This window comes from Ostrea edulis, chromosome 5, assembly GCF_947568905.1.
Source record: "Ostrea edulis chromosome 5, xbOstEdul1.1, whole genome shotgun sequence".
Taxonomy (NCBI): Eukaryota; Metazoa; Mollusca; class Bivalvia; order Ostreida; family Ostreidae; genus Ostrea; species Ostrea edulis.
In genome coordinates, this window is record NC_079168.1 from 5278607 (window position 1) to 5350695 (window position 72089).

At 35.0% G+C, this 72089-nt stretch overlaps 1 protein-coding gene across 1 annotated transcript; it reads left to right on the forward strand.

Annotated features, from left to right (window-relative positions):
- Positions 1–25448: 25448 nt before the first annotated feature.
- Positions 25449–33041, forward strand: LOC125651370 (polycystic kidney disease 2-like 1 protein). The gene is made up of 7 exons (XM_056167096.1): positions 25449–26101; positions 26388–26520; positions 27482–27714; positions 29734–29908; positions 30129–31391; positions 31579–31661; positions 31953–33041. Exons 1-7 carry the CDS (start codon positions 25667–25669, stop codon positions 32163–32165), a joined length of 2535 nt encoding a protein of 844 aa, XP_056023071.1. The 5' UTR covers positions 25449–25666; the 3' UTR covers positions 32166–33041.
- The last annotated feature ends 39048 nt before the right edge of the window (positions 33042–72089 follow it).

The following is a 72089-nucleotide window of genomic DNA, read 5'->3' on the forward strand; positions in this document are numbered from 1 at the left end:
GTCCGAGCCCTTTGCCTACATAGAGGGCGGTATGTCTAGAGCTGTCCCAGTAAACCAACGTATTCATCTGAGCGCTAAAGTGCTTTATTTTGAAATATCTTCAAAGTTGAATTACATTTGGAAGAGTAACAGGTACGTTCAGTCACTGGTCAACGGAGAATGAATGCATGTTATTCCCAAATTCTACGCAAATTTAACATATGACAGGGTTTACTTGTATTGGTGGATTTTTGTTTACAGTTTAGGATTTGAAATGCAAGGTCATAACATTTCCTACATGATAGCAACTCCTGGAATCTATGATGTGACTCTCACTGTTTCCAAAAATGGTAGAAAATCGAGCTTTACACAGTCGCTCATTGCTGATGTCGGGATGAAAACCGAAAGTACCTCTTTCATAAGGTATGGACCTCCAGATTGATAACTTGATTTTGGATTTGTTTTTTTCAAATTTGTAAAAATTCATGTATCGCTTATAATTGATAAACTGCGGGTGCAGTTTCTATGATTATTCTCAAGGAATGTAATTCTGCCAAGTAAGTTCAATAACTCTTTTATCAGATAGTTAAAACTTGTGTTAATCTCATATATATTTTATTATTATCATATCATACCATACTCAATTATGAATGATCGTACAATTCAATACATGGTAAGTATTAAAGCAAGATTTAGGAAATATTTGGTCACAAAGCACTTAACTTGCGGTCGAAGTGATATACATGCACAAACAGTTATAGAAAGTAATTTATATAAATATTGAATATATTAATATGATAGATATTGTTTAAATATGTCCATATAAAACTTCTATACATGCACAATATTAATTGCATATTTACATTTCAAATATTTGTGCTTATCATATCTTTAAAAATTGTAATGATAGTCATTTCCTCATGAATGTTTTGAAGATGTGAATAATGCACGTATAAATCTTCATAAATATAGTGTTTCTAGTTTACCGACTAGGAATTTCAACAACAGGAATATAGAATGTAATATTACGAAATAAACTGATGTTAAAAATGCATCATTTCACACTAGCATACTTTTCATGAAGCGCTGATGCGAAATGAGATTTATTTCTTTTAAAATAAACATGTGCGTTAACATAGCTATCAATATTTGTGAGAAATGTGGTTCATTCACTACACAATAGTTATAAATTGACACCGAACACAATATTTCCAAATGTTCATGAAATGCCAGCGATGTTAACATTTCGCGTTTACGACATTAGCAAAACATCACACAAATAACAGGCACAGAGCTGAAATTGAGTTGATGTACTTAAAGTTCAGTATAAATGATGAAGCTGTAGATATTAGGTACATGTAATGTATTATTATCTTTTAAATTTGAACAATTCAAAGAACTTATTAAAAACAGATAAACAAGAAGTAGACAAAGACAGTTTGTCCTGCATCAGAAAAATCGTCAATCAACACCCCCCCCCCCCAAAAAAAAACCCCCCCCAAAAAACACAAACAAACAAAAAAAAAAAAAAGAAAAAAGAAAAGAAAACCAACAATCAAACAGACATGATTTTGGTTTCAGAACACAGGTGCTTGTGAACCAAGTATGTCCGACCCCCATCCCTCGTTGACAATGTATTTGGGTATTCAGCGTATAGTTTTTGCCACAAAATATAAGAATTCCTATTGTTATACCTCATGTGAGCTGAAATATCTTTCAACTCACATGGGCTTTTCTGATCACATGCTTACTAGCGTCCATCTGTCTTTCCATAAACTTTTCACATGTTCATCTTCTCCAGAACCACTGTGCCAGATTCAATCAAACTTGCCACAAATCATCCTGGGGTAAAGCGGATTCAAATGATTAAATAAAGAGTCGTGCTTCTTTGAAAGGGAAGATATTCAAGAAAACACAAAAATAAGAGGGGTCATCTAAATGAACCATTGAGTTCGTAAAATGGAAATTTACACGAAGACTTCCCGATATAATGTAAATTAACTTTTGTTCAAATCATGACCACTGGGGTAGGGTAAGTCCACAACTGGGGATCACATTCTACATGCAGATAAAAAGTAAAAATATTTACAATTTTTCTCAAGAACAAGACGACGATTAGTAATATTAGCATGCAAGAATCCCCGGATAGTGCCGATTATATTGATCCTTGGGAGGAGGGTTGTTGCCCACAATATGATATTAATGGTGTACATACGAATACATGTATATAGGCCAAAGCTTTTAAAAATTTCTCAAGAACACTAGTACCATGATTAGTCATAAATTGTTAATATGCAGGCACCCCCGGATAGTGCAGATTCACCTTTCTTCAAATGGTGACCCCGGAAGTAGAGTTGTGGTACGATTGTGGATCAAAGTTTGGACAACTTCACAGAGCGCGGCTGAAACCTTCATCAACCATACAGCGACGTTTACGCGATTTTAACAATTTTACTTTATTTCAAGGTGCGTTGTGAATTGTCTGCATTTGGAGAGGGGTATTTCGCCTCGAATGAAAATGGCACTGGTATATGATTGTGAAGACTGCTCCAACACAAATGGAACCCGCATAAACCACTGGTCTCTCTTTAACGGATCGGAAGAGATCATCCTACAAAACAGCACGCTCACACGTAACAAAATGTTTCTCTTTATATTTATATGTATTCTATTATTACTGGCTGTGGTGCTTCACGTTACAAAATTCTACGTACAGTAAAACACTTATAACCAATTCAGGCCTCAAGACCATAAACTGATTGTAGACTTAAGCCAAAATTTAAAACAGTGCTGGTGTATACAAAAAATCAAATACAAACTGAAGAAGTTTAGACATGAATAAATTCTCAGTTTAGGGTCTTGAGGCAAGGCTTATTGTTAAGTGATATATATTCCTTTATGAGAGGGGACAATGATAATTGTATTGGATATATATTTTATATTGCTTATACGAGTTATGAGATGGATAACTTTTCGTTTTCTTCACCTTTCATATATCAAAGTTTGTTTAGAACAGACTGTATTTCGTTGACCCTGGAGATTCGTTGAAACTGCGTTTTACTGTTTATTGAAAATTTCTTATCTCCGTTAAACATTAAAAATATTCAATATCGTTTGTATCAATACTTCGAACATCAATCCTTTTATTGTCTAATTCCGTCGATCATACATTTTCTTTGCCTGCTCAACACTCCTCGCCAATCCACTACACAAGCATTTCTCGATATCTAAAGTTTGGATGGGAATATGTACACCGATTTCATGCTTTAAAAGAGGGACGGAAGCTGATTCTGAAAGAATGCAAATTCTTACTTGCCAATATAATCGGTGAAACTATATGTTTCCAAACATAGTATCAAATTGATAGTATATCACAAATAATAGTAACAGGCAAATGGTTTTTTTGATAAAGGTCACTCAAGGCTATTTTGAAGTCAAGGCCATTCAGAAGAAATACTCTATATATTTGTTAATTCCCCTTACTAGGGTCACACACTTCACTTTAGTTTTCATAGGCTCTCTTGTCCGTTCCGCGTTCTACCAACACCCCTAATTTGTAGTCTATATACTAATTTTGAATGCCATGCTTTTAAGTAGCATTTACATTGTCTTCTACAATGGTCTGTTTACATGTCTTATCACGTCGTACGTATAAACATTCTTAATTACAATATTTTGCCGCGGTATATTACCTTACCACAAAAAGACTCAGTTTGCTTTTCATTAAAAAAAAAATGGAAAATCGCCAAGCGCCAACTTGTTCGCTCAATATCTCTATCTTTCAAAAGAAATACATAGTACCTAAATAGTCTAGTTCAAAACTAGGTAATTTTTTCCGGACGAGGATCCGTGTACAACTGTAGTAAAAGTTACGCAGGACGAAAAAAGGGATATAATGCATATATTTACACACACTTCCTTATCAAGGTCATGGCTATGACATCAACTTTTATTTAAATTGTTTATTTGTTTTGAGTCTGCCAATGAAATCCTTAATAGGGCATGCTTAAATACTACCCAACTTTTGTATAAGATTAAAACAACTTCTCTTAAAACTCTTTTTTAATTACCTTTCCAATATCCACAAAGTGGGGGACACATTAGTTTTGAGAGAAAACACATTAGAAGCGGACACAGAGTATAGACTTGTATTTACGCCACCCTCCTGGGACATATCGTCTCCAGAAGGACTTGTCATGGAGTTTCGAACAAGTACAGCGCCTTCTGGCGGAGTTTGTAATGCTACTTACCTTTCAGGTATGACGCATTGTCTTTTGACATTAATAATTTCTGCTAAAGTTAAAACATGGAAAAAAGAATTATAGAAGATTGCACTTTCTATGATTCTCTCTATTGCAGTTTTCTCATAAAGTTTCTCTGCATTGTAGTCGTTATTATAAATGACCTTTAAGCAGTATTTTCTATACACTGGTTTTGACTGCGGTTAACTCCGTTTACCTGATCAGGATATGGGGCTCACGGCGGGTGTAACCGGTCAACAGGGGATGCTTACTCCTCCTAGGCACCTGATCCCACCTCTGGTGTGTCCAGGGGTCCGTGTTTGCCCAACTATCTATTTTGTATTGCTTGTAGGAGTTATGAGATTGACCACTGTTCGTTATCTTCACCTTGCATTAAGTAGGCGATGAAATAAATTAGACAATACCTTGCTTGAATGTAATGTCTCATGTGTCGAAAGTGTTCCTTATTTAGCATTGTTATCATGTTTCAGACAATGTTGCAATAACTGCAACGTGTTCCGGTTGGCAGAACGGATGGGGTGAAAAGGTTCCTTTAAGTTATCAGTACGAGACAAGCACTAAGCGAAGATCATCATTCAACACAAATGGCAGCATCGTCAATTATCTCTACAGAGGATGTAAGTCTAAATTATTTCTCTAGGGGTTGTTAATCTGAATTATCTCTACAGGGATGTAAGTCTGAATCATCTTTACAGGGGATGTAGGTCTGAATAATCTCTGCAGAGATGTTAGTTTGAATCCTCTCTACAAAGGGTATAAGTCTGAATTATCTCTACATGGAATTGAAGTCCGAATTATCTCTACAGGAGATGTAAGTCTGAAGTACCTCAACAGGGATATAAATCTGGAATATCTCTACAGGGATGTAAGTCTGAATTATGTCTACAAGGATGTTAGTCTGAATTATGTCTACAGGGGATATGGGTCTTATTTATCTGTAATTTGGAAGGATATTTGTGTTTCTGAATCATTTCTACATAAGAGATAAATGTGAGGATTATCTTGAGTGGCGATGCCACTTTGTATGTCTGAATTATCTCTACAGGAGTGTACATCCGAAACATCACTTCAGATGGTGTAATTGAAAGTAGCGCATACCGCATGATACAGAATAATTTATTTCCGTGTGTTAAATTTCTGCGTGTTTAAACTGGCTTATCTGTGAGGTCTCGACTTGCCTTTGACGCTTTATCATTCTTTCGTTTTAGACAGATAATAAATTCGTAAATCAAATGTAAATCTACGTAATTATAGCTGATGGCATTCATCTCGAAACAAAATGTCATAGAGTGATACATTTGATTATAATTTGATACAAGCCATCTTTAAAAAGCCATCTCTTCTTTTTCAAAATCGAGATAATTTATATTTCATCAGATTGTACCCGGTGGCTTATATTTTTCCTCGTAGACTTTTTAAAATAATTGTTTTATGTAGTTTTTCAACACGATCTTTCTTAGAATTTTGTTTTGTATTATTCTACTTATTCAAACCAACCACATGTGTTCTGGAGGGTCCAATATTGTTCTTCCTTTTACTTTCAAACATTTATAACAAATAAATTTTACAAGCATTTTACTTCTGATAAATCAAGCACATATTTAACTTTAACAAATTAATGAATTTAAACATACATAAATCAAATGATATCTATTGTATATTGTGTTTTAAAGATGTTCAAATAAACTTTTTCCCGTTTAAAAAACTACTTTTTCAAACATTCTATTTGTGCTCTATATATGAATCATACAAACATTCGTAAATAGTTTACTTGATAAGTTGATACAGATGGAGGTAATCAACTTCCCTATAAACTTTCATTTCCTCGAATCAGACCGTTCGCGGTAGGTCATAGAGCATTCGCTTCGTAGCCGGGATATTGTGAGTTCGAAGCACACTCGTGTCAATTACGTGCGTCAAATCTATGACGTAAACATAGGCAGTTATTGCTCAGGCCTTCATAAAACGCTCAGCATTTAGAAGTGAGAACCACAGGTCTTTTGCATATTACCTTGAAAACGGAGGTCGCGGCAGGCATGGAGACGTTAAAGTACCCTGACTGTTACGACACTGAGCTCTAAGCTTATGTATCTATTTTAGATTGCTTATAGGATTTATGAGATTGATCACTGTTCGTTATCTTCACCTTTCATATGTCTATGTTTGTGGCCATTCATCTATAGATGGTGAACTTTTCAATATCAGTACTACTATAAAAAGAAGCTCTTGACGGAACGAACAACAACATCCCCCAAAATCTATCTTGTCCATAATTCTTGAATTAAAAAAACTATGATGTGTTTATGAAAAACTGATGCCCCGTATTACAGTGATTATGGTACCCAATGAAATGTCCTGTCTTTTTAAAGAATACACACATGCACTATGAAAATCCTGTCACTAACCATTCAAACGTCGTGGCCTGTGTTATTTTTTTTTTCAAAGTAGGTCAAACCCACAGGCCATGAAGTGAAAGAATTTGCTACCAAAGGAAAGGTCATATCAGAATTAAATGCTTTCGTCATAAAGTATATCGTAACATGCATTTATGGAATAGAAAACAAGACCTGTATGAAAATCTGTGATAATGTGTTAAGGTGGGATTCATCTAAACCTAGTAAAAACAAAACAGTTTGTTTTTAATTTTTCAGTTGAGAGGTCCGTATTTGAATTACATATTCAGGTGGGAGACCCTTCGCATTCAGATTGTGTGTTGTTTCGTATCAAAATCTACGACCACTTTGGTGACTATGGGTTGTTTGAGAAAAATTTCACAGTAAGTATACATGTCTCCATTTATACTGTAATTGTCGACACTAAATTTTCTAGTTAACAGTCAGACAATTACTATCTGCAAGTTAAATGTTGAAAAATCCCATGAATCAGTGCATGCCATCGTCTAATCATTGGCAAAGTTTGACAAATCTAAAGCATGTATATAAATATATATTTCGATACAGAAATAATCACAATTTATTAAAACAAACCTTCTACTTGAGAAGAAAAAAATGCCTTCCTCTGGCCTTCAATTCTACATTTAGATATATCGACGATGTCCTATCTATTAACAATAATAATTTTCTTTCATATGTCGATTTAATATATCCCAGTGAACTCAAAAGAAAAGATACCACAGAGTCGTTCATTTCTGCTTCATTCTTAGGGGTCATCCATAATTGTCAACCATTTTCCAAAGTGTGCAAAAAGCACGCTCGGGGTGGGGGTGGGGTAAAAAAAATCGACAATTTTATCGTACGCTCTTTTTTCTCTTGGTAGTTTTAGACAAGTCAGACTTATAAACTAAATAAAGCATCAGTGTTCTGGACAATGTTTCATTACTATTTATTCCAGTACCTTACACAACAGGGAAAAAAGTTGCTATGTAACACCGTAACAGTCCTGGTCCCTTATAAATTTTCAATTATGAACAAAATACTAGAACCAATACCTGAGAGCATTTAAAGCAAACTCACAGTTTGTTTGAAAACTGAATTTGAAACCTCAGTTTGAAAAAAATACAAATATGAAACTATTAAAAAAATTATCAGTCACCCGAGTCAACATAACCAGGTAGTTTATACTTGTTAAAAATAAATTACAGCATGTACAGGGAATGGATAAATATACATGTAGCAATATTTGCTTGTTTCCGTATCGTTATGTTGTATTTTTATATAATTTATGGTTGTAATATATATGTTGGTTATGAATAAAATATTGAGTATTAAAGGTAAACTAATAAAATTACAAAAATGAATGCATTTTGATGCAGTAAATGATTTTACCTAATGAATTTGCATATCAAACAAATGTATGAAAAGCAAATTGAAATAAAAATATAAATTCAAGTTTCTACTATCTAGAATCCTTCTATACATGTTTTTTTTTTATTTTCATTCCCTGTTTAACAAGAAAAAAGCATTTTTAATACTCCACTGTTAATGCTGATAGTTTGTCTTAATAAGTTTATAAATGCACATTTAAAATACAAAAGTGTAATGCCTATATAAAAAAAGACGACAAGATAAGACAGAGACATCTTTATTTTTTTCTATAAAAACAAAAATCTATTATATACACAAGATTTACACATTTATAAAACATTATATCATTCATATATAACAAGAAATACGGGTACCAATATTAAATACCTCATTGATTGAACTAAATTGCTCATAAACATGATTGTCGATCTTGTTGTTGGAAATTTGAAAATGGTTGATGTACACTTTTTGAGGGGGGTGGGGTGGGGGTGCATTTTGCACACTTTGGGAAATGGTTTACAATTATGGATGACCCCTTACATATTTTATCGAAAGTAGATATTAACGCCAAACTAACAACTCGACTTTATAACAAACAGGGTGATTTCAGTTTCTCCATCGTCAACTTCCCATCTTTATGTAGCAATATTCCATTATCACCTGCATATGGAACTTATATTTCTCAACTGATTCAGCAGAAAGCTCAAGTGAGCTTTTCCGATCGCCTGTTGTCCATCGTCTGTCCGTCTGTAAACGTTTTACATTTTCGACTTCTTCTCCAGAACCACTGGTCCAATGATAACCAATCTTGGCCAAGAGCATCCTTGGGTAAAGGTCTTTCAAGTTTGTTAAAACAAAGGTCCATGCCCCCTTCAAAGGGGCGATAATCAAAACAATGCAAAAATAGGGTGGGTTCATTAAAAAATCTTCTTCTCAAGAACCACTGGGCCAGAAAAGCTGGAATTTACATAAAAGCTTGCTAACATGGTGCAAATTCAAGTTTGGTAAAATCATCTTCCCCAGGGGTAGGATGGGTCCATAACAAGGGATCAAAGGTTTACATACAAATATCTAGGGAAAATCTTTGAAAATCTTCTCAAACACTACTGGGCCAGGAAAGTGGAAATTTACATGAAAGCTTCCTGACATCGTACAGATTTAGCTTTGTTAAAATCATGGCTCCCGGGGGTAAGATGAGGCAACAATAGGGGACACAATTTTACGTGCAAATATATAGGGGAAATCTTTTAAAATATTCTTCTTAAAAACTACTGGGCCAGGAAAGTGGAAATTTAAATGAAAACTTTCTGATATAGTGTAGATTCAAATTTGATAAAATCATTTCCCCCGGAAGTAAGGTAAGGCAACAATGGGGGATCAAAGTTTTACATATAAATATATAGGGAAAATCTTTAAAAATCTTCTTCTCAACAAATACTGAGCTAGAAAATCTGAGATTTACATAAAAGCTTCCTGAAATAGTGCAGATTCAAGTTTGTTAGATTCATGACCCCTGGGGTTAGAATGGGGCCACAAATAGGGGATCAAAGTTTTACATAACTAATAAATAGGGAAAAATTCCTTAAAATTGTTCTCCTTAAGAACCATCAGGCTAAAAAAGTTTCCTGATATAGTGGAGATTCAAGTTTGTAAAAGTCATGGTCCCCGGGGGCAAGATGGGGTCATAGTAGGGAATCAAAACTTTACATACAAATAGATAGGGAAAATCATTAAAAATCTTCTTATGAAAAATCACTGGCCAGAAAAGTTTACATTTACATGAAAACTTCATAACATAGTGCAGATTCGATTTTGTAAAAGTCATGGTTCTCGGGAGCAGGTTGGGACCACAATAGGGATCAAAGTTTTACATGCGAATATATAGAAAAAATCTTTAAATATGAGCATAGGTGGCTCAGGTGAGCGATGTGGCCCATGGGCCTCTTGTTAAATTGAGGCAACCTTCTGACAAACCAGTTTATGGTGGAGGGGTTTCAACAGTCTCCTTTACAATCAGTATTTCACAAATTCTATGGTCGTTATTACGATCTAGTTTGCCAATACAACATATCATTGGGTCAAATGCTGCCTGACGTGTTTCATACCGATTGTTACGCCTATCTTGGCACACTGATTTTGACTACAGATAACTCCGTTTACTTGATCAAGATATAGGGCTCACAACGGGTGTGACCGGTCGACAGGCGATGCTTACTTCTCCTTGGCACCTAATCCCAGCTCTGATAAGTCCAAGGGTCCGTGTTTGCCCAACTATCTATTTTGTATTGCTTGTAGGAGTTATGAGATTGATCACTGTTCGTTATCTTCACCTTTCATTGTCAATCTAAATGATTTTCTTCAATGTCTTAATTACATCATTGCTTTCTGAACAGGTGGAAACACCATCCTCCTATTTTCCCGGACATAAGAGAAACACCAGCAAAATCAACAACCTACTAGAGGATTTTCGTAAGAAAGTCAGGAATATCAGAAGCGGAGGGGACATCATCAGAACTTTTCGATACATTGGATCAGTTGCATCTATGATTGTTGATTACTCAAATGTAAGGCGATGTGCTTAGCATAGTAATTATCAATCTTTTATTGCATCTATATTTCTCTTCTTTGTTACTATGTCCAGTTAGTTTGAAAATTTTAATATGCTAAACTAACTTTAAGTTTCTGTGTTTGGGTCCTATTTCAGACAACATATGCAACGAGTGATGAGGATATTATCCTCGGGAGGACCGCGAAAATCAAACTCGACACTGAAACAGAAGTAGAAAAGCTGTACAAAAGTGTAAGTTCCCGAAAGTACACATGATATCATGATTTCATCAAAAACCAAAAGTATTTATTCCATGGAAATCCGGGTTAGAATCGTTCGTCAGTACCCCTTGCTTGTTGTAAAAGGCGACTAAATGGGACAGTCCTTCTGATGAGACCGAAAAAGCCCGAGTCCCCGTGTCACAGCAGGTGTGACACGATAAAGGCCCCTCCTTGCTCAAATGCCATAAGCGCAGAGCAAAGGCCTAAATGGTGCAGCCCTTAAACTGCAATGGTGACGTCTCCATATGAGTGAAATATTCTCGAGAGGGACATTAAACAATATACAACCAACCAAGCAAAAGTATCTAAACCAATAGCTATGAGAAATATGTTTTACCGTTAATTCCTGTGACGAAATTGTACAAGGAAAGTCAGTTTTATAACTAACCAACGCTGAAAGCTTTAATGGACTTTTCCAGTTGAAGTTTGTTCATCTTTAATCTGTAACATATTTTCCATTTCTCCAAAATTACTAGGCCAATTTTAACCAAACATGCTATGCATCATCCCTAAGTAAAGAACCATCCGATTTTGATAAACAACTCGTTTAGACATTGACCCTTATAAACAGAGATACATTCCATGATCCAGTACATATTTTATCAAGCCCCTTTACTTACTCCTCACGAAAATATTTACTGCTGTGATGGAGAAAATTCAAACGTATTATGCCATAACAAATGCGAGAAGTCAAATGTGGATTCTTAAAAATTGAAAAGATTTAGTAAATTTTAAATCACATAACGTTTTAAAAATAGATATTATAACACGAATTGTGTTCGTTAATAATCTGACCTTCTTATTTTCTTACGAGGTACAATTTATTTAAAAGTTTCTACATGAGAAAAAAAAATCTCTTGCTGACGACGTTTTCTTTATCATATCTCGATTCGATATATCTCTGTGAACTTGAAGTAAAAGACACCGCAGAGTCTCCCACATCTGCTTCTCACTTGCATATTCTATAGAACATATTTGTTAACGGCAAACTAACAACTCAACTTTATGATAAACGGGTTGATTTCAGTTTCTTGATCCATCATGAACTTCGCAGAAATATTTTATTATCAACGTACCAAAGGAATAAATCATAAATGAAACATATACAGGTGATAATGTAATAATGGTACACAAATATGGAAATTTGACGATGGAGAAGCTAAAGCTATCTTGTTTGTCATAACCTTCTGTTGTTAGTTTGTTGTTGATAACTATTTTCAATAATACATTCAAACATGTGACAGTAATAAGGTGATATTGGCTAAGCTCACATAAAGCATGCTTTGAGGCCTAATTATGGAAAATCGTTAGTTAATTATCATGTTTATTTGTAGGTCGTGTCAGAAATGCTTGGAATTATGTTAGAAGAATCGGTTAATTGCATGAATCGGAGTGAGGCTTACAGATTTTATAGTTTGGCAGATTTGCAAACAGTATTAAGTTCAATCGATTCTTTAGTCAGAATTCCAAGTTACCTGGATTTTCACACATTAGTAAGTAATTCTATAAAATCTATCATACGGTCACTTTTCCAATGCTGTTATTATGTCTCGCCTTCTCAGAAGGGGGGGGGGGGTATTGCGTTAGTGTGAATTTTCTTCGTTTGTGATATTTGATATGTGAGTATACCATGATATACGTGTGTCATTTTGATGACCTTTTATGTAAAGGTGAATTAAGATAATTTTGGGGGCATTTTTAGTCCGAACTATAACTTTTTTGTCGTTTGACCTAGGAAGTTGATATTGGTATGTTGATAAAACAGGACAATACAGTATGTTGCGTGTCATTTTTACCTTCAAACTTAACCTTTCAAATACAGTTAAATACAGTAATATAATTTTGGGGGCAATTATTGTCCGGACCATAACTGTTTCGTATTTTGACTTAGACCTTCGATTTTTGGTATGTTGGTAAGTTTCATTTACTATTAGATGTAAAACTAATACGGTACAATTTTGATGCACCAGATGCGCATTTCGACAAATAATGTCTCTTCAGTGATGCTCAACCGAAATTAACAACACTCTTTCTTAGTTGAAACACATAGATAATTGCTAACTGTTATGTGCAGTAACTCTTAATTTTACACTTTAAACATGATCCCTAAAAGTGTTAAAAAGTATGGAAAGGGAGATATCAGTTTTAGGTTGCTAAAAAATTGTTCCTAGTTTTATTCACTCCTAATTAAAAGTCCTATTTAGCTGTTTTAAGCGATCCTCGGCCATCATATTCCTTAAACAACCGCCGTTTGTTTTCGTATATATATAAGTTATTTTGAATTGTCATATGACTTGTTGTTTTCGAATAGCCTGTTACCTGTAAAAGGTGAATATAACGAACGGTGATCAATCTCATAACTCATGTAAGCGATACAGAATAAAGAGTTGGTCAAACACGGATCCCTGAACATACCAGAGGTGGTATAAGATGCCTAAAAGAAGTGAGAATCCCCTGCTGACCGGTCACACCCACCATGACCCTAAATGTCTTGATCAGGTAAACAGAGTAATCTGTAGTCACAATCGATGTGCCAAGAATGGCCTTACAATCGGCATAAAACACTACAAACAGATTTGACCCAATGATAGGCTGTATTGCAAACTAGATCATTATAACGACCATACAATTTCCGAAATGTAGATTTTAAACAAGACTGTTGAAACCCCGTAACATCAGTTTGTTTGATCCAGAAGCCTGTCTCGATTTGAAAACTGATCATACGCAGAACAAGCCTTTGCGTATCGAATCAGTTGAGAGATACAGACACCATATCCAGGTGATAATAGAATATTTCTTAGTAAATATGGGAAGAGTGAATGGTGATCAATCTCATAACTCCTATAAGCAATACAAAATAGTTGGGCACACCAGAGGTGGGATCAGGTGCCTAGTAAGAGTAAGCATCCCCTGTCGACCGGTCACATCCGCCGTGAGCCCTATATCTTGATCAGGTAAACGAACTTATCCGGAGTCAAAATCAGTGTGCCACGAACGGTCTAACAATCGGTATGATACACGTCAGACAGCATTTAACCCAATGATAGTTTGTATTGGCAAACTAGATCGTAATAACGACCATAGAATTTGTGAAATGCTTATTTTAAAAGGAGACTGTTGAAATCCCTCCACCATCAACTGGTTTGTCAGTAGACTGCCTCAATTTAACAAGAGGCCCATGGACCATATCGCATAGATGACGAGCTCTCGAAAATTCAATCTGTCTAATTAATGATGTGATCTTTAACTTCAAGATTAAGATAAATCGACGACGTTTTATCTATTTACAACGTTCACATTCATAAATATGTCGATTCAATATATGCCAGTGAGGTCAAAGTAAAAGACAACACAAAGTCTTTCAATTCTGCTTCATACTTGGATATTTTATTTACATGTAACATATATGATAACAGCAAACTAACGGCTCAACATTCATTTCAGCTTCGCCATCGTCGACATTGCATTGAAGTATTTCATAAATCGCTGAAATTAATATAAACTTTTATTAACTAAGCATCACTCTCTAACGTTAGATAAAATTCAATATTGAGCACAAAGAAAATCAAAATTTATGGATTCCAATTAATGTCCATACCGGAGGTTGAAAATTATGACCTTCGGAACCAAATCTGTCAAAATTTGATATCGTTTCTCATCATTTGGCGAAAATGAAGTCGAAATTTCGAGATTATGTAGAATTATCTCGAGATATTGAGATCTTTTCTCATCAGATCTAGAAATTTCTATAGTTCGAGTTTCAATTTCGTAATCGCGATTAAAAAACCCCAAGTTTTCCTTGATACTTATCAGCTGTTGTACACATCATCTGTCTTTCATAATTTCAGATTGTTTTAAAAATCAATCCATATAGAAAATTTTTTCCATAGTCATGTATTTGATTTTGCAAAATCGATTTTATTTGAAATCATGATTTTGCTTAATTGCTGTATGACATGTTTCATGCCAACTGAGGCCGTTCTTTACATGCTGATTTTGAATGCAGATTACTCCGTTTACCCTATCGATGTATATGGCTCACGGCGGCTGTGACCGGTTAACGGGGATGCTTGTTCCTCTTAGGCACCTCATAGCACCCCTGGTATGTCCAGAGGTCCGTGTCTGCCCTACTCTTCATTTTGTATTTTTTATAGGAGTGATGAGATAGATCACGGTTCTTCACTTTTTCTTTTGATAATAATATTTTTGTTTTATTTCAGGAACGTGCACTGGATCTATTCTTGGAGGTATCTTACTGCTATACAGACAGAATAAAGAGGATAGAATCGCCATTTCCAAATCACTATATTGACAAGATAAATGACATACTGATTCGTAAGAACAAAACTTTTATTAAAAGTGCATATGCAATGTATGGTATATGCAAATTTCGTTTCTCTTTTTAGCTCACCTAAGCCAAATGCTGAAGTGAGTGTTTCTGGTCAGGTTTTGTTTGAGGTACATCTGCCTCTCCTATCTGTTGTTAACTCCCATTTTCGTCTGCTTAAAATACAGAAAATCAAACTTCTTGTGAAGTTATAGGTATCAGTTAAAATATGCACGGAATAGAAATGTTTCTTTTGTATGAACATTATTCACCGGGTACAATCGAAAATATTGTCAACTATTTGATATCAAAAGCGTATAAATTTTCCAACCATTATCAACTATCTCTAAATATTTTGTCAAGGGCATTAACTCCTAAGTGGTATTTTACTTTCATATACATCCATGTCTATTATAAAATGATTTCTCTGATATTCACGTTTGATTTATATATATTTATAAAGTAACAAGTTTTAAATTATTCAAATTAGAAATTGTCATTTTAACCAACTTTTAATTTTGGCTATTACAACGTATGCTGTTTAACCAAGATGTGCAATTTTATAAAGCTGGCATATACATTTGTCTAACATATTTAAGAGGTTGCTTCATATGCACTTTCGTTGGTTATGGATTATATCAGACTATTATATTGAGTGAAAATTAATACTTTTTTCAACTTTAAATCCTTAATATTGCAAAGTCAGTTAAAACCAAATTAAAAAAACTTTTTTAAAGGTGTTAGTCTAAGATTTTTTTCAATTGTGTCTATGTGACATATTCAAGACTGGATTTTAAGATACAGATATTATAGGACCGGGTGTTGAAAAGCCAATTCGTGTTCAAACGTTTTCTTGTATATTGAGTTTGTTCAGACAATTAGCTCTTTGGACCAGGATGGGGATGCAATAAGGGTTTTAAGTTTCACATTGAAACATTCATATAAAGACTTCTTGAGGATCACAGGGCTATGGTTTTTTGATAAAACAAACATACTTAGATTTGCGTAGATGCAAGTGTTTTCAAATATAGTTTATGCAGTCTGTCAAAAATAAATATTGATGTTTGTACTCAGATAACGAAGAGTGATCCTTGGGTTTCAGATTTTGTTCGGATAGCAAATAACCTATTGGATGTAATGGTCCCTAGTACAGTGCAAGATTTAGATGTACCGCTAACGAATCGTACTGTTCTGATTGAAATTATTGACAAGATTGGTACAGAGGAACAGAAATCATCTGTTGGTAAGAATATGACTGCTGACAATTTAAATGGACTGTGGGAAGAAAGAGTGAAGTTGTTGATGATACTACGACAATATGAAAGAAGCATTCAAGTCAAACAAAGAAATATTGTAAGTTCCACAGATAATGAAAGAAAACTCAAAACAATGATCTGTAAACATTATTAAAGATCTTTCTCTACCCTTTCCTGTTTTGAAATTAGTATTTCAAGTAATTTAAAGGAAGCATATTCATTTGTTTTTTTCTGGTCCAATTTGCAGACAAGGAAATACCGTCAACGAATGCAAGACATGATCATGTCAGTCCAAGATTTGACACTCCCAATGCTAGTTACAGGGGAAAGACTTGAGTATGATGAGCCGTTGTTGAAATTAGTGATTGAGAAAACGACGATCCAGAAATTTACTGATGCACATTTACAGAATGGGACAGACGACGTGAAGAATTCATACTTTTATGGGCTTCGAAAGAAAAATGGAACTTTCGACAATCCGAATGCTTTACTTAATGCTATGGTGAGGGATAACTAATCGAATTTATATACTTTGATATGTATCACACCGCACATTAATGTAAGATGTTATTGAACTTTTCTTTGTATTAGATACTTTTGACATTGTTAAATTGTTTTTAAAGCGAGAGAATAATTCAAAACAGTGATTTTGATGTAAAAGTAAAACCTAAAAGTACAGTTTTATTTTTCAGATAATCATTTATAGAAGGAACCCTTACATATTTGGAGCGAATGCAAATTCATTAACATCCGAGATATATGTCTATCACTTTAGCAATGAATACCAGGAAGAGAACAATGATCTTGAGATCGAGTTTAGTTCACGTAACAACGTTCCCATGAATTCGGAGCAACAGGTGTCTATTTTAGGGAATCAGGTTGTCAATTTTGAACTTTTCGTTGAGCACGATGATGATTGTGTTATTATATTCTTGGATCCAATGGACACTAATCCGGAAACTTTAAAACCGCCTTTATTCGAGGTGTATGTGTCACGTGATCAATACCCTTCGCCACAGACGTATACCCCAGACAGAGACTTTAAAAAAATCACACATATTCGAGATTGGGAGGAAAGTCTTGGGTTTAAAATATTTGTACCACCACGGATTTGTTTAGAGGGCAGCTGTTACCTAGGAGTTAAACAATTAACAGGTAAATAATGGAACATTAACCAGTAAATAATACCAACCTACAGATAAGCTAATTACTAATGAACAATTAATAGGTAGCTATTAAACAATCAGAAAGTAAGCAATAAACAATCAACAAATAACCAACAAACAACTAGTATGTAATCATTGTTACCATAGTATCATTCTATTTTAAAGATAATTTGAACTTTATATTTCATAACTAATAAAATTTCTATTGTCAATATTCAGATGAAGGTTTTAAAATGGTTTTAATTTGTTTTTAATCGTGATGAGAATTTGATTGGTTTAAAAAATATTGCATTTTTAAAATCCGTTATGGTGTTAAGATACTGATAAAAGTTCCACATTTAAAATTGTGTTTACATAATCAAGATATAGATCTCAAAGCAGGTGTGATAGGTCAACAAGGGAAGCTTACTCCTTTTAGGTACATGTGCCTAACTCTACCTCAGATGTGTATATAGGGTTTTGTGTTTGTTCTCTTCACAAAAATTTGTGTTTTCAAAATATGTGAGATCATTTTATTTTCTTGTGAAAAACAATTTATTCAAAATCTTTTACATGAGAATAAAACTATTTTTCAACTCAGTATCTAGATTTGATGACGACGATGAAGAGTATTCATTCATATGGCAATTCGATACTAGTACATATATACATCAGTGAACTTGAAATAAGACACCACCGAATATCCCATAGCTGCATTATTCTTCCTATATTTATGAAGCAATATTCCGCTTATGGTTTTATGTTTTTCAACTGATTCGATATTTGAGAACATGTTCTTCCCGTGATAGATGTTTAAATCGACGCATGCTACGGACAAATAAGTTAATATTACAGGGGTTTCAACATTTTCATTTAACGTCGGCATTTCACAAATTCTATGACCTGGTTGTGGATAACTCCGTTCATCAGGATGTTCATGACCATCAACAGTGGATGATTACAAGTTTAAGACACCGGATCCCACCTCTGGTATTTCCAGATGTTCATATATGCCCTTCTCGCAATTCTGTATTCTCTATGGAATTGATGAGAAAGGTCACTTTTGTTTTTCTACGCCTTTTTATTGCCTTTTTAAATATAATTTCAGATAATGAAGATTATATGACCGAACAATTTGACTGCAATATTAGGATAATAACCACATCATGTCGCTCTTGGAACAAAAACAGTCAATCTTGGGAAGGTTCAAGTTGTACGGTAAGTGCAATATAGCATATCAATTGATATCAGATAACTTGATTGCATATAACAATGTAGTTCATTATTGGATAACATAGAACAATACGATTCATTAATCAATAACGGATAATAATACAAGGCATAGTATATAACAATCCCTTAAATAATAACTTAATTAAGCAGGCTGCTGACAAACAAGTTGATGTTACAGTCGTTTTAACAATCTCGCAAATTATGTGGTCGTTACAACGATTTAGTTTGCTAATATAACCTGCCATTGAGATCAAATACTGTCTGATGCGCTTTATACCTATTGGTAGACCGTTCTTCATACAAGGATTTTGGCTACAAACAGCTCCATTTTACTGATCAAGATATATGGTTCACGACAGGTGTTACCGGTCGACAGGGGATGTATGCTTACTCCCCCAATACACCTGATCCCACCTCTGGTATATCCAGAGGGCCGTGCTTGCCAAACTCTTATGGGAATTATGAGATTGATCATTGTTCGTTATCTTCTACTTTTCATTACTCACTGTTTGTTACTTTACGTTTTCATTAATCACTGTTTGTTACCTTTACGTTTTCATTAATCACTGTTTGTTACCTTTACGTTTTCATTAATCACTGTTTGTTACTTTACGTTTTCATTAATCACTGTTTGTAACCTTTACGTTTTCATTAATCACTGTTTGTTACCTTTACGTTTTCATTAATCACTGTTTGTTACCTTTACGTTTTCATTAATCACTGTTTGTTACCTCTACGTTTTCAATTAATCACTGTTTGTTACTTTACGTTTTCATTAATCACTGTTTGTTACCTTAACCTTTTCAAGCGATTATCAATGAAGGTCACACGGACTTGCCAAGAACAACACTTGAATATGAATATTATTTCAAAGGTAAAGCAAGCGAGCAAAAAAACCCATAGCTATACTAAAACAATTCTAGCACTGACATCGGTCAATTAAATTCAATCCAATGACATGAAGCACACCGTAATGGTATGCCATTGGCCTTTTCTCCATTACAAAAGTATGACCTAGAGACCTTTCAAGACTTATAATTATTGAAATAAATTTGATTCATGGTCATGACACACTTGGCTGCCAGCAACTCATATGCCACCCTACACTCTACAACATATCTCAGTATTACAAGTTATGACCAGGAACGCATAGATTCAACATTTTGCTTTCACTTTCACTCTACCTATGTCAACGGTTCATGTTTTATAAAATTCTTATACAGTGTTCAAACCAGCTATTTTAGCATATCCTTTTATTTCCAATTGATGACAAGTACTTGAGTATTTTCAGGATGTCTCTCTTGTAAACTAATATGAAGATCAATTATGAACAAATATCAGCACATGGAAAGTTATTGCGAATTACTCTTTCTGGGTGTAAATGAACTGTTCTGAAAATTATAGTGAACAAATGTGTTCTCTGTGAATGGCATTATAGCCTTAAATTCAGATTTACAGAACTATATATCGGTATGTTAGGTACATGTACGATCGACAATTCTGAGTAAATTTCTTTCGTTCGTTTGCTAGACATATAATGATATTTTTTTTTGTTTCTTAAAAATGTCAGATAGATATCTTCAAAAGACCGAGTCGGTCCTCTCATTAAACATTGCTACATTTTTACGTCTCTTAACAAGTGGTGGTGGTGGTGTGTTGTGGACGTCATCTCAAGAGCTGCAACCCCATCGGTGGGTTGACAAGTTCTAAGTGATGAAGGGTTACTTTAATTTGTAATAAAATGGTGATTACAATATTTTGAGACAAAAGTGTACAGCATATGGTACAATCCTCATTATCTTATGAAAACGTTTTGGATCTCTTTCTGCAGTGGGGTCAGTTTTGAAATTAAGAATTATCATTTTCTTTTGAAATGAATCACATGAAAGGTGAAGATAAAGAACAGTGATCAATCTCATAATTGTTATAAGCAAAAATTGGCAAAAACGGAACCCTGGATATACTAGAGATGGGACCAGGTGCCAAGGAGGAGTAAGTATCCCCTGTTGACCGGTCACATTCGCCTTGGGCCCCATATCTTGATCAGGTAAACGGAGTTATCCGTAGTTAGTCAAAATCAGTGTGCAAAGAACGGTCTAACAATCGGTATGAAACACGTCAAACCGGATTTGAACTAATGATATGTGGTATTGACAAACGAAATCGTTATAACGATATCAAAACTAGACTTGTCATTTTCTTTTGAAATGAATCACATATAAAACTATGATTTGAAGTTGACATTTCTAGCAAATTCAATTTGCTACTGGGCGTATTTTGTTCACTTCAGACCTAAATATACTGTTATACATGTATACTAGCTGAAAAAACTGCGTATACTTAAAAGTTACATAAAACCATAAGTATTCTTTAAACATAGTTTTAATATACTAAAACGCGTGTTTCAGTAATCAATTTTTTTATTATCGCGTTTCATTCGCCACAATAACCAAATCACATTTTTCTGGAGTTTCGAGCCTAAGCGACCCGTGTTTAGTAATCGATTAGAATTTATTGCATTCATTGACAGTATAGAATGTATAACAGAAAAACATTGGTTTTGGAATGAAATGTTGATTGAGAGATGCCTCGCATGATTTAAAATGATCGTTTGCGTGCCATTGGGGTGTTAGAATCTGGGATGTATCAAAGTAATGTGACAAGACAGTTGGGGGTTCATATTAAAGCTGTAAATGCTTTATGGGGACGATAATAACAAATTGCCAAAGTTCGAGACCGTCCATGATCAGGACGCCCGCCTGTGACATCACGTAGGCAAAAAACATATACAGACGTCACATTTGCGTGATCGATTCCAATCGCTTCTTCGACCGCTAGAAGCATCCATGGAATCGACGGACAAGTCCTCGTACTGTATGGAACATACTGCGGGAGGCCAACGTCCGTCCTCAACGTCCTGCTACCCGTTCTGCTCTACTCTCGTGTCCCCATGTTTTAAGATTGGCGTGGTGTAGAGGCATCATCGTTTGAATAACAGAGATTGGGTGGAAGTTCTGTTTACGGACGAGCCGAAATTTCATCTCGAAAGCAGTGACAATTGTATTCCGACTTACCGTCGTGCCGGAAAACGTTATTCTGACGCCTGCGTGATTCAGCATCGCCAATTCGGACAACACACAACCGTATACCGCATGCATTGTTTGTTACGAAGTACAGCAGCAAAACGTGAATGTGCTACCGCGGCCTGTGATGTCACTGGATTTATCACATATAGAACGTGTTTGGGATGAAATGGAATGACTTTTATGTCAAGAGCCATCCCTGTTATGCTGGATGAAGCTTTCTTTATTGTGCATATGACGGAACATCCAATAGGCATTTCTGCATAACCTGATTTGTTCAGTGCGTCGTAGATGTGAAGAATGTATCGATGCGAATGGCGGTCATACACGCTATCAGTGGCTGTTCGTATCAACCATAATGGACATAACTCGTGATTTGATAGTTAAATTGAAAGACAGTGTATTCCATTAGTAACATAATGCAACATAACATTTCAGTTATGAATCTATAAATAAAATGACCAAACTACATAGTTTCTTTTTTTCGCTGGTATATAAATCAAATTTTACTATATTGATCACTTGTCTCATTTTGTACTCTAGCTTATGTAATATTTAATAAATAGTGCGTTTTTGAATTGTCAATTATATGTGCAAAGTTTATTTGCTAGCTGTCCCGAAAAGAAGAATATTTTAATAGAGTGCATTTTTGGGATATTGACAAAACAATCATCCCACAGTAGGCCATAACAAACAAAAATTTTCTTGCCCTTTTTTCATAGTCGGGTACATTTTCCTATATTCAGTAATAAACTATAAGTACGTAGTACATGTATCTGAAAAGACTGATTGTTTTGCTGTTTTCCGCTACACTCAACAATTTTTCAGTTATCTGGTGGCGCCCAGTTGTTATTGGTGGAAGAGAGAACCCAGATAAAAGTATATGGGAAGAGACCACGGACCTTCCGAAAGTAAACTGGGAAATTTTCTTACTTACTGGCGCGAGCAGGATTCGAACCCGCGCCGACCAGAGGTGGAAGTCTGTATGATTTTGAGCGCGATGCTTTAACCCCTCGGCCACTGACAAAAAGAAAGTGAAATTCTTTGATATTGACATATGACACACGACAACGGACAAAAGCATATCGATATAGGTCATGACTCAGGTTACCTAAAATCTATCAACCCAAAACATTTCTATATAATTGTTGAACTCATCATATTCTATCCCTATTTAGCGCAGTGATGTTGACAGAACACCCTTGGTAAAACCTTGTCGAAATTCACACCATAGTGTTCGATGGTAAATACATTTAATCGCCTTACCTGCCGTGCTTTATCTGTTTGTAGGTCTTGCCAATGTCAACTTTACATTCTACAGTATGCAGATGCAGCGGACAGACATTTTCCTCTACTGTTCTTGTACCATTCAATAGAATAGATTTTGAAACAGTATGGAGTAAATTTGATCCGGAAAATGCTGCAGTGTATGGTTCCCTGATTATTTTATTGGTCGTTTACGTGATAACATTATGCTTCCTAAGGAGAGAAGACAAGAAGGATGTTGATAAGGTATACTCTAATGAAGTATGCGAATCAGGTTTCGTGTATAAATCCATATTTAAAAATCTTATATATTATTATTGTATAACAAAAAAGAACATTATAATTTTTTTTTAGATGAATGCCCATTTACAATATCATAGATTTATGTTGTACATGCAACCTCACAGCTCAAGCATTTTTGTTTATCTGTTCTAGTGGAGAATTTTCTTTCTTTGTGACAATGACCCAGATGATGACTATTTCTACATGATAACCGTACACACAGGTTTGCGTCCACAAGCAGGAACAACTTCTAATATCTATTTTGTGCTCAATGGATCTGAGGATGATAGTGGGATTCGTGTTCTCAGCGATGGCGAACAAACGGTATTGATCACACAAAGAAGTTTGTGTAATGCCTTAATTCAGTTTTACCTCACCTGGATTCTAACCTCAGGATAATTGTTTGATTTGTGTCCGTGATTACACGTAGTTTCTCTCGTATTTTACTTCTCCTATACCAAAGGTTTGATCAATTTCAACCTAATTTAATACCAAACACGTTTGAGTAGAACATATTTCAATTCGATCAAAATATACAATTTTGTCTAAGCGAAAATTATTAGAAGCAGTAAAACTAGGATGATCCGACTTCAACTTTTCTCGGATATCTTAAAACCAAAGTAAGGGATATTTAATTAAAAGTGTCAGTTAACGAAGAAGGGTGTTTGTTTTTTCAAAACATGGCCCCAATGGTTCGCAACAGTAGTGCAAAGTGTATAAGAAACAAATTAAGTCACGAGAGGGACGTGTGACCATAGTAGGGGTTCAGATATGATGCGACTCAGGAAATTACTGTGGTCTTTGTTCTTTCGGTATATGCCAATATTCGTTCCATGTGTACTGTAAAACTTATACGGTACCAATTTTGATGCACCAGATGCGCATTTTGACAAATAATGTCTCTTCAGTGATGTTCAACCGAAATGTTTGAAATCCGAATTAACAATGGAGTTTTAGAGCTATTATAGGGAAAAACAGTGTGCCAAAAAAGTGGGGATGTTGTTCTGGCAGTTCGAATTTCAGTTGTTTTCCCTGAACTTGAAATTTTATCTTAAAACTATTAACCATAAAATGGATATCATGTTTCTTGGTGCATGAATAGGAATTGTAAAAATCCATTTTGTCGATGCTACTAATTTGAATTCAAATAAACTCTTTTTGTTCTGATAGAGATTTACAACAGGAAGCATCTGCACATTTATATTCAGTACGAAATCCTGTCTGGGAGATTTACACTTCCTCCGAATATGGCATGACAACACGGGAAAAGGAAATTCACAAGACTGGTTCCTCAACAAAATTGAAATTCATGACTTGCAAAATAAAGAAAGGTAATTTTTGTATACATATTTATGGTATTCACCTATTAACGTTTTACACTGTGATGTAGATGTATATTGATATGAAAATGGGGGAAAATTAAACACTATCAATTTACAGATTCTCTCTATTATGAACATGACATTAGAACTGTGGTATTTCGATATTCCTTTATCGCTTGACAAGTAGAGGAACTCAGAGAAAGAATACATCTCTATTATAATACCGTTCACATTCCGGAATTTATTTGAGGAAACATTGATACAGGTTTGATGTGCAAACTAACAAAACATAAGTGTCACCTCGCAACAAAGTTGCATGGGGGGTTTACCAAATTGTCAGTGCGTGTGTGTATTAGGAAAATATGCGTAAAGCAATATAATCAGTAACATTCCAGATTCAGGCCGATGCTTACTGTGTAGACGAGGGTAGGGAACTCCATAAGTCAATACCATTCATTAAATCAATGGTCATATGATGCAACGCTATTCTAAAGAAATAATGTCTCATACTCACTAAAGGAGGGTGTGAGTGACAAGATTATGTGTTTATTGACGTTTAGATCAAGACTTACAATCGATTGAATCACAATATAATCTAATGATATCTGAAAATAAAATGCATTACATATTGCCATATAAGGGTATTCGGGTGTTGTTGTATTTTGATTTCTTTTTTGTAGATATATTTTACAATGTGATAAATGGTTATCTCTATATAAGGAAGATGGTCTAATAGATCGACGGCTTCCAATATCTACGTCTGAAGGAATTACGTCATTTGGAAATCTTTTGTCGCATCATCTTGAATTGGGTGTTACAGATCAACATGTGTGGTTGTCACTTTTGCTCCGACCAAGAAAAAGCCAGTTTACTCGAGTACAGCGACTTTCATGCTTGCTAGCTCTGTTGCTTCTTACCATGCTTTCAAATGCCATGTTCTACAAATCACCGTCAGAGGATACGTCATATAGCTACGTCAACATAGGCTTTATCAAATTGTCCCCTGCAATAGTGTACGTGTCTGTATTAAGCATAGTAATCACAACGATTCCCATACTGCTGGTAACGTATCTCTTCCGACAGAGAAAAGTAAAGAAGACACCAAAGACAAGAGCTGATACTATTAACGTCAGTAACATGGAATGCCCCGAAGAGTGTATAAAAGAATACGAGAACCGTTTGCCATATTGGATGGTGTATGTTTCTTGGGTATTGGTACTGATGATAATTTTAGGGTCCGTCTTCTTACTTTTACTTTTCAGTATGGAATGGGGTAAAGAGAAGTCCATGGAGTGGCTTTTGTCTTTTCTGTTTTCGTTTGTGGAATCTTTACTCCTAGTGGATCCATTAAAGGTAATTGATAATTGTACCCGCACGTTAATTGTACATATTGAATCGTTGTAAAAAGTATATTATGTGTGATTGATTGTTTTGGCTGAAATAAAACTTAAATTTTGTGTGAAAATTGTATTACAATCTGTTAATATCTTTTTAAACTAATCGCTGATGAAACCAAAAGCTAGATCAATTTTGATCGCACGATTGTCATGATATCATCAAGTTTGGTTTGAAATCAGTCATTTTACATTCCTTTGCAGGAATTAATCATTTAAACAAAGAATACCTTTCTGTATTTTAGGTGTTTGTAATTGCTGTTTTATTTTCAACGATATTTAAACAAATAATTGCTGACAAACCATGTGATATCCATATCAACAAACTGAAGGCATACTCAGCATCACGCAGGAACTCAGAAAAAAGAACATTTTCAGGTTTGCTGATTTCTTCATATGGGTGTAGTATTGGCATAGAAAGGTTTCACTCATGTTTCGAATAATTAAAACCTTCCATTAAAAATTAGTTTAGATTTTTCAATTTAACACTGCTCCATGAGCCAAGTAAAGATCAGCACAAACTTTGAACATACGTTCTCTGTAATGCTGTGTTATTGTAAATTAAACTGCAAATAACAATTATTATCAAAGAAGGTGTTATATGCATCTCAATATTTTAAATTTCATATACTTATTTAGAAACAAGTATACTATTATGTAAAATGTATACGGTACCAATTTTGATGCACCAGATGCGCATTTCGACAAATAATGTCTCTTCAGTTATGCTCAACCGAAATGTTTGAAATCCGAAAAAGCAATGAAGTTTTAGAGGTATTATAGGGAAAAACAGTGTGTCAAAAAGTGGAGTCAAATTCGTCTAAGAATAAGAGCTATGCGTGAGGGAGATAATCCTTAATTTTGAAATGAATTTCTACATTTTATAACAGCAAGTAAATATACATCCGTATTTTCAAGCTAGTAACGAAGTACTTAGCTACTGGGCTGTAGAGACCCTCGGGGACTCACAGTCCACCCAGCAGAGGCCTCGACCCAGGGGTCATAATGTTAAACTTATACGGTACCAATTTTGATGCACCAGATGCGCATTTCGACAAATAATGTATCTTCAGTTATGCTCAACCGAAATGTTTGAAATCCGAAATAGCAATGAAGTTTTAGAGCTATTATAGGGGAAAACAGTGTGTCAAAAAGGTGGCGTCAAATTCGTCTAATGATAAAAGCTATGCGTGAGGGAGACAATCCTTAATTTTGAAATGAATATCTACATTTTATAACAGCAATTAAATATACATCCGTATTTTCAAGCTAGTAACTCGTATCTTCGTGCATGAAAGCCATGATCATAATAATGAAAATGTTTCACATTTACTTACAGCATTCGCCTACAAGCTGTTATCGAATTCAGAACCACTAGCACAAAAGGAAATCGAGAAGTTAAAAGAAGAGCACAATCAAGAGAAAAGAGTAAAGAAAGCAATCAGCAGTTTAATTTTTCATATCATTTATATGGTCGCTATATATGTCATCAGCTTCCATGAAAGAGACCCATTGTCATTTGCTTACAAGGAAAGTGTGGACAACCATATGTACACTGGCGAATTGAATTCAGTAAGCCATTCATTATTTATATTGTAGCTAGAGATAAAAAGTGAAACAGATAAGTATGAATACAAACTGACAGGTATCAATATAAACTGACAGGTATCGATAGGTATCAATACAAACTGACAGGTATCAATATAAACTGACAGGTATCAATATAAACTGACAGGTGTCAATACAAACTGACAGGTATCAATATAAACTGACAGGTATCAATATAAACTGACAGGTATCAATATAAGTTGACAGGTATCAATATAAACTGACAGGTGTCAATACAAACTGACAGGTATCAATGCAAACTGACAGGTATCAATACAAACTGACAGGTGTCAATAAAAACTGACAGGTGTCAATACAAACTGAAAGGTGTCAATACAAACTGACAGGTATCAATACAAACTGACAGGTATCAATACAAACTGACAGGTGTCAATACAAACTGACAGGTGTCAATATAAACTGACAGGTATCAATATAAAATGACAGGTGTCAATACAACTGACAGGTATCAATACAAACTGACAGGTATCAATACAAACTGACAGGTGTCAATACAAACTGACAGGTATCAATATAAACTGATAGGTGTCAATACAAACTGACAGGTATCAATACAAACTGACAGGTATCAATACAAACTGACAGGTGTCAATAAAAACTGACAGGTATCAATATAAACTGACAGGTATCAATACAAACTGACAGGTATCAATACAAACTGACAGGTGTCAATGCCAAATGTCAGATAACATGTGTTACATTGATCTCAAGTAAGCAATTTGCATTTGGGGGCACTTTTTGTATCTATAACAATGGACTATTCGCTACAATTGAATTCGTATTGATATTGTATGTCTCATTTGTTTCTGTCAGTCGCTTTTTGTGACATGTTTAGTTGTAACAAGTAGTGATGAAATGATTGCTGTCGACAATCGATTGTCAATCGTTTTTGGCACATCGATTCCGATTATCGATTCCATTTTTCATAATCGATTGTAAATACATTTAAAAAGGTAGGAGGTTTCCGATATCATCATCATCATCATAGATATATTGAAATCAACTCAACAATCATGAAGTTGATAACTAATCTGAGATTAGTCTCTGACTCTCAGTCCCGCTTTCATATTGTTGCATGTGTAGGGGAGAGTCGGAGCAGACTCCATATAGGAAGAGGGTATTCAGCGACGCAAACTAGTATCTCTATTTTACCTACCGTTTACAACTTAATTTCGCGGATCTAGATAAGATTCAGTTATCGGATGAGTATTCTTTAAGTTAATCATGACTACTTTGACACCAATTGAAATTTTGTGTATTTGTGTGCTGACATCATTCACAAAGAAATTGAATGGCGAGGAGGCATCCAAAGTCAAAGTCAAGTTTCATTTGTCAGTGTTAGGACTTTTTATACGGCAGTAGTATCGTATTAGTCATGATTAACTTGTAGAAAAATCATCCAATTTAACCGCATCCTCACACCTTGGATAGTAGATCCGCGAAATAAAATTGTAAAAGGTAGTTAATGCAGTGATATCAGCTGGTGTCATTGGATTCCCACTTTTCAATATGGAGTCCGCCCTGACTCTCCCCCACACGTCACAATATGAAAGCAGGGATAAGAGTCGGAGGAGTATCGGATTAGTTGATAACTTGATACATATATCCCTTCCCAGAAAAAGGCAAGTCAGACAGACGTCTGAAATGTTTTAAAGTTTCTTAAACCTAAATCCAACCTGGATGTCATGGCTAAAAACACCCATTTCATTCCTCGTTAATAGGCTAATAGATGTGTGTATGTCGCACATATTCATTAAAGTAAAACGAAATAACCCCAAAAATAATTAACATTTATTAACTGCATGTAAATACCGATTATATCAATGAATGACCGATACAGTTTTTCCGATTTTGACCGATTATCGATTATGAAATTTTCCCGATTAGTTAACACTAGTGTTACTCCTTGTAACACGTGTGTCTGTAACATGTTTTAATTTGTTATGGATTTTGTATTTTCAGATTACGGATTATTCAGCTTTTCTCCATTGGTTAAACAATACGTTTATACCAGTACTTTATCCCGAGAGTGATTTTGCTAATAATGATTTAGGAAACGTTGAAAAACATTGGTTTGGGGATCATACCAGCATCCGTGTAGGTCCAGCACAGTTGCGTCAGCTGAGGGCTATAAAGGGTAACTCAAAAAATCCACTTTCCTAATGAATCTTGACGTTTATTTAAACAGAGAAATGTAAAAATATATTTTCATGTAATTTTTAGGAATGATAGATTAGAAAAAAGAATAAAATCAAGTCAAAACCATGTTCTGATGGTTTGATTAATATCATACATTCTATGATTCATTTCTTTACTACACATCAATATCAACAATGTATAAATATGGCTTATTTCAGAACCATGTTCGTATTGGAGGTTGACCACCCCACATCCATGTGTAGACGGGTACACGATGCAGGACTCGGATACCAAAGAATACTGCTTAGAATGGACGAAATTGACACCATCGTGTGCACAACTGAGAGATAAAGTCGGTTTTACGAGTAACTCTTGGAAATATACTGATGCTGAGGAAATCTGGGGCACATCTCAAATGGGGCAACATGGAACATATGATGGGGGAGGATACCTTCTCAAATTCACGAAGAACCGATACCAAGCTCATGCAATGCTGAGTGAAATTGAAGACCTAAGGTGGATCGACAGAGGCTCCCGAGCAGTTTTCATTGAATTTACATTGTATAATCCCAATTTAAATCTTTTCATATATTCTAGATATCAAGCAGAATTTCTAGAGACAGGGGGTGTTTTAATGTCGGTAGACTCGTCTTCCTTCCGGTCAGTAGTATCCGCCGATATGATTGGAAGTTTCATTATTCCCTGCTACTTGATTTTCATTGTTTATATCATCGCTTCTTTGTTCAAACTGCTTTACAAAATTAAAAGAAAGGGTTGTCGCAAGTTCATCAAAGTAACGTGGAACTGCGTGAACGTTTTATCAGTGATATTGGGATTCATTACAATAGTCTTTTACTTTGTACGGCTAACATTTACGAAGAGGGCTATACAACTATTTTATGATGATAAATTAACAACAGATAACAAGTTCATCAACTTTAACCACATCGTCATATGGGATTACGCTGTCAATTCCGTTTTCGCTTTGGTTGTTTTTATATCAACACTGAGATTCTTAAAACTTCTAGGATACAACAAGCGGTTCACGCAAATAACAACCGTTGTTTCCAAAGCTGGCGGAGCACTTTGTTCATTTGGTGTCATCTTTGCTTTACTTTTCCTCGGTTTTGCTTCTCTAGGGACACTCATGTTAGGCGTGCAGCTGAAGGAGTACAAAACGTTCTTCTACACATGCGGAACCTTGTCTAATACCTTTATTGGTAAAAATAAATTGAATGCGATGGTGGTTGCTGCTCCTTTGTTTGCCTATTTTTATTTTCTGACGTACACGGTGTTTGTGATTATGATTTTGGTGTCCATCTGTGCTGCCATTCTTAATTCCAGTATTTCCAATGTTAAAGCTACAATGCATCAGGAGACGGAAAAAATTGGAATTTCACATGTTTTTAAAAAACTGATACACAATATGTTTGGATTAAGTGATAAAAACAAGATGAAGTCTGCAAAAGAAGAAACTAAACGTAAGATTTTTTTTATTGAAATACGTATAGAACAATACGATATTGTGTCAATCCAGAAGTGTTCTTTACTGGCTCTTTCATCCTTCTATGATTGTATCAGCGCTAGTCGGAATGTTTGTAGTCAGCTAACATTTCATGATTTAAACAAGCACAAAACCATGATATTGATTGTGAATTTTCTTTTAAGCTGACGTCTTCAAATCCTTCATCAGCGAGGAGTTTAGTACATCTAATCTCATAAGGCTTCTACATGGCTGTCTGCATAACGAGGTATAGTACCTGTTCTGTGGTTCATTTTTTGTCGATAATTGTATTCTTTCATACCTCAAGAATTCTTGTTATAGATTTAACTATATTTTAGTCAAATTACAAGTACAGTTAAACCGCGTTATCTCGAACTCAATGGGTCTTAGAGAAAAAACTTTTAGATATCCGAGGGTTTTATATATTGAGGATAAACTACATTGGTGGGGACTGTCACCTCACTTCAACCTTTCCTTGATATACAATGGTGTTGAGATACCAAATTCAACTGTAGAATCATTTAATTTCAAAATTCAGCTTTCGAGGACATCACTTTTACAAGGAGGAAACAGAGATAGAAAAAGCAACACCATTAAAAGTCCACCACCACCAAGAAACACCCGGCATCTGCAGAACATGCGTCGTTCGGTTTTTCCTTTTATTACAGACAAAGAAATGGATGAAAGCGTGGTTAACATCAATGAAATTTCTGTTCCCCATAACAGCAACATTGACGTTCGCTTTATATAAGCACGGGAAGAAATATGACAGTTTGGATGTATGTAATTATTTGTCGATATATATTATTTGTTGATAGCTATAGCTGTTATCTGTTCATATTCATGTGTTGATATTTATTGTTTGAAAGAGATTAAGATCTTATAAGAATGTTCATAAACGTTCCGGAAAGCATATTGAATTGTAAATGTAAATAATTCTATGATAACATAATTATTGAATACGATCTTTTTTTTTTTTTATTATTGTTAGGATCTTGTTTTCGCTATCATTACGTTGTGTGGAAAACAATTTGAATGTTGTTCCGATAAAATACAAATTAGAAAATTAACGTGAAATCATATAGCGATATCAATGTATCAGCATACTGTATCACCGTCATCATTCATGTAAAGCTTTTATCGTTGTGTATTATACATGTTGAGTGTGCTACAACGGCGGATCCAGCACATTTTCAAAAGGGGTTGTGGCTTAAATGTTTCCGCTCCCATAGGGGGACTCCAAATGGCAAAAATTGTCATTTTTGTTAAATGATTAACCAAGGAGATGAGGGATGCAATCTTCGTAACCCCCTCTAGATCCGCTGATGTGCTACATTTAGATCATAATGTAATATAAAATGTATTGTTCGACAATTTGCATTTTGCAATGTATTAAATTCTGGTATGTCCAGGGATCCGTGTTTGCCCAACTCTCTATTTTGTATTGCTTATAGGAGTTATGAGATTGATCACTGTTCGTTAGCCTCATCTTTCATTAAATCAACATGATATAGGTCATTGGAAAAACGGGGTGTTGGATACGTTGTGTGTTTAGTAATTGAATATTTGCCTATTCCTAAACCAAAGGGTTATTTCTTGATATGAAATTAAAAGATTTGAAATCGTACACTTTTTTTTTTCAAAAAACAGGCCCATCTTCAAAAGAACCTACACCTAAGAGCAGAATTTGACCAGGTCCTAAATATTTATTAAAAACTAAATGGCTTAAAGGGGAATAGCACAGAAGAGAAGTCTTATATGGATGGAAAGTAGAGGATATGTACAATATCAATGTTTTTGAATTGAAAATGTTCAAATATACCTTATTTCCTTGAAACAAAAACACAGTTTTAGTACAAAGTAATCTGAAAATATAGAATTAAAACTCTGCCAGACTCAAAGGCATGAACCACAGATGAGCGATCGACACATTTACTTAGCTAGGCAATACACGTATCAACACTTCGCCGCAAGTTACGTCCCTTTGCGGGGTCAGCCAAAGGTCAATCGGTGAAAAACCCAGTTTTCCTTCTTTACCTTACCAAATGTAAGATGTTATTACTTTGAATTTTAGCCAATTACCAAGTTTTCATACAAGTTAATGGGTTGCCCCAATCTGGGGCATATTGTAGTTGAACTGCAATTGATGGAAAAATAACAGATGTTAAAGCTACAGATAGGAAAATTACAAAGGCCAACGTAGGGAAATACGATTTTTATCCGGGAGATGGCGGACAAGGGACGTAACTTTCGCGAAGTGTTGATACGTGTATTAGATTCAAAAGGAATATTATTAGTTATGTAGACTTTAAGAAAGGTAATATGAAAATATATGGAGTCCTTGAAAAAAAAAACTCATATCGGACGAGAACCTCATATATTTCCGTATTATCCCTCTTAGTGCCTACATAACGAATTTATCCTGTCGATGAATTTACGTATACATCAATTATAAAGGCATAGTGACATTCCATTGAACAACAATAATAAATGACTGCAATGTGTGTATTCTTGAGATACTTCGTCAAACGTATAACAATGAAAAAGTGGTTGCAACATTTAAAACCTCAACAACTGGATAAAAACAACTTTCTTCAACAAACTGTAAATTTGAAAAATGAATTGATTTGTTTTCGTATACCTATGACGTCTTAATTTGCGCTGACTACTTTCCAGTGACACGGTATACGTATTCTCATGACGTCATAGTACACATATGTGGATATTGGCAATTGGCAATATTAGATTAGTAAGAGACATAATATCGTTGTTTATAATATTGGTTTCAGTTTATGAAATTCCATGATATTTATCAGAGGCAGGATAAACATGTATTGGTGATATCTATATATTTATCAGAGGCAGAATAAACATGTATTGCTGATATCTATATATTTATCAGAGGCAGGATAAACACGTATTGCTGATATCTATATATTTATCAGAGGCAGGATAAACATGTATTGCTGATATCTATATATTTATCAGAGGCAGGATAAACATGTATTGCTGATATCTATATATTTATCAGAGGCAGGATAAACATGTATTGCTGATATCTATATATTTCTCAGAGGCAGAATAAACATGTATTGCTGATGTCTATATATTTGTCAGAGGCAGGATAAACATGTATTGCTGATATCTATATATTTATCAGAGGCAGGATACACATATATTGCTGATATCTATATATTTATCAGAGGCAGGATAAACACGTATTGCTGATATCTATATATTCATTCAAGTTTCAAAGAGAAGGAAGAAAAATTAATATAATGCACTAGTATGTACTTGATAGCAACTTGTATATTCAGGCAGTTTCAATCTCCTCGTATATACATGTACAAGTCCTAAGGAGATTGAAACTGCCTGTATATACAAGTTGCTATCAAGTACATACTAGTGCATTATATTAGTTTCTGTTTTAAAAAATCAGACGTTTAGCGAAAATTAATTTGATTCCATTGTTTTGGATGGGATCTTAAAATTTGATTTTCTTATTTCTTATGCATTTTTTTTTTTTTTTTTTTTACCAAAATTGGCACTTATTAGAAAAATATGTATTGAAAATGTCCATGTATTAAATCTCAGAAAATGTTCTTCTTTACTCTCAGAGGTGTATGAACAAAACCTAAATGCAGGCTATAATGTCCATCAAGCTCTATACCTAGATTATGAAAATCATGATCCCTGCGTTAGTTATTTAATCCCTAGGGAGGCGCTAAAATGCATGGTTATGATGTCAAAGCCCTATACTTAAATTGTGAAATTTACGAGCTCTGGGTTAGAGGTTCACGCCCTCTTATAAAATACTCTCCCCCCCCCCCCCCACATACATGTATGTATGCGAAAAATCAAAGGCATATTTACTATGTCCATGAGGTACCTAAGTTGTGAAAATCATGACACCTGGGTTAAAGATGTAGGCCTTAGAGTGGGGGCCAATATGGTTATATACAGTTAGAATGCATTCAAGCATATTTTTGTTACAAAGTCCTCTTCTATACTTCCACAGTAGTTCAATAACTAAAATGAATGCATGGTTATACCGTCTATGAAACATTACAGAAGTTCGCACCTGAAATTTAGAGTAATGTCATTTTTTGTAGGAAGTGTATTTTTTATTTCTACATTAAAGGAGAATTAGGAAATAAAAAAAAGAAGAACCCCCCCCCCCAAAAAAAAAAAAAAAAAAACCAAAACACTGGGGTCGAATTGCTTATCATTGAGCTACAGTGTTCTAAACATGAGCTTTTTGCACTTAAAGATTTATTCAATTAAACTTGATCTGTATGTTGGTGTCAATACAACATAAGCAACACGAATCAATCATTACGTAAAATAGATGCATAATCATGTCTTCTAACAATACAGATAAAAAAGATGTTTAATATAATTAATGGAAATAAAAAAAATGACGTTTTTGCACTTGATATACGAAAACATTCATGATATCAAATTTGAGAGTTTAGAAGAACATATTAGGAGTAATGTCAATCTAAAAATTCACATAATTTTTCAAGGTCGTGTCTTCAAATTTAAAATGGAACTGAAAAAGTGGGGGATTAGAGATTATTTTTTAAATTATTGGCGAAAATATTGATCTTTTAATACAAAGTTTCGAGTAAATTAATTCAAACTTGTTTAAGAATCGGTGTTTTGTTTGGAAAAATATATCAACCAAATTAATTAATTACTACATTTAAACTAGTTCCAAGTCTGAACTACTTGTATCATAAATTATAAAACTCAACTACACGTATAGGAGGATAAAAATAAGAGATATATTGGGTGAAACAGAAACTGTAATTCATGCAGATTTAGAAGCTTTTGATTAATCAATCCTTCCGCCACAAAATATAGTCCCTGCCAAATTCTTTCAAGATTTGAATTGACAGAAAAAAATTTCATTTGCATAAGTTTCAGTAATAGATACGTAATATGTTTGCACCGGTGGGATCAGTACTGAGCCATTAAATACTTACACAGTAATTGTAACATCCTGTACCGTTGAGCTCAAAAGCTAGTCTATGTGTACTTATTGTGAATATTCATTGTCCCTGGCTGGGTTAAGGCGGCGCCACTATGACTATATAGTGACAATGTATTAAATCTTAGAAAATATTTTCTCTACTTCCACATCTCAGATCTTCTTTTAATGGTCAGATAAGTTGATGCTTGGAGTCTTAAGTTCAAGCATGGCCAGTTAATTTGAGGCTTGCAGTGATAAGTTGAGGCTTGGAGTGGTAAGTTAAAGCAAGGAGTGGTAAGTTGAGGCTTAAATTGGTAAGTTGAGGCTTGATGTGGTAGGTTGAGGCTTGGAGTGGTAAGTTGAGGCTTGAAGTGGTAAGTTGAGGCTTGGAGTGGTAAGTTAAAGCTTGGAGTTGTAAGTTGAGGCTTGAAGTGGTAAGTTGAGGCTTGGAGTGGTAAGTTGAGGCTTGGAGTGGTAAGTTAAGGCTTGGAGTGGTAAGTTGAGGCTTGGTCAGGTAAGTTAAGGCTTGGCCAGGTAAATTGAGACTTGGAGTGGTAAGTTAAGACTTGAAGTGGTAAGTTAAGGCTTGGAGTGGTAAGTTAAAGCTTGGAGTGGTGAGTTGAGGCTTAAAGTGGTAAGTTGAGACTTAAAGTGGTAAGTTGGGACTTAAAGTGGTAAGTTGAGGCTTGGTCAAGTAAATTGAGACTTGCAGTGATAAGTTGAGTCTTAAAGTGGTAAGTTGAGGTTTGGTCAGGTAAATTGAGACTTGCAGTGATAACTTGAAGCTTGAAGTGGTAAGTTGAGGCTTGGAGTGGTAAGTAGAGGTTTGAAGTGGTAAGTTGAGGCTTGGAGTGGTAAGTTAAGGCTTGACCGGGTAAATTGAGACTTGGGGTGGTAAGTTGAGGCTTGAAATGGTAAGTTGATGCTTGGAATGGTAAGTTGAGGCTTATAGTGGTATGTTGATGCTTGGTCAGATAAATTGAGATTTGCAGTGATAACTTGAGGCTTGAAGTGGTAAGTTGAGGTTTGGAGTGGTAAGTTGAGGCTTGGAGTGGTAAGTTAAGGCTTGGCCAGGTAAATTGAGACTTGGAGTGGTAAGTTGAGGCTTGGATTGGTGAGTTGAGGCTTGGAGTGGTAAGTTGAGGCTTGGTCAGTGGTAAGTTGAGGATTGGTTAGTGGTAAGTTGAGGCTTGGAGTATTAAGTTGAGGTTTGGAGTGGGGGTGAGGGGCTAACTTCGCTATCTTATAGTTAATATGTGTCATATTTTAGAAAATTCACTTTAATCTATTGTGCATTGTAGGTTTGTAGCAATGAATTATAAGCATAGTGTGTGCAGTAATTATAAATGAAATTGTGAATTAGAAAATAAAGGTTTACACATTTTTATTCTGAAAATCGTTTTATTGTTAACTAAAGCGGGCGTAAGCATGTCCAAATCTAACCTGGCTGGGTTAGGGGGGGGGGGGGGGGGGGGGGCAATATGGGTATATAGTGACAATGTATTAAATCTTAGAAAATATTTTCTCTACTTCTATATCTGAGATCTCCTTTTAATGGTCAGGTAAGCTGAGGCTTGGAGTGGTAATTTCAGGCTTGGCCAGGTAATTTGAGGCTTGCAGTGGCAAGTTGAGGCTTGGAGTGGTAAGTTAAAGCTTAGAGTGGTAAGTTTAGGCTTGAAGTGCAGTAATCATAAATGAAATTGTGAATTAGATAATAAAGTTTTACACATTTTTATTCTGGAAAATCGTCTTATTGTGAACTAAACCTGACGTAAGCATGCCCAAATCACGAGACTTAGGTACTAAATTATATAACACAAAATACGCACTAAACAAAACGGAAGAACTCGAAAATCCCCTAATGCTGTTCATGACGCCATGTTAAATGAAAAACATTATTCATTTTATAAATTAAATATTCTGTTGTAAAATGGAGTCATAGTTGACTTTATAGGAGAATTGCATATTTATGGATATATGTATGATAAATTCTGTTAACAAGTCGGTGAGTTGAGTTCATTTATATTTTGCATTAAATAGACGAACCCACCAAAATGAGTTTATTTCAATAGATGTCGATTACTAGATGCTATCATAATGTATTAGTTTATTTGAATAGATGTCGATTATTAGATGCTATCATAATGTATTAGTGGTATAACGTGTAGTGTTGATTGTTATTGATTGTTGTTGTTGATTGTTGTCATTGATTGTTGTTGATGGTTGTTATTGATTGTTTTTAGCGTGTATATTAAAATCTGGCTGTAAATTTTGTTGTTGTCAATATGAACTTTCTCACAATAATTATAAGAACGGCATTATAGATGAATAATGAAAACAGTGGCCTTAATCTCTAGCACCAAAGTCCGACCACGTATCATTTCGTAAACTTCAGTATACATTGTATGTGACAGATTGTGATGTTTTAGATTAGTCAATCATATATGTATCATTAAGAGGCTGTCTACGATAGAACCATGCAAAATCAAAAAAAATTTTTTATTAAAGGTGTTGAAATTTCAGACCTTTTTATATTTCAAAAGTATCGCCAGTTATATCACATTTTGTGGCAAAATCTAAAGGTAGCCCCTAAAATATATTGGGCCATTCTATTTTAGTACAATATTCACATCAATTTCTAGCTACTCAACTAAGAGTCCACTTGTTAGTATACCGGAGAATGTTGGTAAATGTTAATCGATAGCCCACTAGTTAGTACGGAAGTGAATGTTACTAAATGTTAACCGATAGGCCACTAGATGGTATAGTCATAAATGATAGTATGAAGGTTAATTTTGCTAAATGTTAACCGATACCCCACTAGTTAGTACGGAGGTGAATGTTACTCAATTTTAATCGATACCCCACTAGTTATTATAGAGGTGAGAGTAACTTAATTTTAATCGATAGCCCACTAGTTAGTGTGGAGGGGAATGTTGCTAAATGTTAACCGATAGCCAAATAGTTAGTGTGGAGGGGAATGTTACTAAATGTTAATCAATAGCCCACTAGATAATGTGGAGGGGAATGTTACTAAATGTTAACCAATAGCCCACTAGATAATGTGGAGGGGAATGTTACTAAATGTTAACCAATAGCCCACTAGATAATGTGGAGGGGAATGTTACTAAATGTTAACCAATAGCCCACTAGATAAAGTGGAGGGGAATGTTACTAAATGTTAACTGATAGCCCACTAGATAATGTGGAGGGGAATGTTACTAAATGTTAACTGATAGCCCACTAGTTAGTGTGAAGGTGAATGTTACTAAATGTTAACTGATAGCCCACTAGTTAGTGTGGAGGGGAATGTTACTAAATGTTAACTGATAGCCCACTAGATAATGTGGAGGTGAATGTTACTAAATGTTAACCAATAGCCCACTAGATAAAGTGGAGGGGAATGTTACTAAATGTTAACTGATATCCCACTAGTTAGTGTGGAGGGGAATGTTACTAAATGTTAACCGATAGCCCACTAGTTAGGTAGAGGGGAATGTTACTAAATGTTAACTGATAGCCCACTAGTTAGTGTGGAGGGGAATGTTACTAAATGTTAACTGATAGCCCACTAGTTAGTGTGGAGGGGAATGTTACTAAATGTGAACCAATAGCCCACTAGTTAGTGTGGAGGGGAATGTTACTAAATGTTAACTGATAGCCAACTGGTTAGTGTGGAGGGGAATGTTACTAAATGTGAACCAATAGCCCACTAGTTAGTGTGGAGGGGAATGTTACTAAATGTTAACCAATAGCCCACTAGATAATGTGGAGGGGAATGTTACTAAATGTTAACCGATAGCCCACTAGATAATGTGGAAGGGAGTGTTACTAAATGTTAACCGATAGCCCACTAGTTAGTATATAGGTGAGAGTTACTTAATTTTAACCGATACCCCACTAGTTAGTATAGAGGTCAATATTACTAAATGTTAACAGACATCCCACTAGTTAGTATGGAGGTGAATATTACTAAATGTTAACCGATAGCACACTAGTTAGTACAGAGGTGAATGTTACTAAATTTTAATCGATAGCCCACTAGTTAGTATATAGGTGAGAGTTACTTAATTTTAATCGATAGCCCACTAGTTAGTATGGAGGTTAATGTTACGAAATGTTGATCGATAGCCCACTAGTTAGTGTGGAGGGGATGTTACTAAATGTTAACCAATAGCCCACTAGTTAGTATATAGGTGAGAGTTACTTAATTTTAACCGATACCCCACTAGTTAGTATAGAGGTCAATATTACTAAATGTTAACAGACATCCCACTAGTTAGTATGGAGGTGAATATTACTAAATGTTAACCGATAGCACACTAGTTAGTACAGAGGTGAATGTTACTAAATTTTAATCGATAGCCCACTAGTTAGTATATAGGTGAGAGTTACTTAATTTTAATCGATAGCCCACTAGTTAGTATGGAGGTTAATGTTACGAAATGTTGATCGATAGCCCACTAGTTAGTGTGGAGGGGATGTTACTAAATGTTAACCGATAGCCCACTAGTTAGTGTGGAGGGGAATGTTACTAAATGTTAACCGATAGCCCACTAGTTAGTGTGGAGGGGAATGTTACTAAATGTTAGCCGATAGTCCACTAGATAATGTGGAGGGGAATGTTACTAAATGTTTACCGATAGCCCACTAGTTAGTGTGGAGGGGATGTTACTAAATGTTAACCAATAGCCCACTAGTTAGTATATAGGTGAGAGTTACTTAATTTTAACCGATACCCCACTAGTTAGTATAGATGTCAATATTACTAAATGTTAACAGACAGCCCACTAGTTAGTATGGAGGTAAATATTACTAAATGTTAACCGATAGCACACTAATTAGTACGGAGGTGAATGTTACTAAATTTTAATCGATAGCCCACTAGTTAGTATATAGGTGAGAGTTACTTAATTTTAATTGATAGCCCACTAGTTAGTATGGAGGTTAATGTTACTAAATGTTTACCAATAGCCCACTAGATAAAGTGGAGGGGAATGTTACTAAATGTTAACCGATACCCCACTACTTAGTGTGGAGGGTAATGTTACTAAATGTTAACCGATACCCCACTAGTTAATGTGGAGGGGAATGTTACAAAATGTTAACCGATAACCCACTAGATAATGTGGACTGGAATGTTACTAAATGTTAACCGATAGCCCACTAGATAATGTGGAGGTTAATGTTACGAAATGTTGATCGATAGCCCACTAGTTAGTGTGGAGGGGATGTTACTAAATGTTAACTGATAGCCCACTAGTTAGTATATAGGTGAGAGTTACTTAATTTCAATCGATAGCCCACTAATTAGTATGGAGGTTAATGTTACGAAACGTTGATCGATAGCCCACTAGTTAGTATGGAGGGGAATGTTACTAAATCTTAACCGATAGTCCCCTAGATAATGTGGAGGGGAATGTTACTAAATGTTTACCGATAGCCCACTAGTTAGTGTGGAGATGAATGTTACTAAATGTTAATTGATAGCCCACTAGTTAGTGTTGAGGTGAATGTTACTAAATTTTAACCGATAGCCCATTAGTTAGTGTGGAGGGGAATGTTACTAAATGCTTACCGATAGCCAACTGGTTAGTGTGGAGGGGAATGTTACTAAATGTTAACCGATAGCCCACTAGTTAGTGTGGAGGGGAATGTTACTAAATGTTAAGCGATAGCCCACTAGTTAGTGTGGAGGGGAATGTTACTAAATGTTAACCGATAGTCCACTAGATAATGTGGAGGGGAATGTCACTAAATGTTTACCGATAGCCCACTAGTTAGTGTGGAGGGGAATGTTACTAAATGTTAACTGATAGCCCATTAGTTAGTGTGGAGGAGAATGTTACTAAATGTTAACCGATAGCCCACTAATTAGTGTGGAGGTGAATGTTACTAAATGTTAACCGATAGCCCATTAGTTAGTGTGGAGGGGAATGTTACTAAATGTTAACCGATAGCCCACTAATTAGTGTGGAGGTGAATGTTACTAAATGTTAACCGATAGCCCACTAGTTAGTGTGGAGGGGAATGTTACTAAATGTTAACCGATAGTCCACTAGATAATGTGGAGGAGAATGTTAGTAAATGCTTACCGATAGCCCACTAGATAATGTGGAGGGGAATGTTGCTAAATGTTAACCGATAGCCCACTAGTTAATGTGGAGGGGAATGTTGCTAAATGTTAACTAATAGCCCACTAGATAAAGTGGAGGGGAATGTTACTAAATGTTAACTAATAGCCCACTAGATAAAGTGGAGGGGAATGTTACTAAATGTTAACTGATAGCCCACTAGATAATGTGGAGGGGAGTGATACTAAATGTTAACCAATAGCCCACTAGTTAGTATATAGGTGAGTGTGACTTAATTTTAATCGATAGCCCACTAGTTAGTATATAGGTGAGAGTTACTTAATTTTAACCGATACCCCACTAGTTAGTATAGAGGTCAATATTACTAAATGTTAACAGACAGCCCACTAATTAGTATGGAGGTGCATATTACTAAATGTTAACCGATAGCACACTAGTTAGTACGGAGGTGAATGTTACTAAATTTTAATCGATAGCCCACTAGTTAGTATATAGGTGAGAGTAACTTAATTTTAATCGATAGCCCACTAGTTAGTATGGAGGTTAATGTTACGAAATGTTGATCGATAGCCCACTAGTTAGTGTGGAGTGGAATGTTACTAAATGTTAACCGATAGCCCACTAGTTAGTGTGGAGGGGAATGTTACTAAATGTTAACCGATAGTCCACTAGATAATGTGGAGGGGAATGTTATTAAATGTTAACTGATAGCCCACTAGATAATGTGGAGGGGAATGTTACTAAATGTTTACCGATAGCCCACTGGATAATGTGAAGGTTAATGTTACGAAATGTTGATCGATAGCCCACTAGTTAGTGTGGAGGGGATGCTACTAAATGTTAACCAATAGCCCACTAGTTAGTGTGGAGGGGAATGTTACTAAATGTTAACCGATAGTCCACTAGATAATGTGGAGGGGAATGTTACTAAATGTTTACCGATAGCCCACTAGTTAGTGTGGAGAGGAATGTTGCTAAATGTTTGCCGATAGCCCATTAGTTAGTGTGAAGGGGAATGTTACTAAATGTTAACCGATAGCCCACTAGTGAGTGTGGAGAGGAATGTTACTAAATGTTAACCGATAGCCCACTAGTTAGTGTGGAGAGGAATGTTACTAAATGTTAACCGATAGCCCACTAGTTAGTATGGAGGGGAATGTTACTAAATGTTAACCGATAACCTACTAGTTAGTGTGGAGGAGAATGTTGCTAAATGTTAATCGATAGCCCAGTAGTTATTATGGAAGTGGATGTTGCTAAATGTTAATCGATAGCCCAGTACTTAGTATGGAGGTGAAAGTTTCTAACTGTTAACAGATAGCCCACTAGTTAGTACGGAGGTGACTGTTACTAAATGTTAAACCATTTCTGCCCAAGACGTTTCATCTCATTAATATTTATCGTGATGAACGTCGATTATCAGTGGTGTGTGAGAGGTCAGTATGGACTGTGTATGGTTGCGAGTATCTTGTTAGGTGCTTTATTTGTTCTGGTGCTATATAAGCAAGATTCGAACCGATATTACACACTAACACTAACGCGAAAACACCCCTAACCGGTCTAAGTGACTATATATATTTACGTATAGAGTTATATCAAAGAAACCTAGTTTCACCACAGTTTCTGTTTTTCCTGAATTTACGGCGAGAGTTTGAGTTTACCCTCTATTGGTAATTATCAATATACTTTATCAATAACTAGATATTTTGAAATAATTATTTATTATTTGACTAAGATGTGTGAATGATAGAGTGAGATAGTACTTAATGATTTTAAATATTTTTAGATCATCCTCCGGAATTAGGATAATAAACAGATTAAAAAACCAAACCACAGCATTGTGTTTTATTGCTAAATACAAGATGGTAACATTGTAAAAAGAATTATCACGGGCAGATAACTCTTGTTCCTATATCAAACACTGTCGAAAGCAGAAACCAATTATTGATATTTGAGGAATTACATTATAAAGGGTACTAAAACATTATTAAGTGTGGATATCCAATTGTATATCGCAATATTGGATATTACCTGTTAGGACAAACTAATTGTACAATAGCTTTTTCATTCGTCGACAGAAAATGAGTACGGCTTGCTTATGGACAGCATTACATACCGTTTTATTAAAATAATCATTTAAGAAAAAATGAAAAATAACATTTTGGACCTACTAAAACCAGATATACTTAGGATTTAGCGTATTTAATACACCTCCAATTTTTTATTCTAAAAAGACCAAAACAAAACAAAAAACCAGCATTTAATTTTGTTTTGTAATAGTATTTTTATGCTACATGCAAGGTGAAGATAACGAACAGCGATCAATCTCATAACTCCTACAAGCAATACAAAATAGATAGTTGGGCAAACACGGACCCCTGGACACACCAGAGGTGGGATCAGGTGCCTAGGAGGAGTAAGCATCCCCTGTTGACCGGTCACACCCGCCGTGAGCCCTATATCCTGATCAGGTAAACGGAGTTATCCGCAGGCAAAATCAGTGTGCCAAGAACGGCTTAACAATCGGTATGAAACACGTCAGACAGCATTTGACCCAATGCGAGGTTGTATTGACGAACTAGATCGTTATAACGACCATAGAATTTGCGAAATGCTGACTTCAATCGAGACTGTTGAAATACCTGTACCATCAACTTGTTTTTCAGTAGCTTACCTCGATTTAAAAACTGACTATCCCCAGAAGAAGCTCTTGCATATCGAATCAGTTGAGATATATAAACACCATATGCAGGTGATAATGGAATATTGGTACATAAATGTGGGAAGTTGACGATGGAGAAGCTGAAATCATCCCGTTTGTCATACAGTTGAGTTTTCAGTTTGCCGTTAATGTCTACTTTCAATAAAATATCTAAGTATGAAGCAGAAGTGGACGACTCTGTGGTGTCCTTTATTTCGAGCTCACAGAGATATATCAAATCGACATATGAATGAAAGCTACATTATCATTGTTAATAGACAAAACGTCATCGATATATCTAAAAGTCGAATTGAAGGTCACAGCGAGATATTTTTTCTTCTCACGTAGAAGTTTTTGAACAAATTCTGCTTCATATGAATATAAAAACAGGTCACCTAACAAAGGATCACAATTCGTGCCCATGGGAATTCCAACAGACTGTTGGAAGACCTGATCACCAAAGACCACGAAGATATTGTCAATGAGGAACTCTAGCATATTTTTTATTTCAACTTCAGAGTACTTGTGCGTGGAATCAGAGTGGTGTTTAACAAAGTAAGTTTTTGAATGACTGATCACTAGATATGAATATTTCCGTTTTTGTTGAAGAAGCAACTGTCTATGATGTCAAAAAGTCTAGTCTTTAATTTATCGTGAGGAATGGTCGTGTATAGTCTTGAATTAGGAGCTGTGTTCTAATAATTTTTACAGTGAAAAAAATCATACAAATAGATCTACAAATGACCGTATATGAGTACAAGATTAATACTATGTTTTGTCTGTTTTACTGGCGTTTGTCTAGACTTCGAGAATTGGTTCAAAAATTTATTAATAACAAAATATCATTGTGTATGTTTTAAGAATTAAAAAAAATGTAAATTTTATATTATGTTAAAAGAAAGATTTTTTTTTTGTTTTCCCATTTCAATCGAACATCGTTTATATATGTACACCTGTTGAGTCCCTGCTGCACGTGTTCTTAAAACAACACACGGGGGAGAAAACCCTGTGTGTATATGTTCAACACGTCGCATACAGGAAGTCAAAATTGTAATGTCTCTACCCCAGGGCATGCGATCTGCTTATCAGCTTACAATTACCTATACCCAACAAATTTTACCAGTAATTAAACTAGGGTGTTTTTTTAATTCCTTCGTCAAGCGCTGGTTTCCTCGCTTACAACTTACTAATTTCTTTTATTACGGTACATATGAATGTCAGCATGATCAAATTTACTCTCTAATTGCATGTTAAATCTACATTTGTTATACTTTGTAGAGTAAGGCCACACATATACGACAGGGGTGGCGTATACCCCAAAACTGCGTTTTACTTGTCATTTACTTTTTGGTATTATATTTCCTCCCTTAAAATATGCATTGCGGTTTTTCCCCCTCTCTTACATATTCAAGGCTCCAAAAATGTAATTAAATTTGAGAATTTGGATCCGATTAAATATTTTATTTTATTTAGACTGATGCTTTATTTGTATTGATTACCAAGCGGCGTTCGTGTGGCTAGTCTAATGTTGTCTTAGCAGTTTTACGTGTAGAGCGTGCGCTAATCGAGGTCTGGGCGTTGAAGCAGACAGGAAGTGTTATGTAACAGATATACACATACCCGAGACCGTTCTCTAGACAATGAAACCTATCAAAGACCCAACTTTAAGTTAACACCCCCAAAGTGGTAGCCGTCTGTCAATCAAACAATTAACAATAGATCTCAGGTGGAGTGACATCTGCAGACACTGTGGTCTGGAGCTACCTCAAAGAGGTGTTTTGATAACAATAACAGCCAGTATCTACAGGCATTCTTTAGATCCTGAGGAAGCCAAGTATACAGAGTTTTGATACCATTGACCTGTTCACAACTGCTACTTTCTCGTAATTCAATTGTTTTTAAAAAGACCCCTGAACAATTTAATTGTTCTTTATCAATATCCTTGATAGAAAAGATTATAAGATTGTACCAAAACCACTAGTGAGGGCAAAATTGTGCAAAACAAAGCAGTTATACATGCTAGAAAGTAGCATGTCAGTTGGTTCTGTGCCTTGCGAAAGATCATTTTCTGCAATGAGACGTCTTAAGAATTGGAACAAAGATGGGCTGGTCGGTCTTAAATTGCTATGTTATTTACCACCACCCCTTCACCCCCACCAGGGCTCCGGCTCTGCCATGGACACCACTTGTGGCCTCAGCCATCCTAAAAACCTTTGTTTATGCCGCGAGCGCCACCTACTGACGTTACAGTATCAATTTGCAAGGTGAAGTACAAAATCTAGGATAATTATATATTTTTTAAAATAAACATGACAATTTGATAACAGGAAACTTCATTGAATCACATATATTGGCGATTTATTGCGGACAATGAAGTACACATGATTTATTTTCCCTTTGTTTTCGTTTACAAATATTAGAGTTGTCGTTCTTGTAAATTCTACCCAACAGGTTGAAAAAATTATTTTACCACATTCTCTGGACATATACGCATTACCTCGGTGTTGTTTAAAGAAAAAGGAAGTTCGAATTATTTAGATATCGCCGTAAAATCTACGTATATGGCCGATTTCTGGTCTTGCTACTTATTTTCTCACTTCAAAATACCGACAAAATGTCATTTCGTACCACGTGCTTTCTATATCACCATATACGTAAACTTTGTTCTCCTTACTTTTGTTTCATGTTAATACTTTCGTATTTAAACATCGGTTTTGATCATATAAAACAGTGAAAAGTACCTAGCGCAGTGAGGTCAACTTTTTGTGATTGCGGGAAATGTTGCCGCCAGCGCCACCTACCGACGGCGCCCATTGCTATATAGAGTTTGATGAAGCTAGACTTTCCTTTTCCTACTTTAATACTTGTGTGGTACATGTTTGTTTTTTTTATATTTGTACAAATACATGTATAGACTTATATTCCTGAAAAATAATTTATGAAACCACCAATCTGTGATTGATACTGACGGGAATAATCAGTTTTTGTGAAGTTACTTTTGCTGTTTCACGGCTAAAGCGCGTGCTGAGCGATGTCTGGTGCGTTGAAACAGACAGGAAGACTTTTATTTAAATTTAAAATGGGATACAATGTCCCATAGGAGGAAATGTCCCATAATGAACATGAAATGGCAGTGAATATCCTATTTGAGCATGAATGGGAATAAATATCCCAAATAAAACACAGGATGGGGACTTTTATCCCATGAATACAGTAATAAAGCAGAAAATTGTATCTTAAAGAGTGTTGTTTGTCATGATTCTTAAGAATGTACTTGCAAGCTAAGGAATGACATTAACTTTATATCTAGTAATTACACTCCTAAATTATGTAGACCTATACATGTGTTAATGGATAAATGTCTAAACAACATGAGAAATTAAATTATATTAGAGCTCTGCATTACTAAACTCTTTCCCATGCAATTTTAAATGTATACATATAACCCTATCACAAAAATATCAGAATAAAATTGAACGGTATTAAATTATGCAGTTAGAACACTAACTTATTTACATGCAGCTGTTCATATTCACTATTGACAACCCTTTACAGGTCGTCAGGTGTGAATATTCACAGGAACCGGTATTTTTGTCTGTAATAATAATAGTACGCCTTATGGTACCATCCCCAATGAAAAAAATAACCCAAAAGGAATGGCACCATTTCTTACTCAAAACTTCGCTTCAAAATAATTCGAAAATTCTGCTTTTATCGTCACCCACCCCAATTGTCATTCTGATTCAGTAATCCCAGTGCTTTTATTAGGGGTGTGTGGTATATACCCCTACTCTTATCATTATGTACAGGCTAAATTATCGGTTCCTCTGATATGTTGTGGAATTTTGGAATAGCCTAGCTTACAGTTACAATTTGTTTACAATATATTAAAATTAGTGTTAATTAAGTGCTTACGGTGAAATCTGCTACTGCTAGATGATGCTAAGTTGTTTCGTGAACCGAATCAGACATCTCCAACAAGATTCTCGAAGATTTAACAACACAAGAATCATTTTACAAAATGCATGCTTCGGTCCATCATTCTCCCTCTGACAATCACATTCATTCTGAAGTCAAAGTACTTTCTCCTATACCTTAAGCGTCAAAAAGACTTTGACAGGTAAATACGAATAAACGGTTAACAGACATCTCGACCTTAAGAAAGTTCAGTCCTGGATGTTCTAGTCCAAAAAGAAGTATGACCCAATCTTATGCATTAATTTATTAAATTTCCGGTTGAGCAACACCCAAATCCTCTAGAGACATTGTTTACAGTTATATGACATTACCTAAATGTGTGACACAATATTAATCCACACCTGCTCAAAGGGGCATAAGCACCGAGCATAGACCTAAATTTTGCAGCCCTTCACTGGCAATGGTGACGTCTCCATACAAGTGGAAAATTCTCAAGCAGGACGTTTACGTTTTTGTTTTTTCTTTTGAAAATTTTGTTTTCATTTTTTTTTTTAATGTTAAACATGAAAAGTATGACTAAATCTGTGTTGACAGCCAAAATTTTAACCTTCTGGATGCAGGAATAAAAGCAATATTTTAGCCTTCATTCTGCGTTATGTAAACAAAGACTGGAGTCTTTTTATGTTTACATTTAAGGTGGCTCACTACACCGGGAAATAGTTTCTCAAATCAGTACAAATTGATTTAATATTTTAAAAAAGATCCAGAAGATATACAATAAGTGTGTATTTCAACACATGAACAAAAGACTGGTGGATTTGAGCTCAAGATCTGTAGTTCACCAGCCCAATGCTCTCTCTCTCTCTCTCTCTCTCTCTCTCTCTCTCTCTCTGTCTGTCTCTTGTCCAATGCTTTATTAATTAACCACTTAGCTACCGTGTTATAGACGAATAAATCGATCGATACAAATACTTTCCCAAAACATTTAAATCGCCATCTTGTAACATAGTGTCATAAAGCTTTAGTGTAGTGAGTACCTTAACAAACCAGTGAAATGTTTAATTTTGTAATTGAATTTTCAAAGCATCTTTACTTTTGCACATGCAATTTTACAAAGATTATTCAATAAAGGGTAAAAAAACAACACTTAAAAATACTTGTTTTTGATCCACTGTAGATTTTAGGAAAATATTAGATTCCTGGGTCAGAGAAATCTAGACATCATTAAATGATAATGAAGTATTGTAAAAAAAAATTCAAGACTCTCCAATATTGTTTGCAACTAGGAGAAATGGTCACAAGCTATTTTACACCCGCATCCCTCTTGGATCGAACCACTATAACTTTTAGGATAACAATAAATCCTCTCCCAACAATGTGCACATCTGCAAATGGCAATGAAGCATTGTACAAAGTTTCAAGTTTATCAGATAATCCATACAGGAGGAGAAGCATTTTAATGCACAATTTAAGACTTTGTGACAGACAGACTTACAGATATGGACAGAAAGTACAAAAACCATATAATTATATGAAATGAATTTGCATGTAAAAAGTACATGAAGTGCACAATTATGATTTAAATGTAATTATCATTTTTATTAGGAATTTTGATGTCTCCTCTTTTTGCAAACAATATACACATCTATATATGAAGATGAGATATATAATGAGGATATAAAACACTTCTAACAAAAATGTAAACAAATATGTGCAGTGCGAGTTTGAAAATATGTATGTCTTAAAAAGTGATTGACTAGATATCAGGAAGCAAGCAAGCTCACTCCATGTTACTGTGCTACAACTAACTGAAATTCACTACATTATCCAAAATCCACCCCAAAAGAACCAAAACCTACCAACACTAAATACCAATATATATCCATGTGAGGTCAAGGTTTCAGGAGTGAAACAATGTGTTTTTTAAACTTTAAATCTCATTATGTTTTACTTTTGTAGGATATTCATAATGTTGAAATTGATTTAAAGCAATCAATTTTCAATTGGAGATACAAGGTACATGTATGCACATAAATGTACCACCCTGAATCTCATATCATACATGTACCTTATTTTATAGCTGGCAAAATTATGAAATGAAATTTAATGTCACCACAGAATTTATAATTTCCGTTTCTTTCTCTCAATTCACATGGAGACCTCCTTTTTTAGAGTCTTATTTTCTTTTACTTGAATGTTCTAAATTGAAATCTAAGGAATAATAATCTTGGAAGAAAAATCTACATGAAAATATTTTCTACTTTGAGAAACAAAATGACAAACATAACTGTTTTAAATGTAAGTCAGAAATAGAAAAATAATTCAATTTATTGCACTTACATATGTAATTGAAAGAAAATTCCTTTGAGTACATGATTTTAGAATGAAAATAAGATTGATTAATATTCAAAAAAGTATTTCAATTTCTTCAAAACTTCAATCTTCAGATGATTTTCCATCCATTGACACCCCAAATGTATGATCACACACATTCAGCAGGAACATCTGTTCCTCAAATCTCCTTCACATAACACTTGACTACTTTTGAAATGCAATTTAAGTCTTTTTAGAAATTAACAAAGATGAGTGTACAGATTCATACCCTAGCTGTTGATGATTGCTAAAACTGATCACTACTCAAAACTCTGAAACAAATCTTTCTGGATTTTTTTGTATTTCACACACACACGCACACATACACGTACATGCATACACACATCAAAAATATCAACAAGACACTGACCTTACCAGTCACCCGAGTTATTTAGTTAAAAGTATTACTAACCTCAATATGAATGAAATCTATATAATACAGTAACTTTTCTTGCTCTAGGCATGCATTTATATGCTAAATTCTAATATTCAGTAGAAGTATAATATAAGGTGTAATTCATTCCCCCAAAATCATCTATACTGATGAAACATTTTACAATTATAAACTTGATATACACTTTTAACACTATTTGGATCTGACCTTGAATCAGAACCCTGGAGTTGCAAGTGTCACAATTTTTGTACATCTCTTTCTGTTTTTCTTGACAATGCATCCATCATTTATAATATTCTAGTGTCAACAAAATTAAAGAAGGATTCTTTTAAATCATAAAGACATGTAATTACTATGACCATTTTGGTTCCATCTATTTTAAAGCTAGTATCAAAACCTTTAGATTCTAACATGTATATATAAACTGCGTTTTTAATTATCAAATACCAAAAAAAAAAAAAAAAAAAAAAACCACCCAAAAACCAACCAACTTTTAGCTATTGATCTTAATCATAGTGTTTTATTTTGATAATTTAATTTACAGATACATGTATAAGTTGTCATATAATGTCATTTAATTCTATTTTATTGTTGCATTTCCTCTTCTTGCCCTTGTAAAACACCTTAGAGTAATAAACTGTTTTATATAAGGCTGCATGTATATAAATTTTATTATTATTATCACTGATCGAGGTCATGAAATTTACAATTACCTGTTCTACCTAAAAGCATCAATAGCATTAAGGAAGATGTTATCTAAATTTAAATGTTTTACACATAAACACTATATATCAAGTTTGGTTCCTCCTGGAGTCAGAATTTCTACCCTAGGAATCATGATATTTACAAGCTTGATGTTTTGTTTACTGTCACAACAGAAGCTGACCACTAGCAATAGGTCACATGAGAGAATCAATTGACCTAAAAATCTATCAATTAACATGATTGAAATGTTTTAATCTTTATATCCATGATAAGATATTCTTTATATATTTTATATTGAATTCAATTTGGTACTTTGACCTCTTTATTTTCAAAATAATTGGAATTATGTCTATATACATACATGTGAGAGTTGGCCTCCATGTGTCCAATGAAGAAATTATGAATAATGGAATCACAAATTAATGATTGTCTAATGCTTACAGGGATGGATCCAGGAATTTTTGAGAGAGGGGAATTTTACCATTAATTTTGGTTATCAAGGGAGGGGGTCCACCCTCAAAATGTGTTATTTTTACTTTATTTTAGCAAAATTTCCTGAACCAGCACCCCTTCTGGATCCACCACTGGGTTATCATTTACTCCTTCATTCTTGATTACAAACCTAAGGACACTAAATTGTAATTTCACTTTTTTTTTTTAATTTGACAATATTTCATTATCACACAACAGCAAAATTATGAAAGCATATACATGTACGTACAATAATAGCAAATTGATTGTTCTGACATATCATTTGATATACATATATATTCATAAGAAAATCTGAACTATCATGCATATTACAGATTATCAGTCATCAAGATTTTTGTTGTGTTTTTTTTTTTTTTTTGGTTCAAAGTAATTTCACATTTTGAATCTTGCTTATTAATTGATATGTTGATATGGAATCAAATGACATGCATGCACGCAGAAGCTATGTGAAAAATGTCAGATCTTGTGTAGCAATTTGTAAACCCAATGATTACAAAGCCTATTAGTATTCTATATCAGTAAAAGAAAATCCTATTTTAATTCATATTTTGCAATAGATATGATAAAAGGAATAAGCATTTAATAATAATTATCAAAATCTATAGTTTAAAATTGAAAAACAATCTCATAAAAAATATAACATATATTTTACACATGCATTTTTGTAAACTTTACAAAAGGAACAGATTTCCCCCCTGAATTTATATAAAAATCAGTATTATGTCCTGTGACATTTTGTTATTATGCTTTAATAAACTTCTAATATTGACTTTGTCCTTGCATGGTCACTTTGTCCATTTTTTTTTTTATATCTGTACCCAGGTTTTGTCTTGTGACTTTTACCCCAACTAATCCCTCTGTGTATAATACACATGGGATGTTCTTTACAGCTCAGCAAGCCCCTGGCTTTGTTTCTCATTGTTCCTTATCTACAATTACTGGGTGAATTACTTTGTGAGGTTGTAATTTGCCATCTAATACTTTTATAAGCATTTCATATCATGATCAACATGTCATGCTATTTCAGTCAATATTATAAATAATTCATTTGACACATAATATGTAATATTGTAGGCTTATATGGTAATATTTGGAAAATAATGGCAAAGCAATTCTCAGCATGAACATTGAAAATTATGTTGCAATATACATGTACATCACCCAATACAAAGGCAAAGGATACATTTTAATTTTTACGTTTAAATTCATATGAAATATTGTGAAATTCATAATCATGTGAATGCATAGCTGCAGAACTGTAGCTCTCTGAGAAAATATTAATTGGTACAGATCTGTCCCAATATTTTCTCAGAGAGCTACAATTCTGCAGCTAGTGAATGTGGTTAACTTATACTACCATTAAGATATGTAATCTCTTTCTAATATTTGTTTAATTTGTACCTTTTTCATATTGTACAACAAAGTATAATTTAATGCACATTAATCCTCGAATTATAATAATTTTTTTAAATTATTTTTTTTTAGGCTTAATTTTTTTTAATTTATTTGTACAAATAGAAATTAAGTGCATCATAATATATACTTTTAAAGGTAAGATGTACAATTGATATATAATCACTCATACCAACCATTCATACCACTCAAACATTTCAAAACTATGGATTATAAATTTTGATTAGTGCAAAATTTGTTAATTTCTATAAGGTCATCTCAAATCTTTTAAAATCATTTTAGTGACTTTTTGGGGGAAAACACCTGAAACACTTTTAAAGCCAATTTAAATGGTCCAGGTCAAGCATATTTTGCTTTTAGGCCAAATCTTTGTAAGATCATTTGTGCACTTTGACAATTATTTCTAAATATTCGGGCTAGTATAATGAAGAAGTATGGATGTTTCAATTATCATTAACATTTAATACCAAAACCATATCTCCTTTTCTTGACCAAAAAAGCCCCCCCCCCCCCCCCCCCCCCCCCCCCCCCCCCCCCTCCACACACACACAGTGAGGTCTAGATCCGCCACTGTTTAATCTGTGATTTTGGGGCGAAGTTGGATCAATTTCATTTTATGAACAGGTCCAGTGGTACGATGGATTTTTCATTTTCAAGACAAATTAATAGAAATATAAATTGTTAGCCAGTAAAAAGAAGTAATGATTTAAATCAGATACTTGGAACAGTGTTGATGTTAACAGGGACCTATATACTAGTTAGTATATAGCTATGATGTTAACTTATGAAATTCTTATATTGTATACAAGATATTATCCAACTAACAGATAGACTTTTGCAATTATATCTTATGCATTATGAACTGTAGCTAAACAATATCACTATTAAAATCTTATGTCCATTTCCATGTAGTTGGGAATCAATTAAGCTTTCCTGGTTTCGATTTTGGTTTAATTTTTATTTTGTGAACATAAATCAATATTTGTCTAATCACAGGAACCGGTAATTTTGTCTGTAATGATAATAATGAGAGTCTATACGATACCACCCCCCCCCCCCCCCCCCCCCCCCCCCCCCCCGTGTTTTTATTAAGAGGTGGTATTGAATACACCCGTAAATATCATTACAGACAAAATGGTAATATATTTACAAGTGCACTCTACGTATTGTTCTCCACGGGCAAGGGGACAGGCACCGGAAGTACGGATACATGTATTTAGAGATTGGCCTTCTACTGGTATATAATAAAATGAATTGTATTGTACCGGTAGAAGGCCAATCTCTATACCGGTAGAAGGCCAATCTCTAAAGCTTACAAAAAAGCGTGAAACGATTACATGAATCGAAAGAGGGATGAAATAGACTACGAATTCATACATTTCAGAGAAATTATTCCCACCAAAAATAATATGAAAAAAAGGTGGGGGGGGGGGGAGTAATATCCATATTTAAGGTGCCTGTGCAGGCAAGGGCGCATCCAGGAATTGTTTAAAGGATGAGCGGATTGCGACCCAAGTTTGTGCCTATTCCGCCCCGGCCCCAAAGATGGGTGAATATCTCAAACTGGTAAAATGACAAGTTTTGTTTAAAACTATGGAAGTAAAGTGGAGTGACTACAACCCTCTCGATCCGCCACTGATGAACAAGAACTACATTACGGGGATTAGGAAGCACAGGGTTCATTTAGAATAATTGTAATCTTTAAGGAAATCTTCGTGGAGCACATTATCGCAAATAGTTGCTGAAATTGAACCTTACCATAATTCCGCCGGCGAGGATTGCAGCTATTTTCACTTTCACATCGCAGGAGGTGCGTTTGATGAGCTATCAACTTATACAGACAGTATCTCCTCGTATCTACATGTACAGGGGCGGGTCCAGGAATTGTGGTTACGGGGCGCCACTTTATGAGGTAGTGGGTCCATGGCGAAGCCCTGGTTGGGGCCCAGGGGGCGAAGCCCCCGGAAACTCCTGGGTTTTACAAATTTTATGGGGCTTGAAATATTTCTCCTATTTAGTCATTTGTATTACATGTATTTTCTATCATTTTAATAAGGTGAAATTAACAAAATGACCCAAATTTTAAGGGTTTTTTGGGAAAATATTAAGTTCTCCCAATAAAGTAATTAAAAAAATTAAAAGATTTTGTCATTTATTTCTCCGCCTGCGCCACCTCTAAATCCGCCACTGATGTATATTGCAATAATCTACCAGAATATACTGACACCTTATAGGTGATACTTCATTAGTACAAATGGACACCACCACCACCACCATCCCTCCAAACGGAGGGGGTGAGACTAACAACGAAAGGGGAAAAACACATTCCGCAAATTATAATATACATGTAACAGGCTGTCTTTGCATTTAGTCCGAGTGTTTTCAGTTATCTTTTTAAAAATTCTATATATTGATTGCAACACAAACATCCTATTATAATTACATGGCGATGATAAAGTCTCAGTAAGTTTCCACAAAGCTGAAAATTGGTATACACCATATTGTACAAACTGATACAGAACTAAAATATTGCGGAAACTTATCAAAACTTTGCGGTAGACTATCAATATAGCAATGTGCATACTAAAACAGAACAGTTTCTGCAAACCGAAATTTACGCAAACTTGATCAGCTTTCAGCAAATTTTCGTTGCGGAAACTACTTGAAAACAACGTAGATATGTCAAGTTTCAGCAGGACACACCAAGTTTTTGCAGGGAGAAAGCTTTCAAGATGAAAAATGAGTGCGGAAACTTGACGAAAACCACTTGTACACCTAAGTCTATGTAGTGAAATTTGTATTTTTCATCCATTTGTAAATTCCATGTTTTTAATTAAAAGAACTTACATGTATATAAATTGACATTAGTAAATACTATGTAATATTGCAGGTAAATTTTGTAGGGTATATAAGCGAGTGGGGGGGGGGGATTCAGACCAGCTTTTAGTGTTAGGAATTGCATGCTTTAGTCCCAGTTTGTGTTACTCTGAAGTGAAGTCCCAATTGGTTATTAAAATGCACGCACATAGATCTATACATTTCCATACACCTATATTCAGTGCAACCCCCCACCTAAAATTTTCAAATTTAAGGTAAATCGCGGTATCTTGTTTAAAAAAATGTACTAAACGATAAAAGAAGCAATAATTTCTTCCACTCCCGGAGAAATAAATGACAAAATCTTTTGATTTCTTGCATTACTTTATTGGGAGAACTTAATTTTGTTCTAAAACCCATAAAATTTGAGTCATTTTATTAATTTCACAAATGACTAAATAGGAGACATATTTCAAGCCCTGTAAAATCCCGGAGCTTCCAGGGGCTTCGCCCCCCTGAACACCACCAGCACTTTGCTCTGGGTCCACTGTGGGCCTCAAGGCGGCCCCCGGACCCCCTGCCTCATAAAGTGGCGCCCCCTCCCTGTAACCGCATTTCCTGGACCCGCCCCTGATATTACGAAGTTCATACAGCCCGAATCATCGAAGCTTAGACTGGGTATTTTGAATTGAAGATTTTAAGATTTCCAAAACGCAGTTTGACAAATAAAAACGGGTGTGTAATGCTCTAGTATGAAATTATATTGGAAAAGAAGAATCTACACGCGTGCAAATGCGCATGCCTTTCTGCTGTCTGACTGGCTCTATCCTTCCGACTCTCGCGTTATAATCTAGGGGATAATTGAATTATCTCTCAAGATCCGTGCAAATGGCCACATTTAAGTAATAGACAATTGTGTAGTATTACATGAATTTACATTTGTTGATTTTAAGGCAAGATAACCATGAATTATGTATTGTATTCAGAGGCGGGTGCAATATTTCAGTTTGGGGCCCGGAGATATTGCTGGGTGGGTGGGTCTAAAGACCGCCTTTAGACCTCAGTAAGTCCAGGACAAAGTCCTGGGTGGTTCCAGGGGACAAAGCCTATGAAAGCTCCCGCTTTTTTCTTTCTTCTTTTTATTGCGAAAACTAGCACCAGTACTCTCTAAAGTATTTTGATTGCATATCTTTATTCTTAAAAGCTGTATATTTGGCATGCGCATATTTAATATACATTAATGAAAAAAAAGTCTAAAACTATATCGCATTAAAAGTGTACAAATTAAGTTTACTTAGTTCATTCCCAACATTGGGTGCATGATCTTTAGTTCCTTAGAATGTATTAAGTACTAGAGACACACGTTACATGGATATGAAAACAGACACTCAGATTTGATTGATAGGATATTGTTTAAGTTTCCTCTCGAGAATTTTTCACTCATATGAAGACGTCACCATTGCCGGTGAAGGGCTAAAACATAGGCCTATGCTCGGTGCTTACGGCCTTAGAGCAGGGAGGGAATTTATCGTGCCACAGAAGTTGAGACAATGGGCCTCGGTTTTTTGCGTTCTCATCCGAAGGACTGTCCCATTGGGTCGTCTCTTACGACAGGCAAGGAGTACTGAGGACCTATTCTACCCGGTGTTGTAAAGCATAAAATCCCCCCCTCCCGCATAGACTTTTCCTCCGAAAAAACGGGCCCGGGATAGACATTCCCCCCGGAAAGATGGGCCTGGAATAGAATTTCCCCTTACGAAGAATTAACCCGGGTCCAACCCCAACCCCCTAAGAAAAACCGTCCCAGTATAGAAATTCCCCCTAAATGACAGTACACCCCCATTCTTACATTTTAGCTATGTATCTGTTTCCATTTCTATTACTGGAATTCTCTTGCTTATTTAGACCCAGTAATTCTTCTGATTATTTTTGTGTGTGTGTATCGTGAACAATCATCATCTTATGATTTTTTATAAAAAGGAAATTGCTCAAATCGTGTAATGGTATATCAAAATTCATTCAGACATCTTAAGTCTTTATCGTTATTTACTAGTATCTAACATTTGAATTAGTAAAGTTGGGAAGAACTTAAATGATTTTTTAAATTTAAATAAACGAGAAAATTGAATTACTTTTATTTATACAGTTCATCTATTTCACTTTTCAGATATTTTAATTATACATCTTATAGTCACGTCGCGCACGGTACTGGTGTTACTTTCATACGTGCATTAGAAAATGTTTCCGCTATGTTTACACAGTTGTATATTTTGTGGATTATTAAAGTCTTATACATCAATGGCAAGGAAAATATATAAATAATAATAATAGCTTATATAAAATATAATTTACACGCATTATATTATCAATAACGGAGTTATATACACGCAGATGTCGTCATTTTTCGTTGTCCCGCGTTACATGAAATACGCATACGCTTTATCCACAGATTAATAAAATGATTGATTTTGTCCCAAATAACGTAAGAATTGGTGTATGATTGTGACGTCCTTATCTAAAAACCATAAACCAATTACTTTAAACATTTAGTTCATAGAATTGATATAGCGACCTTAAAAATGGCAAAGACAGTGCCTGTCAGTGGTGTCCCGTGTTTGTAGATAGACTGCAAATGCAAATCATCATGACCAGTAGCACGCCTAATACAGGGGGAAGTTGACTATCCTTGTTACATTTATAATGTACATGTATCGTGGAGCACAATGTATACCAGTATTATAAAATTCTGAGTATATCCATGAAGTAGATTGATTTTATCGGTGTCCAGTGAAATGTCCTTTTTCTACAAATACCGCGCTTTTTAAACAATTCTACCATTTTATGTCTTATTTCTAAGCATTATTCCAACGCGAATATTTTAATGAATATAACTTACAGAAAGTACATAAAATTTACTATATAGAATATACAACATTTCATTTTATCCCGCGTCCATTTAGGAAAACGAAAAGATACTTAATGTCCAAATAAATGTCCCATTTGATTTTGTCGCGCAATGACGCGACGTCAATGTACACAACCTACGTCTAGCTAAAACGTAAAATGTTGCTTTTATTATTTTTGAATTATCTAAATTAAAATGATTTTTAAAAATAGTATACAAGGTATTTAAGCTATTGCATGTGTATCTCATAGATATGTTTTACTCTAGATCTGGTACATATACTTTAATTGACTTTATCAAATGACAATTGTACAGACTACATTTTGTTGCATGTACTACTGTATGTCATCGTCGCAAACCACGGGTTATTGTTTCATTCTATTTCACATACGTTTGTGAAATAGAATGAAACAATAACCCGTGGTGTGCGACGATGTACTGTATGTATGCATATAAAAATTCAGCATTGAACAGATACACTTACGGTGTGTAAAACGTTGCAATATTATACAAATCTTGATTTATATACGAAACTCTTTAATCATATTCGATAATCTTGTTATTCATATATGACAAAATTTTAATTATATTCGATAATCTTAATATTTATATGCGAAAATTTTGATTTATATTCGATAATCTTGTTATTTATTTACATTTGGTAACCTTGTTATTTATATTCGATAATTATATAAATCTCGATTTATATTCCATAATATTTGATTCGTATTTGATAATGTTGATGTACACATGCTAGATGTACGCATGAATTTAGTCATATTGATTGTAGGTGAAATGCATAATTTCAAAAATTGATAAAAGAATTAGCTTCATTGACCATGACCTGACCTCGGATGTCTTAAATTTAACTAGAGGAGCTACTCTGCTAAAATTAAACTTTAATAAATATACAGCACTACCAGCTGTGAGACATTTGGCCTACTGCCTGAATTGAATAGTTGACCTTGCCCTAATATGCTGAATAAACCCAGTAGCTATGTCGAAGCTTGGGTGGCTGCCCTGTAATCCCCCATAGGCTGCTTACCTAGCTGGATTAACAAGTGTGATACAAATTTGAATATGTATTAATCGTAATCAGAAACAGGGTGCAAATTTACATATATGGCGGAAAGGGTCGCGTGCAATTTTTTGTGGGGAACTGGGGAGGCGGCCAGTTTGACTACCAACGTAGGGGCAACACAGGGGGCCTTATGTGGACATGGGTGCCTGGACCTGAACGAGTGATCATCTAAGGGGGAAGAGATCTCTGCGCATCTCAGCTGTCTCCTGCGTGCTACCTGGTTTAAAGAGCAAGTACAGAGCAAACTGTGGACCCTCCTACAGTTTCCAACATGCACCAGCCAGTAGCATTCCCTAGGAGGTGGATGTGAGCACAGGCACCAGAACGGTGGATATATATAGCGTGTTAGATCTTATGTACCCCCCCCCCCTTCCAATGAATGAAAGATATATACATAAGTCACATATTAAATGAATTGAATGTCAAAATCTTGTTAGAGTATCAGTGACGTGTTGAACAACCTCACTGTTGTATTTAGGACCCAGGTGATCTCTGGCGGGTGTGAGCGATTGCCCCTGGAATATTTCGCCCATATGCGTTGGTACTCCAGAAGAGTAGAGGAAGCCTCTCTCTCTCTCTCTCTCTCTCTCTCTCGTAGAGTAAAATAAAAAAAATTCGCATATGAATATCAAGATTTCTCACATATAAATCAACATTTCCGTCCGCATATAGATATCAAGATTTCTCACATATAAATCAAAATTTCCGTCCGCATATAGATATCAAGATTTCTCACATATAAATCAAAATTTCCGTCCGCATATAGATATCAAGATTATCGAATACAAATCAAGATTTCCGCATATGAATAACAATATCATTAGATCAAAAGTTCAACATCTGACAAAAAAATCTAAAGTCACACGGTTTTCACGAGACCACCCCTTCAAAACTAAATATGATATATATTGAAACTAACCGATTCGCAAGTAAAACATACGAGTATAAATAACACTCTGTATACCTTTTCTACTGTTTATTCAGAAATGAAAGTGAACATTAAAACGTTAAAATGTAATATTATTTGGAAGTTTTTATCTCTCACTTCAACTCACCGTGGTTATTATTATTATTCATTTATAAAGCGCAAAACTACATATACTTTCTATGCGCTGGTTGTTGTTTTTTTTCCACTAGAGCGTGATCGATGTAGATCGATGACAGAAACGTACGGGAGTTTTTAACCCCCCCCCCCCCTTCCGTGTTTGGCATTAATAAAAAGTATTCAAGAGAGCAATGATTATTAAACATAGAGACTTGAACAAGTCTATATATATCCTAGAAAAAACCAAAACTGATTTTTTTTACTGTGTTCAAATTTTTCAGAGGTCATATTCATAAGAATTGCAAGCCTTATTTCATGGGATGGTTACCTGTAAAATGCGAAACGAAATCGAAAGGAAACGAAATCTACCGAAGCAAAACGAAACCTACCGAAACGGGTACCCTTATTTCATACGACATGCCTACTGTTGTAGGCACGGTGAAATAAATACAGTACGTATACTTTGGAGTATATCTAAGAATTCATAATTTTTATGAATGTACACTATACACGTACAAAGATTTATTTTCAATTTTTAAACATTAAATCATGCATGTGCTTTAGTTATGATATTACAGCTTGGAGATAATGAATTTGTTTAAAATGTGACGTTGCTTTCGTGATTATATTTTGCCACAATTTATGACGTTATAAGTGTAACGTAAAGTGACACCAGTACCGTGCGCTTAGTGAGTCGATTTTTTACGAAAAATCCTACTTATATTGACCATCGTTAAAGTCTTTTGGTAAGCATATTGTATTTACAATAAAAATATTTGTTTGTTTTATGAATATCGTAATATTAATGAGCGCATATCTATTTCCTTAAACTATTATAACAAATGAAATCCGGAAACAGGGGGGGGGGGGTATATATATACCAGGGCGATTTTTCCGCCAAAGGGGAGACTCTATACTGATTTTGTACATAGGGGGAAATTATATCCTGGGGCGCAATTCCGGGCCCGTTTTTCCGGGGGGGGGGGGTCTATGATACAACACCGGATCCCCACGGGATGAAACATATCTGATATACATATTACATGTAAAAGCCCTACATTAACTGGATACTGGATATTGGACTACAAGGGCTTTGCAATTGAGGACTAACCAAATCACGGTTAGGGTGGTTCGGGAGGGGTTGTCCCCCTCCCTTACGGGAGAAAATATTGAAGCATTACAGGTAATGATCAATTGCAAGCACATTAAATTCTTATCTTTGAAATGATGGGGGGGTTGGGGGGGGGGTTGGGTTCCATCTCCACACCCCTTAATTCTGCAAGTGAGACTGTTAGTTAACTCTATGATAAAATTTAGAAGATATAAAACAGAAAGAATTTTGATACAAGTAAAAAGTTTCATATATTTTTGGAAAATTATCTAGATGTGCAATATTTAGGATTAAGCTCAATAAAAATCCGAAGTACGTAACATTTGATAAGGGTAATTTTCGCATGGGGCGCCTCTATGCCGGCTTGATTAGATCGCGTCGTATACGTACATTTAATGACAGAGTGAAATTTTAGTGTTTTTATTGAAGAAAATATGTGGTTGTCATAGACAAAAAACTCCGCACTTTTATCGTGTCCAGAGTTAAATGTCGCACTTTTAAAGGTATTTTGCTGATTAGGAATATGCATTGATTGATCACTATTTTACGATCAAGTGTTGCATCTATATATTTTGGAAAATGAACTATACGTGATGGCTGGTCGAGGGGTTGGGGAAAGGGTGGGTGCTTTGATCAGTCCGCTACTAAAGTTTTCCTAGTAATGAAGACAGTATTAGTTCTTCATTGTAAAATCTATTTCCAATATCAACCGTAACTATTTCAACTCCAGTAAAGCTTCCACGAAAAAATTACAACAAACAACAAATCATCGATACATAAATGTTCGAGATTATGTCTCTAGGTAGTGTCAAAAATAACAACGAAATCTTTCTTTGGAAGCGGAAGACCATAATGATAACAGAGATAACAATGAGGTCTTCAGTTGGAAGCGGAGGACCTGAATTACAGTAAACAAAAAACCCATTTATACTAGACTAGATAGGTTAGGGTCAATGGCTTATGATCTCGTGTCTGACGAAGCGTAACGTGTAGAATATAATAGGGTAGATTGTTAATTGGGAATACAAAATGACTGACTAGTGGGACCACTATTTTTTTTTTTATTTAAGTAGTGTCAAGAACAACGAAATCTTCCGTTGGAAACGGAAGACCTTAATGATATCTTATTCAGGTTTCCATTTGGGAGCAGAAGACCTTAACTACAAGACTTGTTCGGTTAGGGTCAATGTGTTATGTTGTCGTGTCCGACGAAGCGTAACGACTAGGATTTAAAAGGATAGTTTGTTAATTGGGAATACACAATGACTGACCAGTTGGGCCACTATATTTTTTTTTATATCCGAACTAAACATCGTGTGATTATTTCCTGTACATATATGAAGTATTCAAATTGTACATTGTATAGAATATCAGGGACTAAGTAGAGTGATTGAACAGTATTTTCCGTTCAAGTGCCATTTCTATCTGGTCAAAACGAGCCTTTTATCAATTTTGGACCATAAATTCTGCAGGAGGAGGGGTGGCTTCTGCTCCTCCGCCGCTAAAGTTTTGGTTTTTTTTAAATTTCAAAATATTCATAAATAAACACCGCACGATTATCTATTCTAAATATTCAAATTATTCAAAATGTTAACGTTGTCTATTTCAACTTTCAATATAGTTAGGAAGCTAAGTGAATAACGCTGAATTTTACCGCAGATATCCATTGACTTCATTTACCTGATTATTATAGATCAACACAATTATATTTATATGTGTACTTTTAAAAAGTGGCGGATCCAGGGGGTTAAATTGCAATATGAATACTTTACTTTTAAAGAAAGAAAAAATAGAAAACCCAAACAGATAGAAACTCCAAATAAACAATGAAACATACTAGTAAAGATCACAGGAATTTATCACGTACAAAATCAGTATCTAGGTAGTATTAGTGGGTTAGTGTCTGACGAAGCGTAACGGCCAGAACTCAATGGTGAAGTTCGTTAATTGGAATTACACAATGACTGACCAGTGCTTTACGTTCAAGGGTAAAAATGGGCCACTTGTCAATTCTAGAAATTGAACTGTGCGAGGGAGAGGGGGATGTTCGCTCTCGGTCATCCACCACTAAAGTTAATAAACATCATATGATGAATTCCTTAACATGTATATATGTAAAGTATTCAAAATGTTAACATTAAATTTACTTGTATTTTAACTTCCAATAATGTTACAATGATAGATGAGTACCGCTGTTATAGGCATCACCAAAATTATCTAGCTAGTGGCGGATCCAGAGGGGTAAGAAGTAGGCATAAAATCGTGATAACAGTACTTTGCTTTTGGAATAATGATAAATAAACCCTGACAAGACAACCCTGATATATATATATAAATGTCCGTGATCATAGAAATGTATCACATAAAAAATCGATGACTAAGTGGAATAACAATTAATTGTCAATGATAACAGGTTTTCATTGCGAAGCAGACCTTAATTACAATAAACAAGTACACCCACAAGATGTTGTCGTGTCTGACGAACCGTAACGAGTAGGATTTAAAAGGGTAGTTTGTTAATTGGGAATACACAATGACTGACCAGTGTCCCCACTACATTTTTTTTAAATTTCCGAACTAAACATCGTGTGACTGTTTATACCATACAAATATGAAATATTCAAATTGTACATTGTAGAATACCAGGGACTAAGTAGAGTTACAATGGGAGTAGTTTTTTTAATTGGAAGTACACAATGACTGACCAATATTTTCCGTTTGAAAGTGCCATTTCTATCTGGTCAAAACGAGCCTTTTGTCAATTTTGGACCATAAATCCTGCAGGAAGAGGGATGGCTTCCGCTCCTCCGCCTCTAAAGTTGTTTTTCTAATTTCAAAATATTAAAAAATAATCCTCGTATGATTATGTATCCTAGATATTTAAAGTATTCGAAATGTTAACGTTGTTTATTTCAACTTTCAATATAGTTAGGAAGCTAATATTAAGTGAATAACGCTAAATATTACCGCAGATATCCATTGACTTCATTTACCTAATTAGTAGATCAACACAATACGTCTACCTAATAACTGGCGGTTCCAGGGGGTTAAACTGCAATATCAATACTTTGCTCTTGAAGAAGAAGAAGAAGGGGGAAAAACCAAACAAATAAAAACTCCAAATAAGCAATGAAACACACGAGTAAAGATCATTAGGAATTTATCACGTACAAAATCAACTCACGACTAGTGTCAGTGGCTGTATTCAATGATGAAGTTTGTTAATTAGAAATACACAATGACTGACCAGTGTTTTACGTTCAAGGGTAATGTCTATCTGGTCAAAATGGGCCGCTTGTCAATATTAGAAATTGAATTGTGCGAAGTAGGGGTGGAGTGTCGTTCTCGGTTATCTACCACTAAAGTTAATAAACATAACATCATATGATGAAGGCATGCCTTTATATATATATATATATATATATATATATATATATATATATATATATAAAGTATTCAAAATGTTTACATTAGATTATATCTACATTTATTTTAACTTTCAATAAGTTAGAATGATAGGTGAGTACATGTACCGCTGTTATAGGCATCACCAGAATTAATTTAGCTAGTGGCGTATCCAGGGGGGTATTATAAGAAGTAGGTATAAAATCGTTGTAACGGTACATGTACTTTGATTTTTGAACACTGATAAATAAATCAGATAATCCTGATATATAAATGTCCGAAATCATAGAAATGTATCACAATACAAAATCGTTGACTAAGTAGTGTCAATGGATTGATTTAAGGTTTCATGTCCAACGAAGCGTAACGATTATGATTTACGAGGGTAGATTGTTAATTAATTGGGAGTACACAATGACTGAACAGTGCTTTACATTCAATAGTCGTGTATATCTGGTCATTAAGTGGCTGGGGAAATAATTAGTACTATGCGTGAGGGATGGGAATGGGACGGGGGATCCGCCCATTCGCCACTGAAGTTATTATTTGAAAAATAAACATCGTATAGTTAAATTCTTTTGCGTATACAAGGTATTCAAAATATTAACGTCATCTATTTTATCATCCAATGAAATTAAAATGATAAGTGAAGACTGTTGTATCCACACAACTTGTGTAACTAATTAGTGGCGGATCTCGGGGTTAATACATTTGTAAGTAGACCTAAAAATTTGCGATAACATTGATTTGCTTTATGAGTAAAAAAAGTCTACAATATTAATAAAACATTGATACACAAATGTCGAAAATCATATAAGTTTATCACTATAAAATCGCTCGAGATGTTTAGAACACTTAGAGCCGAACTTCCCTAGAGTCGAGACGTCTGTTAACCGTTTATTCGGACACGCCTGTCAAAGTCTTTTCGACGCTTAATGTAAAGGTAGCAATCGGAGAAAGTACTTTGACTTGAGAATGAATACGATTGTAGAAGGGAGGGAAAGATGGACCGAAGCATGCATTTTGTAAAACGATTCTTGTGTTGTTAAATAATCGAGAATCTTATTTGAGATGTCTGATTTGGTTCACTAAACAACTTAGCATCACCTAGCAGAGTTCATGTTTCACCGTAAGCACTTAACACTAATTTTAGAATATGTAAACAAGTTGTAAGCTAGGCCTATTCCGTAATTCAACAACATATCACAGGAACTGGTAATTTAATCTGTAGTAATAATACTGCTACCCTTTATAAAACCACAAGGATGGTGGGTGACGATAATTTTAAGAACTATTTTGAAACGAAGTTTTGAGTGAAGTATCAGCCCTTGTAGGTCCCCCCCCCCCCCCCCCCCCCCCCCCCCCAATAGCAGCTGATTAGGGGATGGTACGGTATATGGTATATACCCACACTATTATTAATACAGACAAAATTACCGGTTCCTGTGAACATATTTTAGTACCTGACGACATATGAAGGGTTGTGAATAGTGAATGTGAGCAACTGCATGTGAATGCACGGGCAATGGAAGTTGATGTAAATAGATACATGTAGTATGTGCATGTATATATATTTATACATGCACATACTATATATTTACATTAACTTACAGTGCCCGTGTGTGAATGAGTATTTCATAGTGTTCTTGTCTGCTTGTTGCAATAATATAGTCCCGTCCAATTTTATATGGATATTTTTGTGCAAGGGTTATATGTATACAATTAAAATTGCATGGGGAAAAGTTTAGTAATGCAGAGCTCTAATATCTTTTATTATCTCTCATGTTTTTTAGACATTTATTCACAAACACATAGGCCTACACATAAGAGTTTATAATTACTATATATATTTAAAAATTAATGCCATGCCTTGGCTTTTAAGTACATTTTAAGAATCATGACAAACAACACTTTTTAAGATACAATTTTCTGTTTTATTGTTATATTCATGGAATAAAAATCCCATCCTGTGTTTTATTTGGGATATCTATTCCCATTCATGCTCAAATAGGATATTTACTGCCATTTCATGTTCATTATGGGACATTTCCTCCTATGGGACATTGTATCCCATATTAAGTTTAAATATGGGAGTTAAAATCCTATGGGAGAAATTATATTTTTTCTCCCATAGGATTTTTTGTGGGAGTGAAAATCCCCCAAGTGGGATTAAAAATCCCTCCAAAATCCCATGGGATTTTTTGATTTCAGGTGAAATATCTTAAAAACTACAATAGGTGCAAGTGTAAATGTTGGTGCATGTCTTGTGAACATAAAATCCCATCTTTTTTTGTGAAGGGTTTATTTGTATTCTTAATAAAAGGGTTGGCGAAACTCCAGACTTTTGTCGTGTCCAGAGTTAAATGTCGCACTGTTAAGTGTTATTTAACAGATATACACATACCTGTGACCGTTTCTTCATGGCAATGCTGATATATTTATAGTATTGCTGAACAAACGATCTGTTTTCAGTTTTTGATCAGTATATTTTTTTACGTTAACGGGAGATAACTCACGTTTGTTGATGGCATTAATCAACGACAGGTGAGACCGCGGCGAGGACCGCGGGGGAAGCGCGGGATATGCAGGGTTACCTGAGATATACCGCGGTATCTCTATCCCGCTGGAGAGCGCGGAAATATGGGATCCGCGTTGGCCGTACTGTACCTTTAATTCAGCAAATCGCCAAAATATAGACACGCGGAAAAAATGCTCTACGGTATCAAATCGACATATCAATGAAAATTATTATTATTAATAGATAAAACGTTGTCGATATATTCAAATGTCGCACTGAGTAATATGACAAGTACGTCTATTGTTTTACTACGAATTCCAATAAAACAATAGGGGGAGTATTCATTATCTAAATATTCATTATTTCAATATACAACAGTAGGGGGTATACATTAAATGAATGTACAACAGTAGGGGAGTATACATTAGCTGAATATACAACAGTAGGGGAGTATACATTAACTGAATATACAACCGTAGGGAAGTATACATTATCTGAATATACAATAGCAGGGGAGTATATATTATTTGAATATACAACAGTAGGGGAGAATTCATTATGTAAATATACAACAGTAGGGGAGTATACATTATCTGAATATACAGCAGTAGGGAAGAATTCATTATCTAAATATACAAAAGTAGGGGAGTATACATTATCTGAATATACAACAATAGGGGGTATTCATTATCTGAATATACAACAGTAGGGGAGTATACATTATCTGAATATACAACAGCAGGGGAGTATATATTATTTGAATATACAACCGTAGGGGAGTATACATTATCTGAATATACAACAGCAGGGGAGTATACATTATCTGAATTTACAACAGTTGGGGAGTATACATTAACTGAATATACAACAGTAGGGGAGTATACATTATCTGAATATACAACAGTAGGGGAGTATACATTATCTGAATTTACAACAGTTGGGGAGTATACATTAACTGAATATACAACAGTAGGGGAGTATACATTATCTGAATATACAACAGTAGGGGAGTATAATTATTATCTGAATATACAACAGTAGGCGCGCGGAAATGTAACAGTAAGATGTTCGATCCTTCATTCGTGGATATTGTCCAGTCTGATACGTTTATCGGAATTAGAAGCTGTTAGAAGACAGAGTCGCGGGCCCTTTGGATGTTTACATTTCCGGTGCTTTTGCCTTGGTATCTCTACATAGTAACAATAGCCATTTCCTCACGAATGAGATGCAGCTGAAAATGATGCGCTAATGAATACAAATAAACACAGTAATTCTATTTCAACGGATGGGGATTCCGGTAGCAATGAAGGCGGACTGTAAATTTAACAAAAATAAATGTCATTTTTCAAACTTTCTTGAGTGTATTTTCAAAAATAAAACTTTTTTCTTAAATAAGCTTAACAATGGAGAAGATTGCATGAAACGAAACCCAATTGCTACGGTCCTCAACGCCATACACAGGTCAGAGTTTGTGGCACTTCACCCGAAGCTGGTAAAATCTTAATATGAATGAATATTCCTCGACTGGGACGCAAAACAACATACAGGCACAGCAGTTGGGTATAAGGTACTCAAATACACACAGAAACGCGCAATGTGGTTTTAAAACGGATTTATACCAAAAATGCCGTAATAGCTCAGTGGTAGAACGTTCGTTTGGTAACTGGGAGGTCGTGAGTTCCACCCCGCTTGTGTAATAGCCGCACCAACACTAAGACGTAAACATAGGTAGTGGTTGCTCCTTTGCAAAATGCTCGGCATTTAGAAGCGAAAATTACGGATCTTTCAGATAGGAACTTAAACGGAGGTCCCGTTTCGTGGCAGGCATCAAAACGTTAAAGAACCGTCATTGCTACGACCGTAAGCGCTAAGCATAGGTCTAAATTCGCGGTACTTCACCTACAACTAGTGACGCCTCATTATGAGTGACACATTCTCGATGAGACGTAAAACAAACAATCAGCAGACCGTAATATTTTCGCTTTTGTAGAAAATTGTCTTTTATAGATTATGAATTATGGAATATTCAACTGTAAACCAGATATTTGCACCCCAGTCTATGAACCACGCAGATAACCGAAAACGCCCACAATTATATCTATACTCAGTGCTCTCGAACCGCAAACGTCTTTCATTGAGTATATTATATTTGAAATGGTTCACAGGAAAACACAAGAGACACTTAGATTGAAAAAACAAACACCCAAAGAATCCTTATTGTTACAACCGTAAGCGCTAAATATAGGTCTAAATTTGTGGTACTTGACAAACAACTGGTGACGTCTCAACTTCTATGACTTCAAATGGTACTCCTGATACAGTCGCCGTTTACAAGAGGTAGAGTTATCACCACGCCCCGTTAAAGACTACTCCATTCCATTCAAAACTTTTTACCATCGATTGAAACATTTGATTTTATCAAAATGAAGACTTTTTCCAAAACCGAGGACATACCTTCAATCGTAACTGACAGGTGGTCGAGAAACATACGGACCAAAGCCAATGACTGACAGTCCCGAAAATCAAAATACCCTCCCAAGATAAAAAGAATCCCAAAACTCAGCAGACCTGATACCGATACCAACACTCCCAGAACTGAATATACCCGTTCCCGATACCAACACTCCCAGAACTGAATAGACCTGTTCCTGATACAAACAATTCCAGAACTGAGAATGAGAATGAGAAAGACACTGTATTGGGGGAAAATTGTGAGTGAATTAATCC

Bases quoted from the DNA above. Each gene is read 5' to 3' on its own strand.
- LOC125651370 (XM_056167096.1), top strand. From the start codon at position 25,667: ATGCTTTCAAATGCCATGTTCTACAAATCACCGTCAGAGGATACGTCA. The intron at 26,102-26,387 runs GTAATTGATAAT...TCTGTATTTTAG, and splicing joins TCCTAGTGGATCCATTAAAG to GTGTTTGTAATTGCTGTTTT. The intron at 31,662-31,952 runs GTATAGTACCTG...TTCAAAATTCAG, and splicing joins ATGGCTGTCTGCATAACGAG to CTTTCGAGGACATCACTTTT.